Source organism: Pavona decussata, unplaced genomic scaffold (assembly GCF_977016875.1).
Source record: "Pavona decussata unplaced genomic scaffold, jaPavDecu1.1 SCAFFOLD_95, whole genome shotgun sequence".
Taxonomy (NCBI): Eukaryota; Metazoa; Cnidaria; class Anthozoa; order Scleractinia; family Agariciidae; genus Pavona; species Pavona decussata.
The window spans coordinates 1,964,107-2,035,444 of record NW_028145512.1 but is presented as its reverse complement, the minus strand read 5'-3'; the positions used below and the strand labels follow the sequence as shown (position 1 = coordinate 2,035,444).

The 71,338-nt window shown below is 38.2% G+C and overlaps 5 protein-coding genes and 1 long non-coding RNA gene across 7 annotated transcripts in view; 4 read left to right on the top strand and 2 right to left on the bottom strand.

The window, feature by feature from the left end:
• Positions 1-13,869: 13,869 nt before the first annotated feature.
• LOC146473082 (uncharacterized) lies at positions 13,870-25,667 on the bottom strand. The gene is made up of 16 exons (XM_085118798.1): positions 25,563-25,667; positions 25,407-25,475; positions 20,989-21,323; positions 20,093-20,302; positions 19,566-19,602; positions 19,169-19,224; positions 18,994-19,055; positions 18,092-18,452; positions 17,496-17,557; positions 17,133-17,228; positions 16,714-16,752; positions 16,203-16,322; positions 15,960-16,089; positions 15,263-15,342; positions 15,076-15,146; positions 13,870-14,529 (listed from the first exon to the last, which is right to left on the bottom strand). The coding sequence occupies exons 1-16, from the start codon at positions 25,628-25,630 to the stop codon at positions 14,445-14,447; spliced, it is 1,881 nt and encodes a 626-aa protein (XP_084974924.1). The 5' UTR covers positions 25,631-25,667; the 3' UTR covers positions 13,870-14,444.
• Positions 14,113-20,264, top strand: LOC146473083 (uncharacterized). 2 transcript variants are annotated; one of them, XR_014866469.1, is made up of 5 exons: positions 14,113-14,241; positions 16,998-17,054; positions 17,457-17,600; positions 19,006-19,068; positions 20,129-20,264. It is a non-coding gene; the product is annotated as an uncharacterized LOC146473083 (long non-coding RNA). The 2 variants fall into 2 exon arrangements; XR_014866470.1 differs by having other exon boundaries at positions 16,998-17,082.
• Positions 25,668-28,341: 2,674 nt separating the features above from the next.
• Positions 28,342-55,018, top strand: LOC146473081 (protein O-GlcNAcase-like). Its single transcript, XM_085118797.1, has 14 exons — positions 28,342-28,755; positions 28,880-28,931; positions 38,431-38,528; positions 40,073-40,203; positions 41,849-42,017; positions 43,083-43,181; positions 45,940-46,722; positions 48,408-48,661; positions 49,908-50,180; positions 50,921-51,025; positions 51,324-51,418; positions 51,827-51,965; positions 52,508-52,666; positions 53,149-55,018. Exons 1-14 carry the CDS (start codon positions 28,617-28,619, stop codon positions 53,341-53,343), a joined length of 2,691 nt encoding a protein of 896 aa, XP_084974923.1. The 5' UTR covers positions 28,342-28,616; the 3' UTR covers positions 53,344-55,018.
• A 1,845-nt stretch (positions 55,019-56,863) lies between these two features.
• Positions 56,864-59,227, bottom strand: LOC146473080 (heat shock protein 70 A1-like). The gene has a single exon (XM_085118803.1). It carries the CDS (start codon positions 59,081-59,083, stop codon positions 57,176-57,178), a length of 1,908 nt encoding a protein of 635 aa, XP_084974929.1. The 5' UTR covers positions 59,084-59,227; the 3' UTR covers positions 56,864-57,175.
• A 155-nt stretch (positions 59,228-59,382) lies between these two features.
• Positions 59,383-69,640, top strand: LOC146473079 (GPI ethanolamine phosphate transferase 1-like). Its single transcript, XM_085118800.1, has 5 exons — positions 59,383-59,879; positions 63,676-63,966; positions 65,390-65,752; positions 67,095-67,274; positions 67,823-69,640. The coding sequence occupies exons 1-5, from the start codon at positions 59,528-59,530 to the stop codon at positions 69,493-69,495; spliced, it is 2,859 nt and encodes a 952-aa protein (XP_084974926.1). The 5' UTR covers positions 59,383-59,527; the 3' UTR covers positions 69,496-69,640.
• A 1,504-nt stretch (positions 69,641-71,144) lies between these two features.
• LOC146473078 (heat shock protein 70 A1-like) overlaps positions 71,145-71,338 on the top strand; it is a 2,824-nt gene continuing 2,630 nt past the window's right edge. The window contains exon 1 of the mRNA XM_085118801.1: positions 71,145-71,338. This exon is cut by the window's right edge and continues 2,630 nt beyond it. The gene's annotated coding sequence lies outside the window, so the exon portion shown is untranslated.

Genomic DNA, 71,338 nt, shown 5'->3' with positions numbered 1-71,338 from the left:
CGGCGACATACTGCTGAGGGTAACCCTGCGATGGACTGACATCCCATCCAGGGGGGAATAGTAATACTCCTAGTTGCTGCATGCTACAGAAACCGGATTAACCTCCGGCTGTGTGGGCCACTTAGGCTCGTAGTGCGACTTTTTTTTTACCATCCCCCTGTCGGGCTCAATGACACTTAATACAACTTGTACTTGCTTGGCCGGGTTTCAAATCACAAAACTTGAGAAAAAATATATAGCCAAGTTTTGAACTTATCAGTAAATCTTGTTTACCGGTTGTATTCACTTAAGGGGATAAATGTTCCTCCAAACAAGCAATGTTAAATTAAAATACAGTACCGCTTGAAACTTGGCAAAACCCTGTCTAACCGCAATGAAAACCCGGTTTGGCATAGGTTTTTCCGGCTAACTTAAGCTGTGGTAAAGGTCAGGATGCAGTTGGGTTTGAATAGGCTATTGTTCACTTTGTTTTCAAGTTCTTCGAGTGACAATAAGTTCTACAAAATGCAAACTGTTGGGCTTACGGAAGCTCTCACTCAGAAGGGAAATAATCAAAGCACTCTGTTCAAGTTAATTCATGAATTGAACTGGTAAATGTAACAATGTTTTGGATTATGCCTAAAGTTATATGCTTAATGTACAAAACAATTAAACTTCACTTGCAATTTTCCTTTTGATACGCAAAGCAATGCAAAGGTCAGCCAGACGTAGTCAATTGATATAAATAGATATCGGAAATCAATCGATACAATCGATATCAATCGGTGATTGATATCGATTGAAATCAGTTATCGATAACAATTGAACTCACAGAAAGAATTTATTATTGATTATTGTTGATTGAGATAATGGATAATAATTATTGATAGCAATTGACAGTAATCGATAACAATCGCTAATCCCAAGGAGTCCTTTGAGGAGAATTTGTTTCAAACATATTAGATGGCGTTACTATCTAGTAAACAATACAAGACCCGCATTCAAAATTAATGGTAAAACATTTTATTATTTCAGCATCTAGTCCTGCCAGGGTCAGGACGAAAAACATGGAAAATTACTTCTTTTACATGTGTTTTTCCTAGTCAATATTTATGGAGCAAAAGTGATTACTTCTGTGCTCTTGGATTATTTTTTACTTCTTGCTTACTCTTCGATTTATTATTACGCTTCTTTCTTATGCAATTAAGGATGGTGCCTACTTTTGCTACTGCGCATACGTTCTGCGCATCTTGAGATACTCAGGATTCCTATGGGTGATGCCTAGTAATACAGGGATATTTTTGCGTGGTTTAAAACTTTGCGGAGAAAGCAGAACTCAGCAAGAGCTCTTGGTATTAACCAAGTAAAAATTGGGGGTAATCATGCATTTTTCAGAGATAACAAAGCTTCAATTTAGAAAAAAACACCATACATTGCTTTGTCTTTTACGGCTTTTTAGAATAATTGTTTGGTCGATTATCTTTGAAAATTGCATGGATTCCAATAGCCATTGCTAAGATCTCCTTTTCCCGAATAGTCATAAACCGCGTAAAAATAGTTTGGTATTAGTAGGCACCCTCCTTAACTGAGATTATAAAAACACTGATTTTGTTGTTTATTTTGCTTCATATTAATGTCACTGTTCCGTTTAAAGTATCCAAACACACAAGCTCTAATGAAACGTAGAGTAATAAACTAAAGTAAGGACCACTAGACACGTTTGGCATTAATTTGGGGAACACCGCTCGGCGATTGGCGTGACTGGCGACTTCTATTGCGTGACCATTTTAAGGCCTCACTTCTCTGGCACTTCCAGCTGCACCTAGGCCAACAACAACAAGTTTGTTTTCGTCCACATCCGTGCCGTAATCCGACTGCATATTTTGAATAAAAATGGTGCAAACCTCGCGATCTTGATCAGTGTCATTCTTATATATGGCATTGCGCACTTTACATCAGGAGGCTAATTAAACAAAAATCTTTCTTGTCTGTGTGGCATTAACAGCAAGAATTAGACTGAAACTATTTCTGTTGCTCCGTGATTATTGCCTGTAGGGTGACAAAAACTGAACAAGTTCCCAATGTAGAAAAAGAAACATCAGTCTACAAAAAAAAATTCAGTCCACAAAACAAATTGTTAGTCGTTTGGCTTTTGATTCTATGAGTCCTCACACATTCTTTTGTATGTTTTTTTTTTTAACAATACCCTGATAATAGTAATTACAGTCAACTCTCTCAAAGCGACCACTTCTCGTAAGCGATCACCTCCCGTAAGCGACCACATCGTATAAAACATTTTGTTTCTCAATTAAATACCGTTTCAAGAGCTCTCTCGTAAGCGACCACAACTCAAATTTCTTAAGGGACCGCAACCACTTTTAGGCCAGAAAATTGACATATTCTTCTGTTTTCTGTTTCTTGTAAGCAACCACCCAACATAATCACGTATGATCGTTAGTAAATAATTAAAGAGTGTTAAGAAATGTAAATAGTCTTTAGTCTAAGTCTTATATATTCATATATTAGCTGTATTTTTCCTTTTTTGTTCTTTTTAATTTTCGAGGACTCTTTTGTAAATCACTTATCAGAGTGAAATTGATTTCCTCAATAAAGATTATTATTATTACTCAGAAGTGGCAAATGTTTGATTTTAAATGACGCTACCCTAGACCGCTGACAGATAATAACAGTAGATAGTCCAGGCGCAATTCAACTTGAAATATGCCGGTGGTTTCAATCTTTTCCTCAAGCCATGGAATAGAAATGCCATAAGATTGTCTCTGCAGAAAATGTAACTATTTGCCTAATTTTAGCTGATAAGCTCATTTTTTTTTTTGTAATTAATTAATCAATCAATCTAGTATTAAGCTTGTTTTGTTGATCTTTTCCATAAGCGCCCACTTTGTCGTGCCCCAAGGGTTGTCGCTTACGAGAGAGGCATAGGCCTTATCACGGTTTTCGACGCCATTTTGACGGGTAGGCAAACAGGCTTGAAATAACAGTGTTTGTATGGAAATCCGATGTCAAATAATTTTCATAAAACATTGCTTCTGAAAAATTTATGAATTGGAAACTTTTGGCACTAGAAAAAGGATTTTAAGAACAAAATTAGAGGGATGTAGCTGTGACAGAAAGCGTCCAGTCGTGTTTTGAACTTTCCCTACATTTGTCTGCATAGCGAACCAGCTGTGAACTGCTACTAAAATAGTTCGCGGGAAAAAAATACAGGGAAATGTATGGAAAGTTCAAAACACGACTGGACGCTTTCTGGCACAGCTACATCCCTCCAATTTTGTTCCTAAAATCCTTTTCCTAGTGCCAGAAGTTTCCAATTCATGAATTTTTCAGATGTTTTATGAAAAATATTTGACATCGGATTTCCATACAAACACTGTTATTTCAAGCCTGTTTGCCTACCCGTCAAAATGGCGTCGAAAACCGTGATAAGGCCTGTTGTCGTATCTTATTCATTTTATTTGCTTTTGGTTGCTTTCATCTTTGCTGCGGTCGTGGTTTCGTCCAACCGCGGTGAATTCGCGGAAATCCCGATAGGCAAAGACGAGGCTCTTACCGTGTGCAAATGGTCTAATAGTTTCAAGCGGTACTGTATTTTGCCGCTTATGAAACTGTTGTTGAACTTAAAAATACCTTTGGCCTTCGCGCTGTCCAAGAATATAGGCATAACTTACCTCACAAAAATATAACAAGTTTTTTCCCGTGAAGTTGCTCGAAAATGTGAAACAGTTAACTCGTAATTCTTACTTGGAAGCAAACCTTGTTTTTTTGACTGAACGAAACCGGTCGCAAGCTAGCAAAAGTAGACTATAAATCAATAACTCATTAGAACCTATCTTACGGGTTTTATTTAAAGTCTACGAGGAATAAACGAAACATAAATACGTAAAGTCCGAAGAGGTGAGTCCATGAGATAGGCACATACACTGTAACCTACTGTACGGTAATCCGTTGTTCGAGCACACGAGTAAATATTTGAAGATAACCTGACTTATACGTACCTGTGGGAGTCCAAGAAGTCTTTGAAACAAACAACCGGATGGCGATAAGCTGGCGAATATTAAACGAGAACATGTAAAAACGCTGCAACTATTTAGAGCCACTAGCTACGGACTTGTTTCCCGCGTTTACTCAAGGCCAGGCTACTACCACAGAGCTTGCTGGGCAATCTCGTCTCCAGAGCCCAAGCGCGTTTTGGCCATACCGGTATATATTGGTCACCTTGACGCCCAGGGAGGAAATAAGGCCCTACCCTACCCTGCTTGACGCCTGAAGAACGTTGTGGCAGGGGATTCCGACAGGAAGCCCCAAACCGAAAAACTCCCTGCAACCAACTTCTTTGTTTTGGAGGGAGATTTGAAATATCAAACTCGAGTTTTGTAATGTTTATGTGTGGTTGTGTGTGTGTGTGGTTTTATTTTATCGTTATTATTGTGTTTTTTTTCTATCGCCTGTATCGCCTCCATTTACCCTCAACTTAATTGGCTTAGACATCACGGATTCAAGTAAACTTTAACCAGTAGTCAACAAGAATCCGAAAGCAGATTTCATGAAGGAAACAGTTTTAAACTGTGTTTAACTAAACCAGGGGCCCGTTTCTCGAAAGTCCCGTTAACTTACCGGACCCGAAAAGTATATTTTTAAATGTTTTTTTGCCGATTACGCAGTGATTACAGACATGGTACTTGGCCAATGCTTTCATAGAATTGTAAGATTTTAAAATTTAGTATTCAAAGCTGACAAAAATTGACTTCTTTTAAGAGACATTTATCACGAAAGACATTTATCGGGCCCGGTAAGTTACCGGGACTTTCGAGAAACGGGCCCCAGGAGCCCATGACTGACTAAACAGCTTTGAAACGTGTTTAAGCCTTGGTGTGAATGCGGCATTAAATTACGTAAAGAGACGGGGGCTACGACTTGCCATCACCTCTCATGACTTCCAATATGAATCTTGTAAGCCAGTAATATAATTTACCTCTTCCACGGGGGTGGTGTCCAAATCAACTGGCACGGACCATACTCATCTCCAAGGGTTTCAATTTGTGTGTTTCGGTATTCAGCCCAGGTTCGATAGACGTAACTCGACCGCGCGGTACTTTGTCGAGTTTTCTTCGGAATTCTATCTCTTTCTCTTTGCTCAATTTCGTTCACTGTTGTAAGCTTTTGGAACTTGCACTTTTATCGAATTCATTCCCAAGCACTCGGATATGTCTACGCTCTTAAAAGCAAGTAATTCTTGAGTGGTAAGGACGACCTCAAAATCCTCGAGCGCTGTATACTGGCTCATAGCCCGAGCTAGCCTGCGTGGCCGGCGTAATCGGGGAAGGGGAAGGGGAGCGCGGGAGGCGAGAAAAAATTTTTTCTCGCCTCCCTCGCTCCCCTTCCCCTTCCCCGATTATGCCGACCACGCAGGCTAAGCCCGAGCAAATGAGGCCGGCCATCAAAACAACAAAGAATAAACAAAGCTCCAAAGAAAGAAAAGCATTGTTATGCACAGGTTATGCATAAAACTCTACCAACATTACGACGGGTGATATCAAAAACAAAGTAACAACGTGATTCGCAAGTGTGAATGACACAATTAAATGCGGAAAACGCGGAAATGACCATGTTCTGAGACGGTTAGACTGAATGAACGCTCGTGTCCTATGGGACTGAAAAGCGCCTCTCGCATTAGATAGAAGTTGGCTCGTAGCGGTATGAGTATGCTCAAGGCACTAGGGAGTTTAAGAAACGAGGACGGCGCTGGCAACGAGAACGCCCCAAAACAATGGGCTTAATGAGCAAAAACAATCGCTTTGCATGTGTGTTTTACATTTTGGTACATTTCTTTACCGTCCTCTGCAAAACAACAGCGTGAAATGACCAAATTTTAGGTTTTCTCGAGAACGGGAGCGTATGACGCAAAATCTTCTTTATTTTTTCTTACTTTGACGTCGTTCATACTAATTTAGTTCCTGGAGAGTTCGCCAACATTTTCCAAGTTAAACAAATTTAAATGATTGCGAAAGAGTTACAAAAACGAGAAGTTATATTTTTCAATGACGTTCTCTATCTCCCATAGAACACTCTCGTTCATTACATAAACCCTTACATAGAACACTCCGTTCATTTTCTAAACCTTACATGCAAATACTAAAAAATGCACTGAAGTATTGAAGAGGAAGCCTAAAAAAACATAGGGCTTATGAATAGTTATGAATATTTATTCAATCATAAAGTACAGACTTTATTGCTTGGATTTTTCATCATGATAAGCAAACATACTGTACACTGAGATTAAATACTCTGTTAATAAACATTTTTACCTTCAGCTGACAAAACATGCAAATACTCCATCGAAGAAGGATAAGATAAGGAAACTGTGGGTTCCCTTGCAGACAAATATTCCTGTTGAGATTTCCAAAGCAATTATGCTATTGCAAAGTTTCATCATGTTAAGTTAGGCGAAGTGGTGGATGTATTTCCCTACCAGGTCTTGTTGATCTACCTCATACTAGAGAAAGCTGGAATGCTGCTTTCTCTTTCTAGTGAAATTTCGCAATTTCGCCTGCGGGTTAGCAGATAAATGCGTACCTACGGCCTGTTATAAAATAGGATGACCCACCCCTCCCCCCCCCCCCCCCAACCAATGAGTACCAGAAAATTGATCGACCCACCCCTTATCAAGGGCTCAAAAACTGATGACCCACCGTACCCCGACTCTGCTCCGCCCACCCCACCCTCTACATGTATCTTTCAACCAGTCCTTTCATTTGGTAATTTTGTTGAATTTCTTACTTATATTATACTGAGCAGGATCAGTTTCGACACAGGTTGACATTGAAAATGATTTATACACAGTGGAAAAATGTTATAAAATGAAGTCATATATTTTCTTTAGGAAATACTTCCTTGTGCTTGCAAATCAGTGCTCTATTATCGACAGAGGCCGCAGAGCCCGCAAAATTACCATATTTTAACAACTCTTCGTCCCATATAAACCAGCATGGTGGACCATGGAGACCCTTGGAGATTTCAGTTTTGGAGCAAACATGATATAGATTAATGATATAACTTGACGAAATTTGGACCAGGTCGTATTGCAGCTTTTACGTCCGTGCGTGACTGACCTTATACATCCTTAGCTGTACTTATACATCCTAACTGTACTTAGACATCCTTAGCCGTACTTAGACATCCTTAGGCGTACTTAGACATCCTAAGACGTACTTAGTGTTACTCAGCCATACTTAGACATCCTAAGACGTACTTAGACATCTTTAGATGCACTTAGACATCCTTAGCCGTAATTAGACATCCTTTGCCGTACTTAGACATCCTTAGCTGTACTTAGACATCCTTCGACGTATTTAGACATCCTTAGCCGTAATAAGACATCCCTAGCCGTACTTAGACATCCTTAGCCGTACTTATACATCCTTAGCTGTACTTATACATCCTTAGCTGTACTTAGACATCCTTAGCCGTACTTAGACATCCTTAGCCGCACTTAGACATCCTTAGCCGTACTTGGACATCCTTCGACGTACTTTGACATTCTTAGCCGTAATAAGACATCCCTAGCCGTACTTAGACATCCTTCGATGTACTTAGACATCTTTAGCCGTACTTATACATCCTTCCACGTACTTTGACATCCTTAGCCGTAATAAGACATCCCTAGCCATACTTAGACATCCTTAGCCCTACTTAGACATCCTTAGCTGTACTTATACATCCTTAGCCGTACTTAGACATCCTTAGGCGTACTTAGACATCTTAAGACGTACTTAGACATCCTTAAACATCCTTATCCATACTTAGCTGTACTCAGCCATCCTTAGACATACTTATACATCCTTAAACATCCTTAGCCATACTTAGCTTTACTCAGCCATCCTTAGACATCCTTAACTGGACTTAGACATCCTTAGATGTCCTTAGACACTCTTAGCCGTACTTAGGCATCCTTATGCGTAATTAGACATCCTTAGATGTACTTATACATCCTTAGCCGTACTTGGACATCCTTAGCCGTCCTTAGACATTCTTCGACGTACTTAGACATTTTAAGCCGTACTTAGACATTCTTAGCTGTATTTCGACATCCTTATCCGTACTTAGACATCCTAAGACGTACTTAGACATCCTTAAACATCCTTAGCCATACTTAGCTGTACTCAGCAATCCTTAGACATCCTTAGCCGTAGTTAGACATCCTTAGGCGTACTTAGACATCCTTATGCGTACTTAGTTATCCTTAGCCGTACTTGGACATCCTTAGGCGTTTTTAGATATCCTTAGCCATTGTAGCCATTGTCACGCGTTCTCAACCAGGACCAGTAATATAGGTATATATTTGCAAGGAATCAATTACTCGGGGAAAGTGTTCATGAGTTCAATGCATGGAGTTTCTCTATCATAATCCCAAAAAAGGTTTGAAAACAAGTCGTGACAAGAGAGGATCCTCTCTTGGTCGTGATCTATCCCATGCATCAAAGGAACCAAATTTTCAAATCTCGGTAATGTTTAAAACTGTTTTCCAACGTGAAATCCATTTACACTCGGTCAGGTTCAAAATGCACTCGGAATGATGGGCGGATTGTTTATTTTTTCTGTTTTCAGATTTCTATACCGAGAAGTTCCATCAAAACGTTTGTAGGAAAATAAATCAAGTTTGTCCTTTGCTTTCCCTTTTGTCCTACTTTCAATTATTTTTATAGGTAGGTCCTTTTCCTTTTGTTCCACTTTCAATTTTCACGGAACTTCCTTGTATTGCTCTCTTTTTTGACGTTAGGGTCATAAGTGACTGCTTATGAAAAGTTCGAGAAAATTTATCCAACGGAATTTTCTTGATGTAAAATCCTTATGTAGATGTTATTGTTACACTGAAATGTTAATGTTTTGTTATTTCTTTCCTCAATAAACGGGATCAGTGAACTGACATAAATGTTTGTGTCAACTACATGTATAGGTTTATGTAATGCTTGGCGATTTTTCCAGCTACAACAACACTAAACAACTACAATTCTAGGAATTAAGATGCACGCAAAATCATACTAAGCCTAATTGGATAACAAAACTTCACGGCAAAGACCATGCAAGCCTAGATTTATTGCAGGTTCAATTTCGTGAACCAACACTGATCTTTCACTGAATACTAATCACAGTCTACCTACTGCGGCAAAACTATTCTGGTTAAACGATTGTAAAGAGAATGTGGATTATCAACAATTTAAAAAATTAAACCACACATTATAAGAAAAACAACTTGAAATTAAGAAGTAATGGGCTTCCTTACCGCACTATTTTGAAGTATACTTTGACCAACTTCTATTGTAATTTGTGCATGTAGTGAACCGATTAAAAAAAAAACAACAAGGATACAACTACTCGTATTACTATGGAATTTTGAACTTTGTATTCAAGCATACCACCAGGAGGTAAAAAACACTAAAACTGAGAAATAACTTTCACAGTTTCTGGACAGATGATAAGACGCCTGTAATATTTAGCAACTGAATTGGTTGGGATATCCGCGTCTATTGGCCCTACTAGCGCTCCTTTATTAGCTCATATGTTCCTTCACATTTTCGAGTATGATTCCATTCATACGTTTATAAAAAGGGAGATGCCTAAAGCCGCTCCCTTTATCACCAATACTTTTAAATTGCTATCTATATTAGAACTACGGTACGTTATATTAACCAGACAATATAAGTTTCTATAGTAATCCCCTCTACGCTCTCCTGAAAACTTGAGACTGAATAAAGTGAATTCTGAAAATAACTTATAGAAATCATTCGCAACTAGTAGGCTGTGTCACGGCACCGTCTTCTCTCAAATATTTAAAATTCCGCAAAATCAGACGATATAAGATGTCTTCCATACCGTATACCAAATACGAATGGTAAGCTGCTGTACCACAGTTAACAAGTGTGGCTACCATGAGATACTCAAAGTTCACAGGCGACAAACTAAGGGTGGTTAAGGATGTCTAAGGATGACTAAGTACAGCTAAGGATGTCTAAGTACAGCTAAGCTAGGATGACTAAGTACAGCTAAGGATGTCTAAGTATAAAAACGTGTAAGGATGTTCAAGGATGTCTAAGTACAGCTAAGGATGTATAAATACGGCTAAGGATTTTTAATGATGTCTAAGTACAGCAAAGGATGTCTAAGTACGGCTAAGGATGTATAAGTATCGCTAAGGATGGTTAAGTATGGCTAAGGATGGCTAAGGATGTGTCCAAGTAAAGCTAAGGATGTCTAAGTACAGCTAACGCTGTCTAAGTACGGCTAAGGATGTCAAGCTAAGTAGAGCTAAGGATGTCTAAGTACAGCTAAGGATGTATAAGGATGTCTAAGTACAGCTAAGGACGCTAAGTACAGCTAAGGATGACTAAGTACTGCTAAGGATGCTAAGTACAGCGAAGGATGTCTAAGTACTGCTAAGGATGTATAAGGACGTCTAAGTACGGCTAAGGGTGTCAAAGTACGGCTAAGGATGTCTAAGGATGTATAAGGATGTCTAAGCACAGCTAATAATGTCTAAGGACAGCTAAGGATGACTAACGACGGCTAAGGATGTATAAGGATGACTCAGTACAGCAAAGGATGTCAAAGTACGGCTAGAGATGTCTAAGGATGTATAAGCATGTCTAAGTACAGCTAAGGATGACTATGTACATCTAAGGATGTATAAGGATCACTAAGTACAGCTTAGGATGTCTATCTAAGTACAGCTTAGGATGTCTAAGTACAGCTTAGGATGTCTAAGTGCTGCTAAGGATGTACAAGTACAGCTAAGGATGTCTAAGTACATCTAAGAATGACTAAGTACAGCTAAGGATGACTAAGTACTGCTAAGGATTCCTATGTACATCTAAGGATGTCTTAGTACAGCTAAGGTTGTATAAGTACAGCTTAGGATGTCTAAGTACATCTAAGGATGACTAAGTACGGCTAAGGATGACTAAGTACTGCTAAGGATGTCTATGTACATCTAAGGATGTCTAAGTACAGCTAAGGATGTCTAAGTACATCTAAGGATGACTAAGTACAGCTAACGATGTATAGGGATGTCTAAGTACGGCTAAGGATGTTTAAGGATGTATAAGGATGTCTAAGTACAGCTAATGATGTCTAAGGAGAGCTAAGGATGTCTATGTACATCTAACGATGTATAAGGATGACTAAGTACTGCTAAGGATGTATAAGCACGGCTAAGGATGTATAAGGATGTCTAAGTACGGCTAAGGATGTCTAAGTACGTGGAAGGATATATAAGTACGGCTAAGGATGTCTTCTTACGGCTAGAGATGTCCAATTACGGCTAAGGATGTCTAAGTACATCTAAGGATGTATAAGGATGTCTAAGTACTGCTAAGGATGTCTATGTACATCTAAGGATGTCTAAGTACAGCTAAGGATGTATAAGGATGAATAAGTACAGCAAATGATGTCTTAGTACTGCTAAGGATGTATAAGTACGGCTAAGGATGTATAAGTACGGCTAAGGATGTATAAGAATGTCTAAGTACGGCTAAAGATGTCTATGTACATCTAAGGAGGTCTAAGTACTGCAAAGGATGTCTAATCACGGCTAAGGATGTCTAAGTACATCTAAGGAGGTCTAAGTACTGCAAAGGATGTCTAATCACGGCTAAGGATGTCTAAGTACATCTAAGGATGTCTAAGTACTGCAAAGGATGTCTAATTACGGCTAAGGATGTCTAAGTACATCTAAGGAGGTCTAAGTACTGCAAAGGATGTCTAATTACGGCTAAGGATGTCTAAGTACATCTAAGGAGGTCTAAGTACATTTAAGGATGTCTAATTACGGCTAAGGATGTCTAAGTACATTTAAGGATGTCTAAGTACGGCTAGGGATGTCTAAGTACATCTAAGGATGTCTAAGTATTGCAAAGGATGTCTAATTACTGCTAAGGATGTCTAAGTACATCTAAGGATGTCTAAGTACATTTAAGGATGTCTAAGATTAAGTACGGCTAGGGATGTCTAAGTACATCTAAGGAGGTCTAAGTACTGCAAAGGATGTCTAATTACGGCTAAGGATGTCTAAGTACATCTAAGGAGGTCTAAGTACTGCAAAGGATGTCTAATCACGGCTAAGGATGTCTAAGTACATCTAAGGAGGTCTAAGGACTGCAAAGGATGTCTAATTATGGCTAAGGATGTCTAAGTACATCTAAGGAGGTCTAAGTACTACAAAGGATGTCTAATCACGGCTAAGGATGTCTAAGTACATCTAAGGAGGTCTAAGGACTGCAAAGGATGTCTAATTACGGCTAAGGATGTCTAAGTACATCTAAGGAGGTCTAAGGACTGCAAAGGATGTCTAATTACGGCTAAGGATGTCTAAGTACATCTAAGGAGGTCTAAGTACGGCAAAGGATGGCTATACTGCTCAGGATGTCTATGTATATAAGTGTAACCCTAACACGGACCACTATATGAAACCCTACATAAAGTAGTTTATATAAGTGTAGCTGCCCGGACCACTATATGAGTGCCTACACCAAGTAGTTACCAATTTCAACGTCTTGGAAAATGACGAATGCACCCAAGTCATTTTTTCGCAACCACCATTAAAAGCTTACAGACGGGCAAAAAACTTAAGGATCTGTTAGTCCACAGCAATCTTCCTTCAGACAACCCACTGCACCAGCCAGGCACTTTTCCCTCTAGGCGGACCATCTTTTGACCTTGCAGTTTGGTTTTGAAACCAGTGAGTGGGCATTAGAAGACCTCAGAAAGGTTGAAGAGTTTCTGGTGGCCTTTTGTATGAAGAGGCTGGGGGGGGGGGGGGAGGGGGATATTTTTTTACCTTCATGGGGGGGGGATGTAGAGAGTAGACTAGGGGTTTGCTGTTTTTTTCCCTTAATCCCATCAAAGCTACTAAGATAACTCTAACAGTGGTCATTTTAAATTAAGGTGATTCCCCTGTTTTGCACTGCGCACCTCTTCTGCGCATAACAGTCGACCCTTCTTTTTCCTTCAAGTAATTTTCTCACTGGCCATTTGTATGAAGACAGTACACATGCAAACGCAAATAAATTTAATGAACGAACTTTCTACAGTACCTGTGATCGGGGAGCTGCCTTTTTTAAACTCGACCCAGTCTTCTCTCGCCCGTAAAGATTTTTAAACAGGATTTTCGCGCTTTGAGGATCAATAGTTCGACAACGAGCACGGTGACCCCCACTTTTTAATGACTGAATTTAAATCACACAACGTTATCTGCAATATGTCTTGATTTCAAGAAAAGATTAAAATTGTGCTTTAAAATATTTTGATTTTAATGCTGTAAAGAAAAATTCTTTAGATAGTACTGGGTGTGTACGTATGCAGAGAATTCTTGATTTTGTTACATAATGAATAACTCTTATAAACCTAAGATGGTTTAAAATGTATTTCAGGGTCTTTGTCGCTGTACTTCTCTAATAACTTAATCCAAGAAGTGCCTTTTTCAGAAATTCTAGTGCCCCTTTCTGCTTACTAGGGTTATAAGTTATGAGAACCTCGTCCGTCGCAAAGTTGCTGTAAAGGCCATCCATGTTGTGCAAAAACGAGTCCGGTGACCCTTACTTTTTATTACATTTTTTTAATATACGTAACATGATTACCAACTGGATGAAGTTTGAGAAATTTTTCATTACTTGCTCTTTTAAGGGGGAATCACCTTAAACATAAATTCAGGAGAGTAACTTAAATATACCAGCCCTGAAAGCAACACAATTTATTACATCTGACACCTTTATATAGGAGCCTTTGCCCCTCTCAAACAAAGAACTGCAGAACCCTTTTTTCAAGTGTTAGGTTATGGGAAAAGGAAAATCTTTGCTTCACAAAACACAAACCAAAATGTCAAGAAAATGTTCTCTGGTTTTATTTAAAGGATTTATTACAGAAACAGTTCTGAAAAGATCATCTGAACACAGTCATGATTAAAGCAATTGACATCTGCACTGATCATGACAGCTTACATCTATTCTTCAATTAATTTTATGTACACATGTTTTACACAACCAAATTAAGACAAGGCAAATTGGCTGGCTATTTATAAATGTTAATAAATACATTAACTACACCCAAACAGTTCCTGCATGTAAGTGGCACGGAAATGGGTCAAGAGTCTTCTACAAATCATCTTATTTTTAAATTTAGGTACTTTTATATTCAGCAATGAAGAGCGAAGAAAACAATGGAAAGTTTTCATCTACAGCATTTGATCCTGCAGTAAGTATACTCAAGGCATGCAGCTCCTCTATTCCCTAAAAGAGATGAACTTATGTAGAATTGAGGTTTTACAACAGCTCTAAAACTCATGTAAATTTTCACAGACTAGCCACAGATTGAGCCTGAAGACTGTGCTTTGGGTGCTTAGTGCCAATTAATTTGACAGTAAAGCTGTTGAACTATTCTGTGATAATCGTGAATCTTCATAGACCAGCCATGATGGATTGAGCCTGTAGACTGCATTCTTGAGTGCTCAGTGTGGATGCAGCTGCCAACAATTCGCCGCACCTTGAGAATAATAAAAGACCCACTTCAACAAAGAGCACTTAACATGGAAGATAATAAGCAATCACAGGCAATAACTTTCACTTAAATGAAGATCGAAAATCAATATTTTGTCTATCTACAAACTAATAATTTAAAACCAGTTTACAGTAAAAAAAGCAGGGCTACAGGACTGTACCGCTCAATGACCTTCATTTTAATAGTCAGATTTAAAGGACTAGTTGAAACCCTAATAATGATTCTGGAATTACAGGGTTTGGATTATGCATCAATTTAAAAGAAAGACTTGGAGTTGGCCGGCATCAAATGCCTAGAGCTGTTTTCACACAGCCTTCATAGTGGGCGAATAGGGGGTGCTTAAGAAAGAATAACTAATAACGTGCGAAAGGCTGACAGAAGCAAAAGGTTAATGTTTAGTTTTAAATGAGGTGTCCAGAAAATTTAATAAAAAAAGAAATCAGAAGTTCAAAATTTAATTGTTTTTTTAATTGCTCCAACAACAATTAATTTGAGTATCTCTGAAAGTTATAAAACAAAATAATATATTACCTTTTCTGTTCTTGAATCTCTGATTCAACAGTTTTGGACAGTCCCTCCATTTCTGTAGCAAATGACTGAACCTGAAAATTAAAATAAATTAATACATTACGATATTCCTTTGCCTGGCTGAATAAGTATTCTTCACTTTTTTAATACAAAAAAAAAAAAGTCGTAAGTTAGCGCTATTTTCACTTACCTTTGGCTGAGCTTGTTTAGTAAGCTGGTCAATTTCTCCCAGCAATCTTTCACTTTCATCAAGAACACCAAAGAGCTCATCTAGAAAACATTACAAATAACATTTTTTTGTTATATACTTATGTCTTACATTTAACGAGAAAACAAGAAACACAGATCAATTGATTCTGATGTCATTCATTCCCAAACAAACATACAAACAAACAGTGAGTATTGTCCCTCTAACCATAATTTGATAACCAGCACTAATCAGAGAAATTACAAGTAATCAGAATCCAAAGAACAAGAGAAACAAACTAATAAATGGTGCACTGAGCCATATTAAGGTTCAGTGGTGCTTCAAGGGTGGTGAAACAAGATAATTTGAGACTTTGCGAGATGACAAGGCTAGCATTCTTTTCTGCAAGCCTGAGACTTTCTTAACCTTGCAAAAGTAACCAAGACTCGGAGGTGGCTTTGTGAAAAATAGTGACTGTGTGACCTGAAATTTGACTAAACTTTTCCTTCTGAATTTTTGGACCATGAACAGGAAGTTTGAAGAATCAATTACCTAGCTCACCAAACCCCAAACCAAAGTATAATATTGCAAGTGACGATCACTGAAAAATTGCATAAAGTTAGCCATTGACTTTCATCACTCTACTTCCAGTCTGTTTAAAGAAAAATAATTTAAACAAACTGCTTGCAGGTTATCATACCATGATTATCAGGCATAGAGACTCCATTTACTGACATGTGATGCCGAGTGGTGTCCAATGCAGCAGCTAGTTTACTGTACTCTAGTATCAACTTCAGCATATGAGATCCAATGGGCTTCAGTCCCGACATCTGTTAATCACAACCAATTTACACATTTTATCATGATTGAACAAACTGACAAATACCTGGCATTTACTAACTAAAAGCAACTTTAATTATACTAAGTAACGAACAAAACTTACTTGAAGCTGAAGCTGTTGATCCAGTTCAGCCATTTTCATTTTCATTTTCAGTTGTAATTCCAGACTGGCTACCTCACGTTGCAGTTTCTCCTTCTCCTGCCACACAGAGTACATCTGGGCCTAAACATTGACCAAGGAACAGAAAATGTTTTGAATAAAAGACTTTTTAAGCCTTTTGGTGGTTGCTTTTCTGGCATTTAAAGGGCCCTAGTCAGCCACACCTTTGTTTTTGTTTATATGCGAGAGTTTGGCCATTATATTTTATTCGGAGCATGTCGAAATGAACGAAATCACTGTGATATTACCAAAGAAAACGAAACATACTTTCAGAAACACAACTTGAGTACAGCAATAAGATTTCACTTCACCATGCAATATCAATAATTTCAATGGCATTGAAAATGGCGGAGGCTGACTAGGGTCCACTCCCTTTGGAGCTGGGCATCTGCAACCAAATCATGCATGGATTCTTCAAAATTAGAAGCATGATAACATATCAGGTCTTCAGTACCTGAGCATCCTTCTCCTTTTGAGCAAAGGAATGTTTCAGCTGCAAGAATAAAAAACAAACAAACAAATAAAAACAATTTAATAAAACATGAATTGCATTTCACTTCAAACAAAGTGAAATGCAATCATGCACAGATCTTACAGTGAATAAATGGCACATTATCATTTTATTACAAGTGAAATTTATTTATATTGCTGACATTCTGCTTTAAAAAATGAAAATGATATAATCTTCAAAATTTGTATCTCTTTATTTCTTCATAACCTCATTCATTTCCTTTCCAGATACACTCATCTTCTGAGTAAAAACCATGCTGTCCTGCAACACACCTTGACTTGCATGTAAGAGTTATATGGTATACCACTTCGAGTAAGTTTCCACCATCAAAAAATGAATATAGCAAAAACTAGAAAAGTTACCCGTGAGCATAAAAAGGAAGTTTGCACAACTCTTGAGTACTGAAGTTCAAGTTGACGTTGTGAGACATCAGACTCTTCTGATGATGTATGTACAACCTAAAAAAATAGTTAATATGACATAAATACTCTTAGGTAAAGAAACAACACATTGGCACAGACCTGAGCCTGACTCTAACCTTTACTTCAGAAGTCTGAAAAGCTTGCACGTTCAGTTATCATGTTGTGAATTTTTTCGTCACCTTCCTTTTAAATTACTGTTTGTAATCATATCCTTGAGTTCATCATCATCACTTATATGATTGAATACTTTTCTTTTTACTACAGTGAGGAGAAACAAGAAGTTAATCAGCGTTGGATCCGTACCTCAGTTGGTACAGGAGGCTTTGCTGTGACGTGAGCCACTTGCTGTGCAACATGAGATGAACCTACAAACAGATTACAGAAAAGTGTCTAGCTGAGCCTTTGAAAGTGAGACTTAAAGCAAAATCCACCTGGCATTAATACAGTACACAAGTCTAGTATATAATTATAAACCAGGTAGTTTACAATCAGCAGGTAATGACATGAAAATGTAGTCTGAGTTTCCCTTCCTATTAACCAAGACAATAAATAAATAAATAAACAAATAAGTAAATAAATAAACAAACAAACAAACACACATATAATATAACAATATTATATGATTTAGCTCTTAGTAAAAACAGTTGTGTTGGTGCCCTGGCGTAGTCAATCAATAAAATTGGTAGTGATGTTCATTTGGTTGGTACATTGGAACAAAAAGCTTTATGACTCAAAACCTCATTCCTCACCGTCATTGTCTCCTCTATACAAGATTATTTACTTTTTCCACCCAGACGTATAAATCCATAGCAGGAACTTATCACATCAGGGATTACCCTGTGATGGACTAGCATTCCATCCACGGGGATCTTGTCTGATTGCCCCGTTCATTTATATACCTGTTGTCTTAATAACTTGTTTCTTGGATGCAACAGCTTGTGCTTTGGTCTTCTCATGAGTAGTCTTTTTAACAACAACACCAGATCCACCACCCGCATGCAACCTTGCAGATGTTGCAATTCCCTGGGGTAAAATAGGAGTAGGGGCTGCCATGTGTGCCGGGGGTTCAACACCAACCATACCATCTGCTGGGGTTGATGTCACTATGCCTTTTTGCTGTGTTGTGTGTCGAGTGAAGGGTGTAATGATATCCAGGTTCAGGGTGCTGTCGTTAGAGTGTGGGTGAAGCACAGACTGATCTTTAGATTTAGAAATTGTTGTGGGTACTTTGACTTTCTTCTTTGTTGGAAGTGCTACCTCCTACAAAATAGATGACTACATAATTAAACTGAAATAAGAGAATGAAAAAAAAAAATTAACTGAAATAAAAAACAAATGGTTACCATGCATTAACACAGTTCAACTCATCATCATCATCATCATCATCATTGTTTGTAATACAATGCTGGTCAGCAGCGTGGCCCAAGGGATTTTGCAGGGGCCCCTGTTGTCTGCCAGCTCTGTTGTTGATATCAGGCCATTTTGCTTGTGTTACAATTCGCAGACGTTTTCAAAGTTTTGGTCCCTGCCCTCCCTCCTTCTTTAGGTAAGTATATCATAAGTATTCATTTTTGATGATTTCAATGTGAAAGTGTCTGGTGGTTGCCACTCTCAGAGTTGTCATGGTAACCCTCTGTGCCTGGCTTGTTTTGCACATGGCCAAAATCACCATCCTTCCAGGCACCTCCCCCATGCTCATCTACTGGTGATGAGTTTAATAGGGTGTGAACAAAAGTTCTTCAATCTTACTTATTCCTGACTAACGCTTCTGAAAAAGCTCATTTTTTAACAAGTTACATACCTTTCTTGGCAGCTTTTTGGTGACTTTGGCTTTCTCCATGTATCTGGATGGGACAACACGGGCTGAAAACAACAGGTGAAAAATGTGTACGATTGAACTAAAAACATTGTAAACTATGTAAGTGTGACTTGAAATTATTTTTTGAAACTGGTAATTTAAGGGATACAAGGCTCACCAGTTTTTTGCTTCTTTTTTTTTAGTTTTAAATTCTGTTTTTCCTCACTAGGTAATCTGTAGGGAAAACAAAAGAGTAAATAAAATTGCTAAAAAATATCCAAAATAACACTATGTTGCTAGATATCTGAGATGTTTGATTTCTTTAATGCTTAAAATGGGGGTGGGGTGGGGGAGGGGGGAAGGGTCAAGCAGTGAGACCTGGAGCTGAGGTTACATGATTGCCCCAGTAAAGAATTTTGGCCCAGTGAGACTAAGCACTTACCATATTTGGTTGGAAAAAAACATGGAGGCCAATCAAAAGTCTGATTGAAAGTCTGGCATGCAAACCCACTCCACTACTGTCTTAAGATCAGCTAAGTTAAAAGTGATACATTTCAGTAATGTTGTTTACTTACAGGGATTCATTGCCCTCTCCTGTTTGTGAACGATCATCTGTAAATTATGAACAAATCAAATCATTTGATTCCATGATATCAAAATCCCAAGAGAGAAACTTTTGGGGACTTAAAATAATGTTAAGAACTAGCTGCTATGCCTGATGATTCTGAGATGCCACTGGTATGCCTGCATTGTAACTGTTGTCGTTCAAAATTTTATTTTGGTTTAAAAATTTTCAAACCAGTGGATCAAACATTGAAGCAATGTTTCCTGAAGGCAGTCAAGGCAACATGCAAAAATTCCAGTGAATCTGAGCTAAAACAACAAAAGTCATTTGGGTTGGTTATGCTCTCAGCCCTTCAACTACTGAACTATCTGACCTGAAAAGTTAAAGAAGAACTTGTGATGAATTGGTCCTGAGGTCCATGTCTAGCTGACCTGTTGCAATTATCACTGACACCTTGCCTTTACAAATTATGTACTGGTGTTTGGAGCTTCGCTTTACTATCAGTTGTCACTATGCACCAAACAAATCAGTTCCTACCTAGAGAAAAGTCAAAAAGCTGTTGTTTTATTTCAGATGCTGACAAATTGGATGACAGAGGTGGGGCATGATATCCCTCCTCTCCTAAGAAGCTCTTGAACTGAGCTGTAGTTTCACTTGATGCGTGTTTTGGCTCAGTTCTAAATTCAGCACCATGACTCTGATGATTTTGTGGGCTCTTGCCAATGGAGTGTTCACTTCCCAGACTGTCTGTAACAAAAATAAAATAATCAATGTGTTTGTGCCTTAATGGCATAGCTATGAAACAGAATAGTGACAAAATGTTCTTTTTAGTGTAATGCACCTGCATAACCAACCTATAGCAATTTCAGATCACTTTTTGTTGTTTTAGCTAAGATTCATCAGAGTTTTTGCATGTGGCCTTGAATTCAGACTTCAGAAAACCTTGCTCCAATGTTTTATCCATTGCTTTGTGCATCATTTGCAATAAAAACCTATGATCATTATAGGCAAGATTTCTGTTTTATCGCAAAACAAAGCACACAGCAGCAGGTGAAACAATGGAGCAATGTTTCCTGAAGAAATTCACATGAGACCACATGCTAAACCTTTGGTGAATCTGAGCTAAAACAACAAAAGGGGGTCTGAAATGCACTGTGGATCGGTTATGTGTACCGAGCCCTTCAACTGGCAAACACTAAAATTCATACATGTACACACAAGCATGCATCAAAAAATAACTTGCATTGTGACACATGTATCTTGAACAGTGAAAGGGTATGGGAAAAAAATAAGAAAAGCTTCAGAACAAAACTGTCAGCTGCCTATCAAGCAAAGAAGAATTTTTTTCTGTGAACTACAAATGAATCACACTCTTCCATCATGACCACAATAATTGTAACTGTGAAATTGAAGTTGCAATACAGATCTCAAACCTGGTCTCAAATGTGATGGAGAATCCTTAGTAGTGGAGTTGAGTAGATTGACACTTGGTACACTTGTTACTTTCACTTTTCTTCCTGTCTCTAAATGACCAGTCACAGAAGTTCTCTCATCTGAGTTTTGAACAACAAGTGAATTATCCAATCTGTTCCTTCCTGCACTTCGAGGTGAGTGGCAGACAACTCTCACTGGGGAATTAATGATACCAGTAACAACTGGGACCTCGGCAAGGTTGGGGCTCTTGTGGTGACCTGACGCATCAACCAAAAGCACTGGTGAGGTCTGTTTGGATTCTCTTTGTTCAGGATTGGTTAAATCAGGCCCATGGCTGAAAAAAAGAAAAAATTCAAGGCCATGGCAAGTGAACAAGTGAAGCGTTCATTGAGTTAGTCTGTGCAGTGTATCAAATTCATTCACCAAAGACCAAAAGAAAACTAATCAACAGTTTCAGACACAAGACAACACGACCAGAAATGCAGTTAGCTATTTTTAAAGTCTTAATTCAAAAGTGGGTTTTTGTCAATGAAAGCAGGGTGCAAGACTAACAGTAAACCAATTAACAGTTGGTTTCTGAAGGCCCAGTAGGCCCCCTTTGGAGATTTTTGAGGGCCTTTTTCATGAAAAGAGGGCCTAAGATATTTCAACTTCTCAACCAGAACAGTATTGGGGGTGTAAACTTCATATTTTGAGATTCAGAACTACAGTGCTGTCAATAAGTTTTGAAGTAGACATCCCCACTGGGAAAGTAGGCGGCAGGGTACTTTTCGAGCGCCGAAGGCGTGAACTTCCTAGGGGGGTCTGGGGGCATGCCCCCCAGAAAATTTTGAAATTTAGATGCTTGGGAATGCTATTTTCAATGTTTTCCAGACAGTATTTGGGCCTAAAGAACAATCAAAATTAAGACTATATTAACCATATTCTATGTTTATTACAACCGTTCTTTTCCTCAAAATCTCAATTACTGGCTTTTAGAAGAGTGAAATGATAAATCTTCAAATGCTGATTCAAAAAAAATACATTCAATGTTTTAAGTTCATGTTTTGGCACATGCGAAAGCCTTGGATCTAGTCCTGTGAAAATGTCCCAGGCGTTCCACGACCCTTCGATCACCTCGATCTGCTTCAACTTTTTATACTTCTACCGAAAGGTTAACACGTTTAAAACTCCTGAAATGTGCCTTTACTTAGACTCAGACATTAGAGCCCGATGTTTTACAAATATTTTTGCGGGATCTTTTCATTATTTTAAGCCGGTTTCTTGCTGGATCCCGTTCTCTGAAAATGTCGCAGACGTTCCACGACCCTTCGATCAATTTTCATCGCGCGTGGCAAAGGTAAACACGTTTAAAACTCCTGACATGCGCCTTTATTTCGACTCAGACGTTTGAGGCGGATGTCTCACAATTATTTTTGTTGGATCTTTTCCTTATTTTAAGTTTCTTACCAAAATTAACAGTAAAGTGAGACGAAAGTAGCCGGCTGTTTTGGCCGGCTACCGGCCCTTATTGACAGCACTGGAACTATTTCTAAATTTATTGCTTTCCTGTTTATTACTCTTGCTTTGATGTCATACTAAAGTTCTAGCATAGGCTGATAGCATTCCCAGGTGTATAATACAGTTCTAAAGGTTAAAAAATAACCATTTTCAAAAGCAGTATTCAGTTGTCTAAATTCTCTTACCCATCCTTGGTGAAATTTGTGCACCATGTTTGACGCACAACAGGGACATTTTATGCGCTAATAATTTTTTATTTGCAGTAATTCTGCAATGCTGATGCACTTTAGAATAACCCAGTGGTTCCTCATGAAGTGTAAAACAGTGAGACAGGCACAATAATTGTGCAATTATTGCAAAATCAAGCATAATATTGATCACTTGTCAATCTGTCAGTAGACCACACTGGGTTGTACAAAGGATTGTGCATTTGCATAGCTGGTGGGATGTTGAGGGAAGGTGAAGTTTGGCTTCTCCCCCACCAAAATTTTATATTCACAGACAATACCAGGGCACGAAATAGCGCCTGATACAGTTGCCAATGCGCCTAAGTTTTCCGTGTTGGCGACCAAGATTCGAAAGTTAGTTGCCACATTGGTGACCACAGCCCTTTGCTTTATCCTACTTTTATGTATTGTGCAGTAAAATAAAGCTCGAAAAAATATCGGTGCAAATGGCGAGGTTTATTTGTAGCAAAACCATCACGAGCTCTCTGTCAACATCCGCCATCTTGGATAATTTAGACGCTACGTGGTATATTGTGCATTCAAATGTCCCTTTTGCTAACAGTACATATTGCGGGCTCAGAACATGACCACATGAGACCTCTGAAAATCCAAGATAGCGGATTCCGTTGCTGGGACTTTCATTAATATTCATGTCACCGAGTGATTTAAATTTAAAATGAGTGTTGATGAGGATCGGGAAAACTTATTTCAAATGTTGGTGCGCGTACAACCGCGACCGAGGATGAGGTTTTGGAATTCGCACGGGTCGTGGAAGAAAAGTATGCCGACAAGAAGAAGTTTTTTCGCACCTTGCCGCTCCGTGGCCACATGGGATTACCGAAAGACAAATTGGCAATGTCCCTGGTGCTAGAGGATATTCCTTTACGACAAGAAATAGCAGCCATAATTACTTCTGGTGATGGAAACTGTCTTTTCCATGTTGTTTCGTTGGTTTTGGTGGGCGATGAGACGAAAATGAGTCTTGCGTTTGCTCGTGGCTGTTGAGCTCATTTTGAACTGTGAATTTTGAATAATTTCCAAAAATATAAAAAAAAAACTTACCATGTGATGAAATGTTGGTGATGTTCATTTTTTACTGTGACCAGAATTGTCGTTTGCTATTCTTTAGACATCAACAAAACCGTCCAGGCATTCCTAATGCTAGGAAAGCTTACGATTTGATATTGTCATCCGTGATAACGCATTTTCAATATTTTTTGTTTTCATTTTGGAAAAAAATGGCTACTAACTTTTTGGACTTGGCGACCACTTTGGAATATTTAGGAGCCAAATGTCTCCTTAAGAAGAAAGTTAATTTTGTGCCCTGAATACTGCCAGCTATGCGGGCCACTATTTTGTCTTAGAGGGTGGAGTTAAGGAAGAATTTGGTAGCTGGGGAGACACGTACATCTCATGATAATAAGGTACAGCTTACAACCACTACACAAAGTCTTGGAAAAAAATGGTATTAATGGTAAACCACGCATGAGCCTCACATGGCCCACACAGCTTACGAAGAACTTAACCGAGAGTGGTGCTGGATGGGATGCTAGTCCATTGCAAGGTTATCGCCTACATTTTGTTGCCATTAATCCTTTATACACCTGAGTGCAAAGAAACAATATGGAGTAAAGTTTCTTGTGTAAGCAAATAATACCATGGAAGGGACCAGACCTTGAGCCACAGACCTTCAGATTTGCACTAACCACTACCCACTGCACCTGTAAAAACTTGTGTACATCCATCCTATAATTGCATACACTGTAGTTCATAGAAATATTACACTGTTTGGGGCAGGGGGTGGGGAGGGGAGCATTGAAATATTGCTCTAATAAAACAGGGGGGGGGGGACTAAAAACATTTAGCTTTATTAAGGGGAAAAATGAAAATAATAAGAAAGTTTTCGAATTCTCCCCCACCCCCCGCCTCCGATAAATAGTGAATGACCCCTTCGGCCTAACGCCTGTGCACGTTTCAGCCATGGCACAGTGAAACCGCATGCTCATCACAAGTCTGGCTTGTGAACATTTGCCACATGTCAGTTAAGCTACTGGGACTGAAGAAGACATTTAGACAGGTGAAAGCTCTCTTGGTAATACCGAGACTTGTCTTGTCTAGACTTGTCGGGAATTATAAAATCTAGTCTTTGGGAGGGAGAAGCAAAATTTCGCATTTCAGATGGCGTGTAAATCCATAGAAGCAGCAAACATGAAGAAAACCACGCCACTTCAAAAATAGATAAAGATTTATCTGAAACATGTTTTTCAAATTCTCAGGGCCTCTTCATATGAGTCCGGTCGACCGGGCTGGCTCGGTTCCGAGATCTCGCCTCGCCACTCTTTCCTTTACAAAAAATTTTGATGTGTTCATATGGCCCGGTTATCGAGATCTCGGTAACTGAGCTGGAATTTTTTCCCATATGAACACTCCAGCCCGGATACCGGGACTGTCCATGACAAAACATTTTCCACTACGAATGGCTTGTAAGGTCGCTGACATTAGTTTTTCCGACTCCACGGATTTTGGGGGCCTTTTGGACATTTTTCATCTAGGTACAACTGGGATTAAATTTCCCATATGAACAGGAGACAAAATTCTTCCCGCCTACCGGGCCAGTCCGCTCACCGGGCTCATATGAAGAGGCCTTGAGTCTGGTTATTTTCTTAAAGTAAACTTTCAAAAATACTCACGTAGTGGCGGAGCTTGCAAAACCACCCATGACAGGCTCGGAAACAAGAACTCCTTGCGCAAGGAATTTCCTAACGATTAAACACATACGAATACTTCAATATTGAATGTATAACCTTCAAATTTTGTTTAAAACTGTTTAAAAGACCACAAAGTACCTAGTTTGTGGCGGTGGTGTTTGTGACGGAGCCCGATTGTATAAACCTCGCTTCGAACTAGCCGCCATTTTGAAGCAAATAATTGAGTTTGATTAGTACCCAGTCTCACCCAGTCACCCCCCTCCCGTACCGCGTCTTCGTAGGAGGCTACATTCTCGTCCCCAGAGCCGCCTGGTCCTCTTAGCCGCTGGAGGCTGGGCACGAGAACCAAGTGGCTCTGGGGACACAGGATTACGGAAGTCCTAGATTCTAGGACTTCCGGTATTCATGTATGAAGTCTTGAAATGTCATTAAATTTAGTGAGAATAACATGGCGGCTGCCAGAGGCGATAAGTTTATTGAGATACTGACGAATTTTCTGCGTCTTCTTATTTTGGAAACGATTTCTCTTCGTAGGAAGCTTGGGAACGCAATTAGAATTATTCTCGAGAAAAGGAGGGATGTGTCAGGTGTCTCTGCCTTCGACAAATCCTTGATATTCCAGCTTTTGCCCTTTGTTTTGACTCATGGCTGGAGGTCAGTGACTCCATCATTTTGGTCGCATCGCCGTTGAATGCGCTGATGCGGGATCAGATATCAATCTTGACAGCATAAAACTACCACCTGCAATGATTCTTTGAGGCGAATCGTTAGACTTCTCTGTATCCCAAATTGAAGGAATATTAAGTGTATTTAAGTTTATTGGAAAGAAATAGGAAGGTTTTGGACAGTGTTGAGATTAGGGAAAAGATCAAAGCAGCTGTAGTTGATGAGGCACATCTCATTGCAGAATGGTAACAAGTTTTATACTATTTCTTTTCACAATAAACACATAGCTACTCTAGAACTATATACTTTGTGATCAGCTTAAATCACACTATACAAACTTCTGAGGGTTAATCTGTCATTATATTAAAGTTGTACAATGTTATGCAAATCATTAATGGAAAAATGACTACAGTACGTTCGCATTTTTAGGATGGAACTGCTGTTTCGAGGGCTCGATTTATAACACAGATGGACCATCTGATGGATCATTCAATAATTTGTTTCTATGATTATTACACCTATTTTAAAATCACTGGTGATCCTTGCAATCTGATTGGCTCTCAACAGTGTGGTTTATTCAAGAATCGCACTATTTTTTATCTCCAAATCGCATCCCTTTAGCCACATGAAAATAAAGTGAAATAAAAGTAACCACTTAAAAATCGGGTTTCTTGAAGCAGATCAATAAATATTAACATTAACAAAAAGAAGTGTGATGGGTGTAATAAATTATTAAATATTGAACTTTGCACTTCACTCAGTTCTATTAACAATTATGCTTTTAATAATTTTAATACATGAAAACCATTAGAAGGATATATAATCTGTGCCCATACTGTTATACACAGATAACTGATTATCAGACAAACTAGTAACACTCCATCTCTATTATTTATACCTGCAAATTAACTACTATACAGATTCATCGGGTTGGATTATCCATCTCTGCTGTAAATTCACCCATTTTGACTTCAGCACTCATTAAGTCATTCACTTATTATATTACACATTAACATTTGTGTGTTTAATCATGTTATGTGTCTGTAGCCTTCAAGAGACTTAGTTGGGTTCAATGCGTGTTCCAAATATTAAGTAAATTAAAAAGTTATTCTAAAACAGACCAAATGTTGAATGCAATAAATTATTTAACCCTCTCCCCCTCCCCAAATAAAAAAAAATCAGTAGTTGCAAAACAACTGCATATTAAACACTGTTGATAATTAATAATATTCATAGGGAAATAATTATTTTTAGACCTGTTTCTAAGTATGCTAAGTGCCATGTTTCCAAATGCACTGACAGTAACAGCAACAGAGAAAACAAGGGATATAATTTCAAATTCCTTAGGGATGGTGTAATTGGCACTGAAAAGCCCCTTCGGGGAAGTGGTCGATAAACGTATGTATGTATGTATGTATGTATGTATGTATGTATGTATGTATGTATGTATGGTGGATCCTGTCATCGTATCATTGAATTGAACTCAAACAGAAAGAACATATTTTACACTGCTGCTAGATACCAACAAACATGAAATAGAGGCCTTTTCAGTGCTGCCTTATCAGTCACAAAGCTAAAGGAGCTGAGGAGCTGTACTTTATTACAAGTTAGAAATTTGTGAGGAATGCTCCAGCCATTTGTGATCGTCACTTGGGCGAGAAGCAGTTTGCACCGATAGGCTCGGAAAATTTGGCCATTCATTGGCGTAGAACTGCGAGCTCTTTCACTCTTGTCTCAGCCAACGAAAGCCTCTGCGAAGATGGACTCTTTTCCATTTAAGACTGCAATTCGTAATTTCTTTTATCTTGTAAAAACTAGGTTGACAGAGTTTGTTAGGAAAATTATCATCGAGCGAAATTTCCCTTCCCGATAAAAACTCTAAAGACTTTTGCCAACTCCACACCGTGTTTCCTTCACGAAACTATCGACAGAGTGGTTTCTGATTAAACCCGTTTGATCATAACACCCAAAGATGTTAAAAAAATTTGCCAACGGCTTTTCTCAGAGAATCTTTAGCGATTTTTTAGCGTCCGCCATCGTGCTGCATTTCATTTTGTAGCTACTTTTATTTTTCGCGCCAGGCCGCCAGTCGCCCATCCCACGCTCTGCCGCTAACATTTTCACTTCCGTTTTTGATTTCTATTGTTAGGAACTAGCCAATCAAATCCTGTGTCCCCAGAGCCTCCTTTCCCTCGTGCGAAGGCCCCGCCGGCTAAGAGGGACAGGAGGCTCTGGGGACGAGAATGAGGAGGCTACTTTTCTTGACACTTTTCTTGCGGATTTTCAAGAAATTCTGAAAAGCTTACAAAAAGAAATCTTCTACTTTCTATATATCTAAATTGACAGTGGTTTGATCCACAGAAATCGTTGTCAGTTCCGTGTTGTTTGAATGAAATTGAACGCCCGCCAGGCTACGCGCGGCGCGGGATATTCGCGGGAGATTGCAAAAACCAGAAAAACGGGGTTTGTGTCGTAACTGCGCATAATCAGATTTGAGCTCTGAATTTTATTTCTAAGCGGGTACCAATGAAGGCGTTATCTGGTCGGGTCCGTATTCTGAAGAATTCTAAACTTAAACTCCGTATAGGATCAAAGAAAAGAGCTGCAATGAGTTCAGATGTGTCTAAAGATAAGAATGAAGAGTTTCTTAGTGGGGTAGTCGAAGGTTAGTGTGTTTTTTTCGGCGCTAATTAACATCAACTTGAACAAAAGATATCTGGGATGGGTGAAGCAGACCTCCTTTTATCAGGATTATATTAAATGGTATTCCTTTCCTTACTTTGTGACAGGTTTCTATGGAAGACCGTGGACTTACGAACAAAGAAAAGAACTGTTTTTAAGGTAATAAAAGGGATGGGGTTGGATTAAAATATGAGTGGAACGATAAGAATCAGATCGGTCGATTGTACGTCCATGTCTCGTCTGTCTGATGATGTAAAACCTTTGTAAAACCCCACTCAAAATAAATAACTTGCACAAAGTGGCTTTACTAGGAATGTAAACAAATCAATCATTACAATATTTAGCTTGATTCCCTGGAATCATTTGGTTGCGTTGAGAAGACTAAAACAACTTAATTCATGGCGTGGACGGGCCTTGAGTCAGGCTGGGGCATTTAATTTCGTGTAGGTTTTGTCGAAGATCTTCGGCGTGGGTTCCAAATCGTTCGGGGCACTGGCGCAAGATCGAAGTCTAGCGTAAAAGAGGCGTAAAGACAGAGTAGACTACTTCATAAATGTTGGCGTGAAGAAAAATTTCCTTGGCCTTTGAAAACTTCTACAGTTGTAGGCTTGGTAAACTGTTGTCATCCAAGAATATCCAGGATTTTTCTCCCAAATGGGCAGGGAACGAAGTTGGCGTGGCGGTCAGAGAAACTGGCACAGGCACTTCAGCGGCCAAACACTTTGCCGTATCTTTCGCGTGCAACATACACGGAATGCACCCTGGGCCCTTAAGTCAAAACAACAAACCTTGTAATGCACTGATCAATTTGAAACTTCAAGGGAGGAATCCATTCAGATGTCCTGCCCTAACGCCAAATTTGATGATCAAACACCCTTCCCCCAGGCGGTGTGCGTCACAAAATTTGACCAATCAGAATGCATCATTTGATCAGTATTTTTCGTGTCCACCAACATCAGTCTGGAGAGGTTAGCCTGTTGAAAATTCCGTCATTAACCAAGTCTGTGTTACTTTTTTCCTGGTTTAAATTAGTTTTGAAGTTAGAGGAACAAATTGGCTTAGTGCTGGTTAAGGATGTTGGCGCTAATTGTTTATGTGCATCTTTAGTGCGCAAGTAACGCACACGCCATGCAATGTCACGCGCAAATTCATGGTTGACGATACACGGAGGAACATGGGGGTAAACACACATGTCGGCCGATGTGACTGCATTAAAAAGATGGAAAAGGGGGAAATTCATCTCCGTTGCACAGTTTAGAAAATGAAAACTTGACGTGAAACGATTAGACAGGGAAGGTTGCAACAAAAAGACCAAGAAAAGGCATTGATACCTGCGGGTATTTTGCGCCAAGAGATTTATTTTTTTATTTATTTATTTTTTTTATTGTTTGCAAAATCACATTACTTACATTACTTACAGTACGGGCTAAATATATCACTAGACAATACAGTATTCTACCTACAATACATGCTTACTGGTTACTTACGCTACTGAACAAAACAGGACTCTACTTACAATTTAATACAGATAGCCTTAAACATAACAGTAACTAGATTACTTACAAACTGCGGGTTACACTACTAAAAAAAAAAAAAAAAAAAAAAAAAAAAAAAAAAAAATTGTGCGTTTTCGTTAATTTAAATTAATTTTAAATTTCCCATTTTTCAACTTTCCATTGTAAGATTAGCGCTGACTTCAATTCTAGAATATTTGGAGGTTTTTCTAACATTTTACATGAGTAGTAATATTTCTGAGTTTGTACAGTAAGGATCTGGAATTTCCGCATTAATTTTGAGTTAGTACTCGGGGGTGGATCATAGTCTTTAAATAGGTACTGTTGTTTAGATGGAGTAAAATTTACTTTGTGCTTATTATTAAACCATGTTAAGGCTTCTTGAAAGAGTTTTTGGCCTGCAGGGCACTCCAGAAATGCATGTTCCAAGGAATCAGCTGAATTACAGAAAAAACACTCCTCATTATCTGCTATTTTAAATCGTTTGAGCTCTTTTTTGGTCACTAAAATACGGTGTAACATTTTAAAGGAGAATTGTCTCAATTTGTTGTTAGTAGAGAGGCGAGGTATATTTTGGAATAATTTTTGCCATTTACATTCTATATCGGGGTATTGTCTGGCCCAAGTTTTTATGGCTGTTGGTGTAACTTCTGCTTTTTCTTGAAAGAGATGATAATAGTCTTTACATTTCAGTTTTGAAAGTTTAATCGATTTGTCCCTAGATAAGTCAAATGTATCACAATCATCGAGAATAAAGTTCATAGGTCTGGGTGTAGAAGCTGCCTTTGATTTGAGGTTTGCTGGAATTGATGCCAGGATTTGAAAATAGTTTAGAAAATTAATTTTTATTTTGTACTTGCGATTAAATTCTTCATAAGTTAGGAATTTTCCATTTTCATTCAGAATGTCTTGAATGTAGTAAATTCCATTTTCGGTCCAACTTTTCCAGAACAGCGATTTACCTTCAATAGTTATGTCTTGATTGTTCCATAAAACAAGGTCACTTTTGTATTTATCTTGGCGATTTAGACGTAATTCCTTAAAGTACTCTAGCATTTCTAAGTAGAAAGACGGTAAATTTTTGTCTAGTTTCTTTATATGATAATTACACTTGAGCAAGAAGTTAAGACCTCCATATTTTTCAAAAAAGCATTTGGAATAGCTGTCCATGCATCAGTAGTTGGACTGTTAAGCAGTCTACCAATCCAACTCAAGCGGAGTGCTTTAACTGTCGTTGCAAAATTTGGAAAGTTCAGGCCACCTTTACTTGTTTCTTGAAAAAGAACTTCCCTTTTTATTTTATCTTTTTTGTTTTTCCATAAAAAATTAAAGAGCTTGGTTTGGACTCTTTTAATAACTTCTTGAGGAACAGTCAACATTGAGGCTGCATACACCAATTTAGAGACTCCTAGAGTTTTAGCATGCAGGGTTCTTCCCATAAGTGTAAGGTCGCGAGACAACCAGATATTTAATTTAGTTTCCATCTTTTGAATTTTTAGATAAAAATTCAAATTGTTATTTTTGTCTCTATCGTTTGAAAGATAGGTTCCTAAGGTCTTAATTGGGTCCGCTGGAACATCTATCTCTAAGGGTTTGGTTTTGTTGTTTTTCAAAGAGCCTATCCACATAGCCTTTGTCTTTTTGCTGTTTAGCTTTAAACCTGAAATTTCACCAAAGCTCCCCAAAACTGACATACTTCCACGTAATGACATCGTGTCCTTACATATTAATGTAGTGTCGTCAGCGAACTGGCTTAGCTTAGCTTCAATGGAATTAGGTAGTTCAATACCTGTTATTTCCGGATTTTGTCGTATTTTTTGTGCAAGAAGTTCTACACATAGGACGAATAATAGAGGGCTCAGCGGGCATCCTTGCCTTACGCCCCTTGATACTCGAAAATAATTAGTCATGTATCCGCCGTTTATAGCTCCGCTTTCAACATCGCTATAGAGTACTGAAATCCATTTTTGAATGTTCAGGCCAAAATTGAAGAATCTTAAAGTGTGATGAATAAAAGGCCATTCTAATGTATCAAAGGCTTTTTCGAAGTCTATAAAGAGTAGTATTCCTGGGACTTTGTTTAATTCGGTAAATTCCATAAGGTCATTTAAAAGCCTCACATTTTGACCGATGTATCGTCCTTTTACGAACCCTGTTTGGTCCCAATGAATCAGTTTGGGCATCTTCGTCTCTATTCTTTTTGCAATAGCTCTAGCCAATATTTTATAGTCGACATTAAGCAATGTTATTGGACGCCAGTTGCTTAAAACCATAAGATTGTTTTCATCTTTTGGTATTAGCGAAATAATTCCTCTTCTCTGAGATATAGACAGTTTGCCTGTTTGAAAGGCTTCGTTGAAAGAGTTGAGGAGGTTCCTCCATAGCAATTCGAAGAAGATTTCATAAAATTCTTTCGTGAAACCGTCATCACCTGGAGTTTTGTCAGGTTGGAAACCTTTTAAGGCATTCAGTAGTTCATCTTTTGTCAGTTCTTGCTCAAGTTCGCTTGCTTCGTCTTGAGCTAGTTTTGGATTTTGTAAATCAGAGGAGAAGCGGGCAAAGTTGTCGTCGAAATTATTGTTCTCGTCTTGTGGGATTCTAGCAGTCAGGAAGTTTTTGTAATAGTTTTCTATTTCTTCATTTATCATGCTTAAATCCGTGATTATTTCTCCGTCTATTGTTTTAAGCTGGGTTATAATCTTTTTCTCATAATTCCGTTTTTCCAAGTTAAAAAAGTATTTCGTTGGTTTTTTACCATTCTCAATCCATCTTATTTTTGATCTGAACATCGCCTCCTTTCCCTTTGTATGATAAATTTCGGACAGGTCTTTTTTAAGGTTCTCATACTCCGTTAGAATATCATCGTCTAGATTTTGATTATTACAAATTTCCTTATCTAGCTCTTCTAACTTACGTTGGATGGCTGTTTCACGGTTTCTCAAATTGAACCTTTTCTTCTTGGAGAAGACAATTGTCATACTTCTTATTTCCATTTTTACCAATTCCCAATACAGTTGACGGCTTTCAATTTCTTTGTATTTCTCTTGAATAGAAGAGTAATTGTTTTTAATTAAATTTATATATTCGTCGTCTTTCAGTAGTGTGTTGTTAAATTTCCATGTACCCGGTCCACGTTTAAATGTTTGATCGATTTCAAGGCTAAGAAAGACAGCTTTATGATCGGGAGCAATTGAGGATCGTGTTTCTGTTTTCTTTACCTTGTTGATTAATTGTTTTGCAATTATGAAGTAATCTATTCTAGACTTTAATTTTTGACTCTTGGTTTCATAAGTATATGTTTTTGTGTTTGGGTGAAGTGTTCTGTAAACATCAACCAAGTTAAGTTCCGCCATCAAACTCACTAAACCATTCCTATAAATTGTTTCTTTCCATGGAAGGCCACCACTTTTGTCTAGATGGCTAAGCGTTGTATTCCAATCTCCTACCATAATGACCCTAGAAACACAGGTTTTAGTTACCAAAAGGTGGGTAATTTTTTGCAGAAATGGAATTTGCAGGCGACAATCCGTTGGTGCATAAATATTGACTAATGATAATTCCTCTGTTGTTAATTTCAAATTAGCAAAGATATACCGCCCTTCTTCATCATTTTCTATGGTTTCTAAGGGAAAGCCGTTTGGTTTCACTAATATACATACACCTCTAGAGTGCTCTGAGCCGTGAGAAAATAATATCTGTCCACCCCATTCAGCACGCCAAATAGTTTCGTCTTCTGTCTTTGAGAATGTTTCTTGAAGGCAAAAAATTGAAGCTTTTTGTTTTTTCGGATAACAGAATATAGCTCTTCTTTTTTCTGCTTTACGAAGGCCACGCACATTCAGTGACAAAATCTTCAAGTTAGACATTGTTTATACAAAACAGTAAGAAACAAAATTCGAGCATAAATTAAGCTAAAGAAAATTATGCCCCCCAAAAAAGGAAACAAAACACGGACTACAAAATAATTGACACTAAACTAAGGCTAATAACAAAAGGACACTAACGCTTAAATTACTCTTCTGGGATTTATCCGCGTTCGTCCGAAAGTGAAAAAAACAAGCTATGCAAAATCCTAAACCTCCATCCGTCATCGAAGCAAATGAAGCAAAATTTGTAATAATATCAGTTTTGTAACGTGATCGACGATCGAGAGGAAGAGAAAGATAAAGGCTGCGGGCATAATAAACAAACTAAGCTTAAGCTACATATGAAGTATAAACTATCAACGTAATCTGCTAAGGTCCGCCTCACACTTAATTTGAGTAGCAGAGCTACCTTCAGGATCTGTTTTCACATATATTGTGCCATCTAAAGTCCAGATTCTCCAGTTTTGACTTCCTTTTTTTTCTCTGACCTTTTTGAACAATTGTGATCTTAAGGCAGTCAAATTCTCGTTGATATAGATTTTGTGAGCTCCTTCGATAAAATCTTCGAAATTTGCCCTGCGTAGCTTTTTCCTGTTCTTGTATAGTCTATTTCTACTGTAATAATTGGTAAACCGGACAATAATCGGCCTAGGCCGAGTATTACCTTTCTTCATCCGGTGTGCTATATCAATATCCTTAGGTTCTAGATTGACATTCAAGCGTTTAGCGAGGTTGAGCACGATTTCCTCTGTATCTTCTCTTTCCTGTTCGGGAATCCCGTATATTTCTAAGTTGAATTTTCTTGAATACTGTTCCAAGTTGTCGTGCATTTTTGTCGCTTCTTCCAATTTCTTCTCTAAAATATTTCCCAGCTCGACGCTTGACTGGAGCTTGTTTTCCAACTGGTCAACTTTCTTCTCTAGTTCGTTGTTTTTCTCGTTAACTGCCTTCATTGTATCTTTAAGCTTCTGGTTTTCTTTCTTCATGTCTTCCACGTCTGCTTGGGTGAATTGTATGCTCTTTTGAAGCTCTTCACAATGTGTCTTTAACGCTTTATGCTCATTAATGAGAAGATTTGTATTTGCTTCGATGCGTACCACAACCTCCCATATCGCTGCTAACGCTGGAACCTGAGGGTCGCTTCTTGATACGCCTACATTGCTCGCATCATCTACAACGTCCGCCATTTGTCGGGTGTTGCCAGCACGTTTTGCTTCTGGCGTTCCCTGCGAATTTTCGCTACTTAAACTGCTCATTTCTTCTCTTTTACGTCTACCGGTTTTCTTCTTCGTTCCCTGGTCTTTCCCTTCCATTTTTTTTATGGTTTTTACATGTCTGCTTCGAGACCCAGACGGAGCTTAGAAGTTTGCGTCCGTCGCCATTGCCGCTCGTCCCAGTCTCAGCGCCAAGAGATTTATATATTTACTTGACTCTTGATATAACAAAATAATTGAAATGCAATACTTTATATAGTCTATTCGTTATACAAAGTCACCTTTAAGCTTTTCTAAGTTTTTATAGTAAACAAGAAAGTCTTACCTTACAAGAGAGCAATTTTATTGATCATCAATCCCGTGTACAATCATTCTCCACCTATTACCCATTCTAGGTAAAGAAATAAGCTTACTTCTCACATTTTCGCTTCGCTTACGGCTATAGATGCATTTTCTTGGCATTGGCTAAACAGCTATACAAGTTTTGAAGGTAGAATAACAATAAACAACTTAAACAATCAGAGTTTTGACAGCACACTCAAACAAAAACATTGGCTCAAGCAACCATTGTGGGCTGTGAATTATGGGATAGATAACCCTGTTTAGGTTCCAGTGCTTCTCCGATCTGTCACGCAAAAACGTGACTTTGGAAATTGGTCACCACAGTGACTACTTTGTCTAGATTATAACTCTTTTAGATGTTCAATGACCCCCAGTTTTTTTTCAATATTGATCACTTTCTTTATCGATTTTCTATGTTTTAGGGAAAAATGGAAAAAATCTATGGGGCAGAAGTTTGATTATTTTCTATTTTTCTGTCCATGTGCCATCGAATTGCACTCTTTGTTTGGCTGTGTGACAATTGCGAATGTCCTCTTTAAAGTGCCCCTGGGACGAAAATTTCATTTTCCATCTTTTTGCATTTTCGTGTAGAATATGACCTTCTTACTCATGTTACTAAATTTCAATCCTTTAGGGCGATTGGAAGTATTTTTTTTTAGCTTTTTATTCGAGATTTCATGGCCGCCATTATTTGGCCTTGTTCCGGAAGTTAAGACTCAAATTACAGGAAGTGACGTCGGTGGCTCAACACGAAAAATTCCACATTGCTAAATTATTTTCATATGGATTCTACTTCATAAACTGTATTCTGCTGTTGCGAACTAAATAACAGCAGAATGGTTTTCCCATTAGAAGCCCTTAAATTAATAAAGAAACTATGATGACAACATTTAAACCAAGTGGATCAACACTCCTGGGAAACTGGCTGGAAGAGCCAATGGGCGAATGCTCGAATGCTATTTTTCTCCAACAAATCCAGGAAGGAAATGTAGATCTCTTTCAGAGAAAAGCAAACTAAAAATGGGTAAATTATTTGCTCAGATCATGTGCGCCAAGTGGCGGTAAAATCATGCAAATTACAAAGTGAACTTGTAGCTCGCGGCCTTACCGGTTCGTTAGATCCATCGCGCGCTACAGAACCTAGGAAAAGAAAGAGCCTACTTGCGGTCTAAATATAGAAAGCGTCCAAAAGCAAACATAAGGGTACAAAAGCTTAATACTACAAGAATAAACATAAAAAATTCTCACCCCTCGATTGTCTCTGAACCACGAATAACTTACTACAGGGTTTGTGCTACTCCTTGAAGTCCTTGAAAAGCTCTGGAATTTAATTTTAGATTTCAAGGGCACTTGAAAAGCCCTTGAAAAGAAGAAATTTTGCTTAAAGTGCTTGAAAATAATGAAATCTGTGGGATTGTATCAAAGTAATTCAGGGATTGAACGCAGATTTCAAAATTGGGGACAGATTATATCCGGGGGAGCTTTTTTAAAGTTGATATTCATGACCAATGAAAACATTTTGAAACAGTGCCAGACAAAGTAAACTTGCTTTGAGTACTCCTTGAAAACTCAGTTTTTAGTGCTTGAATACTCCTTGAATTTTATGTCCAAAAACCAGCACGGACTGTTATTATAAACAAAATCGCCTTGTGTATCAAACAAGAAGCATCTATGGCTGCTACTAGACCCTTTAAATTTGTGGAATTACTTTCTTCAGTGATACTTTTTGGGAAAGGAAGCAAAGTTTGAATGTCCATTTCAGTGCGACTTTATAAAGTCTTACGTTCGGGAGATGTTTACTTGATTGTGACCAGCTCTAGGCAAATGAGCAATTCCACATTTTTACCCAGCACCCTTTGTAAGTGGTGACGCACACCGCCTGACCTTCCCCATAAACAAAAGTTGCAAGTTTTGGTAAATTTTCTATACATTCCTTCGAAAACACTGCAAAGTTTGTGGGGACTCTTTTTAGTGAGCTAATCACTCCCAAAAGCGACATTTTAGGCTCCAAATTTTGTTCATGGATCAGGAACCAAGTGTATTCCACGTTATCAGAAGAAAGGTGTCAACTTGACACTTAAGGTTGAAATTCCCCACCCCACCCAGGTAAAGTTTAAATCCCCCACCCTCTGGTAGGCCTTCTGCATTAAATGCTCTATTTCTTCGGCGTAGAAAATGGTAAAATTCCTGTAGTATTGAGAGGGGGGATGGTGAAGGTTTAAATTGATGGGTGCATAAGTTAAATCACCCGTATATATGCACGAGAAATGATGTGAGAAATAGTTGCTCAGGTAACATTGAAACAAAAGTCAGTCATGATGGAGTACATGTAATTTAAAGGAGGAAAACCAACTCTTGCTGTTTTGTGTATCGTCTTCTAGCCATTGTTTTGGTTGTTCAGTTATTTAGCTTTGTTTGCATGTTTATTACAACTTTGTATTATTTGAGCATTTTTTTTGTAATTGTGTGGTTCCAGAAAATGTCCAATGCTAATAAAAAAGAAAGTGAAAAACCTATTGTGGTGGGGAACCACGCATTCATCCATTTAAGTTTAAAAGTATTTCTTTAATGAGAGAAAGTGTTCTCTTGTTGGAATATAAAAGTATCTTTGACATGAAAGAAAATCCATGAATTTCACTAACAAGTCATAAAAATCTGCCTTTAACTATATAAACGAAAGCCATGTTGTTATAGAGGTTTATCTAGGTTTTTCATTTTGTAGGCTGAAGAGTCTTGGAATGAATACATATTTGTATGCACCAAAAGATGATCTCAAACACAGAGCTTTGTGGAGGGACCTTTACAGCACAGAAGAAACAGGTTATTTCAACTGGTTATTTTGATATTTAACTAAAAACGAAAGGAAGTTCTGTTGATACTAAGGCCTGATTCAGACAATTATCTTTCATGTTGTATCTAAAACAATAAGTTTGAATTTGGTGCAACAAGCTGATTCATTGCATACAGTGCGGTCTAATTTAAGTCGGATTATTGTTCTGCAAAAGAAGATAATCAGAACAACATCAAAAGTTTCTTTTGATGCTCATACCGGTGTTCTTTTTAAAGAACAGGAGATTTTAAAATTCTCTGAGATTTATCTATACCAAATAGGTAAATTTATGTATCTTTTTAAAAGAAGCTTACTTCCAAATTATTTTCGTGATATATTTACTCTTGCAAGCCAGATACATTCTTATAATACAAGAAATTCCAGCCTTTTCTGTATACCTTATTGTCGAACTAATCTTCGAAAATTCTCAATTCGGTTTCAAGGTCCTACATTTTTCAACTAAATAAGTCGTGAAATTCAAAACAGTGAAGGCATCAGTTTGTTTGGCAATAGCCTTAAAAAATTCCTTCTTTCTTAGTTAAATTGACTCTGTTGAGCTACACACCTTTTCTTCTTCTTTTTTTTTTTTCCTTAAAAAAAACAAATTGGAATTTTCATTCAGTACCCTTAACTTGTATGGTTTATCCTACAGTTCCAGGAAGCGTATAGTTTATAAGCCCCCGGCTTCTATATAGGCTTCCTTGCCTTTACCACATTTGATCTTGTAAATATTTTAGTAGGAATATTGTATATTATCTAATGTATTTGACTTTGGCACAGCCTTGGAGTAATGACTGATTCAGATGGCATACTTTATGTCCAACACAATTTGTCAAATCATTTGGGCATGCATTAGTTTCATGCGTGAGTTCATCTTATTACAATTGATTTACAATTTTACATATTGTTACCATACATGCATGCTTTTCAATTTTCTCAAAAAAGAAAAAGTTGAAATGGACTTATTTCTGTTCACCCAGAATGGTGAATCTGCATTTTTTAAGAAACAAATCTGGTTTGCTAATTCCCCCAATTATTAATTCAGAAAACCATTCAAATATGAATTGTATGGATTGTCAATAACTTTAATCAAACACCTCAAATAAGCCAAGTTTTTCCTCTGTTTAATTTTAGATGTTCATTTACTACTACTCTTAGTAATTTTTATTGCACATCTAATAAAAGATGTCCGATATCCCTCACTCCCCTTTTTGTTAAAAGAATTAGTGAAACTGTAGCTAGTGAAAATTTTGGTTTGGCAAGTGAAATCAGAGCTGTTACTAGCCACTCGGCTAGTGAGCTAAAAGGTTAGTTGTGAGCCTTGGCAAATGTCATAAGGTATCATGCCTCTCATAAAGGGTATTGGTTTCTTGGCTGAAGGTCATTGTTCTGTGATAGCACACTTCTCTTGTTAGTTGGAAAGTTACAGACTGAGTGTATACTGTATGTCCTTTAGCAAAGCATGACTGCATATATTATATTATAAGGTAGTGACAAACAGTAGACTAAATTGAAAATTTCCACTCTCAAACAGAAAACTTAAAGCAATTGATATCATCTTCAAAGGAATGTGGAATAACATTCTACTATGCTTTGTCCCCTGGTTTGGATATATTATTTTCAAGCACAAGAGACGTTCAGCTGCTCAAAAGGAAAATGGAACAGGTATTTCAGTTTTAATAGTTTTTATGTAAACAGGTCATTTGCATGTACATGGTTTGCTCCTGAAAATATCTTAAGCGTAGAGTGTACTATTGGCAGGGGGAAGTCAAGAGAAGGCAATATACATGAAGGGATACATGTATGTGGATATGGTAGTGTGTTAAAACTCACTCTTGACTGCCCGTTTTGTTTTTCAATGTTTGGCAGCACTGTGCTGTAAAAATGTTGAAAAACTTGGCAAGCAAAGTGCCAACGGTCAAGTTATTCGGAAAAAAAAGTATGATTGTGTAAATCCAATAAGGGACAGTGGAAAATGTTTTCACTTGTCCCCAGAGATTCAAATGACAAAAGGTATGGCAGCCATATATGGTGTACCTGACAGAACAACTAATTAAAAATCTATTGTTCTGGTGCACCAACATTGTCTGTGATGTTAAGAGAAAACAGTTCATTCTTTTATTTTTTATGTTTGTTACTCCAGAAGTGGAAAAGCTTCAAAGATGTATGTTTCTTTTCTTTTCTTTTGTTGGAGCAAGCAATCCATTGATGTATAACAGACCAGTATAGATTAGCAACTGCCATCAGTCAGCCAGTCCATTGCAACCAAAATAAAGTTGAGAAGTTGAGCCTTAACAATTATTTTGAAGTATTATTTATGTGGTATCAGATTTATGCTAAAATGCTGCCTCCATCCACTGTTCCAGTCAGGGTCTGTGTGACAATGTGATGCTGTGGGTTTTTTTTGCTGCCACTGAACTACAGGAGACCATGAAACTAGGTTTATGTGACAAACATCCTGCATACACTCTATTGTAAAAAAGTTGTCACCTAAAAAGCATAAACCATAAATGATAAGACCTGACAGTTTGATGGGCAGTGTTCATACAATAACTTCATTTGCATAATAAGTGATTTACTATTCTCATTCTTTATGATAAAAAATGTAGTGCTGAAAAAATAGCATGCGTTACGTGCAACTAATTTTGGTTACCATCCGTCGCAAGAGAACAGAATATTATGGAAGTGAAATTTTGTATACTTATACCCATAAAGCCGTTGGGTCTCATCGTTTATGGTAACTTATGCTTTTTAGGTGTCAACGTTTTTGCAGTTGGCTGTATACTGCTAGGATTTGAATGTCAATGAGAGGATAATGCATGAAATAAATGTGATGTGATAATTTTTTCAAGCTTGGTGAATAAATGATAGATGTCTACGTGACAATCTTTGGTGATTTAACAATTTAGAAAGAACTGTGGTTGAGTTGGTTGCATACATTTAGGAGCCTAAAGCTACTAACAGTTATGTACATGTAGGAGGGAACAAAACTATTATCTGTATTTGCTTACTCTACACTGGCCTAATGGTCCACAAGGAACATCAAGATGTCTTCCAGATTTGAAGGACTACATGTACTTCTGTTCACCCTTGTGTATAGCTTGCATATTTGTAAGTACATTGCACAGTTTTTTCTGCCAAGATATTATTACCTAAGTGCAAGTCCCAGCTGAGAAAGCCTTATACCAGGTGCTACTGTCAAACATACTTCAATGTTTAGTATAAACTGCTTTTATGCTTTAGTCAATAGCTGATTATAGTCAATGAAGCATTGCTGATCACAGATCATTTTCTTGTCAACTTTCATCAGGTTCAAAAGCTTGGTTGTATGGCATTTGCCTTGTTGTTTGATGATATTGATCCACAGTTACATGGTGCTGATCTTGAGGCATTTCAATCATTTGGTGATGCCCAGGTGGAAATTACCAATAATGTCTATAAACACTTAGGATGCCCAAGCTTTCTCTTTTGTCCAACAGGTAACATCTTTATCTTATCAGGTGGAATTATGATAGAATGAAAATGCTGAGAATAAAAATAAATAATACTTACCACATACAACCACTGAATTATACTCACCAAAGGGCAGGACAGACTGGGAGCAATAAACTTGGAAAGCACAAGCTTTGGCAAGTGAACAGATGCAAAATGAATTGATGCAAACATGTGAGGTGTAAGAACATAGGGGCCCCCGCAAAATGGAATGGCCGCCCCACACGCCCTGGCCATGCTGGCACCGCTGACCAGCACTTGCCTTGATTTTAACTTTGTCTAAATTACATTTTGTACTGCAATAATGTTTAAAAATGTGTGGTGGTTTTATGTGTGAAGAAGTAAATCTTTTTGGTGTAAATAGGTTACAGTATATCTGGTCAGTGAAAAATTATTTAGGTACCATAAAATCCTGGTTATAACCCCCCCCCCCCTCCCCCATGCTTACAGGCCCATCTATTTTTAAACAAAAATTTTATTCCAGTTATAAACCCCTCCCTTCCTCATATAGTCCCATCTTTATGAAAAACACCCTTCCCCCCCCCCCCACCAAAAAAATAAAAAATAATAAATAAATAAATAAATAAGAAAGATATGGTATTCCTTTATAAGTATTTTATAAGACAGTATTAACGTGTTGCCTAATAAAATCATATTGTCAGAACAGTCATAACTAGTAGAGTACGGAACAATGATTTTTTACATAGATCTGAGATCAAAGTCGGATCTTGTTTTGTTATGCTCTGGTTACAGTTAAAGTTAGAGTTTCAAATTTGGTCTTGTAGTGAAATATAGTATGTTTTGTTATCAGCTTGTTTCAAAACATTTTTTTTATTCCTTACAAAATTGTAGAAACCCAGGGCTTATAACCTGGATTTTACAGTAACATGAAAGGCCCCATAACTTCTTTAAATTTGAATGTGTAATAGATCATTTTTAGTTTTTGAAGGGTGATTTAAAACAATGCCATCGATGGGCATGGTTTATTATATTACTAGTTAACAGAATGGGGCATAAAATAATTTACTCATTTTTCTTTTGTGTTTGTGTAGAGTACTGTGGTACAAGAGCTGTTCCAAACGTTGAGACATCAGACTACTTGATTACCTTGGGAAATAAACTTGACCCAAAGATCAACATCATGTGGACAGGTCAGCTATTTTTTTTGTGCTATTATTTGCCCTTTGTCGTTTGTTTTGATTTTTCAATTTGTGAATTGTTGTCAACATGTACTGTTTCATTTAGCAGTGGTGGTGAAGGACATTGATTCCTGATTCGCTTGGTTGAAGGTACAGTTACATCTTAGTTTTTTCTTTCCTGCCAGCGGGCTAGCCAGCCTTTCAAGATCATCATGGTTTCATGTGTAGTATTAGAACTTCAATTGCACTTAACAGTTTAAAGTTCTTCTGATCTAATAACAGTGACAATCAGAGGAATTTTGAACAAGGTAATGCCAAAACAGTCATCATGACATAAACTTCTAACTGAAAGATAAGATCAAAGTAAACAACATAAACAAATTAACCAACTCCAAAATTTTTTTCCATAAAATAAAGTTATTAAACTAACAGCATACATGCAGAACTATTTTCCCTGTATTTTTTCCCTTCTCATATTAATTCTGTGATGTGAAAACAAGCGCTGTTTAATTGAAACTGGAAACATTAAAACTAGTGCTGGCTGGATTTGTTCAGTTGATCATTTTACTGCTATTTTGGAGCATTATTCATGCAATTGTCCAGAGTACGTGTAAACGGAAAATAATTGTTTCTCTTGGCTTGCGTTAATTCTCTACCTCTCAGAGGTAATGAGAAACTGTCTATGAAGGTTTGAATTTTTTGACTCAACTTGGAAAACAGGGGATGTAAGTTTGCAAGTCTGTTGTAAATGATTCAGCACAGTATATTCCAGGTTTGGTTTGTACATTGCAGTCTGACATTCTACAAATGCGTCATTTTGTCAAAAATTGTGAAAGAAAAAAGAAAGACAGAAAAGGAACAACTCTCAGCCTTTCAAGTGTTGGAAATTGTCCAAACATAATTCTTGGTGATTTCTTATCACTGCACAAAATCTTTACTCTTTGCGTGTGAACAGACAGTTATAATTGATAAAACTGCATGAGTCATCTCAAAAATGAAACCTGAAACATCCATGTTCAGTCGTTTTACTCTAATGGCTGTTGATGTTTTTTGCAGTTGTTGTGATATTCGCAGATCTTCTATTTTTATTTGGCTTCCCACAAAAACTACACTTAGCAATACTCACTTTGTTTATAAGTGATTGCTTTTCCAAAACTTTAAAGTTTGCGTTGTTTCGATTTCTAAAGGCTTTTACCACTTTTTGTTATTTTTCACGTGAAAATACATCTAACTGCAAAGCAACATATGGTAACCTACAACAGTCAAACAAAAGTTTTTTTGCAGCATTGAAGAGACATGCCTCAAGCTGATTAAATCAAACCATTCGCCCTTACCTTGAACAAATTTGAATGATCCGCATAAGAAAAAAAAAAACAGTTTCTGGTTCTACTGTCTCAGTAAAATCTTGATTAAGTTTCAGGGTTTGCTGTAGTCAGTACAGAGTTATATTATTTGTAACAATTTGTTAATACAGAAACCTTTTAGTTGTGATGGAGTGGTTTTATTTAATAGCAAAAGGATAGTTCTTTTTTAATGTTGTGAGATACTTGAAGCATAATTCAATTTTCAGTGTTTGTTCTCTCTTGTAAGCTGGAAATAGATACAGGTCGAGTTTTCCCCCTTTAAATTTCACGTTCCTCAGAGTGATAAATGTGACAGAAGTGGTTGAAGGGAAAACTCTCTTCTGTACCTTGCTTCCACTCAAAATGTCCCTGGGTGTGAAGAGGTGTGTTGACTTCTCCTGTCAGTGGAGTTGCCGCAACAAAATTGGATAACAAACTTCTGACCTCTCTCATGTTTCCAGTTACAAAAGAACAACAAAGATTGAAAAAGAGTTATTGCTTTTGTGTTATAAGGCCATTAGCAGTCTCCACAACTCTAGCAAAAAGTATGCAGTGAAAGACAGTATTCATTTTGGTCATGCCAAATTCAGCAAAATTTGCATTGATGTGATAGGCTTCCTTTGCATAATGGCCTTGTACATTTTGTGTTGTGTGTAACTGTGATGTAGTTGTTTGTTGTTAGTACTGTCAGTGAGTACTTTTTAGCTGTTTTGTGTAGTGAGTGGTAACGTAAAACAACCTATCCTCTAGAGGTGAAGAGAACATGAGCAATATAGATTTTCTTTGAAAAGATTTTGTCATTTTTTGCACCACAGAGTGAGATTCGGGTGCCACAGATCAAGGTTAGTGCCAAACAACACTCACAGAGTAAAGGTTTTGTGCTTTCCTATGTTCAATTAAAACTAAACCCTTCTTAAATTCAATGGCCTTTTTGGTTACTGTAATTGGCTTGCTTTATTTGATGTAAATGTTAGATGCACAGACTGCATTTACATGACCTAACTTTGAATATCTTTAAAATGAATTCACTTGTCTCAAATACAGTAAGGCTTAAGCTCACTGAAGGTTGACGCCCTGGTTGCAAACTATATTTTTGGCCAATTGTAAGTTTTGTTTGGACTTTTGCTTGACAATAACAGAAAGCCTTCAAATTTGAAAAATATTTCATCACTACGAACAAACTTCAGTGGATTTATGCTTTGCATCCAAAAAAATATGGTGCCATCTATTTGCATGAATTGAAAATGAGTTGGTTAGTTTTTTATTACTGCCAATTTCCAGTAATCAGTTTTCTATCTCAAAACAAAATGCTGGCTTTGGGAAGGAAAGACTAGACGTTCCTGTATATAGCAGCCTGTGTGTCTGTGTTCTGTGTCATCGCACCCATCACAGCATTTCCCTCATCTCGTTGCTTCACTTGTTTTTAGGTCCCAAGGTAGTTTCCAAAGTGATTACCACTCAAACTATTGAAGCTGTGACAAACGTGCTTAAACGGAGACCTGTCATTTGGGACAACATTCATGCAAATGACTATGATCAACGGCGAGTCTTCTTGGGACCATACGATGGCAGGCCAGTTGAGCTTTTTCCCATGTTAAATGGTGTTCTTACAAATCCTAACTGTGAGTTTGAAAGTAACTTTATTGCTGTACACACCCTTTCTTCATGGCTGAGAGATGCCTCATTGATCACTGTAGAAGAACCAATGAGTATTGATCCAAAAGCTAGTAGCTCTGCTGAACCTATGGAGGAAGATCCTCTTGCTAGTGGTGAAAGTAATGAAAATGACTCTGCTGATGGTAAAGCTGATCAGGGAGTTTCTGAAAACTTCAATGCTAGTGAAAGCGGTGACAATGAAGTTGTAAAAGTTGAAGGTGAAATGGACACAGAAAGTGGTCAATCACTGAGTGAATCTAAGAGTGCAGCTCATACAGTCTATGATCCTCAAAATGCTCTGCGAGAGGCAGTTTCTGCCTGGCTGGAAGAATTCTCAAAAGTGAAACATGCTACATCCCGAACGTATGCTAAGAGTGGTGCTTACAGTATGACAGCAGAGGTCATGCCAGTCCAAGTGCAAGCTCCCATGGCAACATGCACAAGGTCAACTACAAGTACCACTGGTTCAGTTTGTTCACCAGTGGTGACTCCTTCACCAATAAAGGTTGCAAAGGAAAACAGCAGGAAAAAGCTGAACAGCACTTTGCCACCAGGTACATCTACATGTACTTATTGTGTCCATGTTTTGTTGTCAGTAAAACGTATTACAAGAAACTGAGGTAAATTAAATGGTTTTCTACTTTCCTTGTCATCACAAGGACAAGGGATTCATAAAGTGATTTGCTTAATAGTGATTGGATCGTGTTACACTTGATAAATTTGCCCTTTGGACTAGCTGCCCCTGTGCTATACTTGGTAAAGGTCTTTCCACCGTTTAAACTGTTGAGTACTTCTTACAAGTTATTCTTTTGATTTACCGCCTCAAAAAGGTTGGTTCGCGTATTTCTAGTAGAGTCTTAAATTTACGTGTGTGGCCGCCATTTTCAAAGAAAGCCTTTATTTCTTGGTCCCAGGTTGTGGCTTTGTGATGTCACACAGGTAGGGATGAGTCGGTCCCCTCCCTCCTGACATACGTACAGATAATAGATTCTGACTGGGCCATTTTTGTTGAAGACAATGAGAGCAATACAGGACAAAAATATCCCTCATGGGAGTAAACAGAATTTAATCCAGATTTAATTAAGTTATTCATTGCAAATTGTGGCTACGATAAAGAAAGGAAAAAATGATGATGAAGAAAAAGATACACACCGAAACCTTGACACCGTCTGACCTGAGGGCTTCCTGCATAAAAACAATTTTTATATCAAATAATCCAAAACAAATTTTTTTAAAATAATTGTTTGTCTAGAATTGGAACTAAAATATGGAACAGCATCCCACATGATATTCGAAAACTGTCAAAACATAATGTTAAGATAAAATTACAGGAAGTTCTACCTCAGATTCTGTTACTTGAGGATGCCTACATTGTATGTTGACATGCTTATATTTCTGATTTCCAGACTATTACAACATTCATAATTTATAGCTGCTTCTTTTCTCAAAGCTGCTAGTGCATATCATATACTTATTTATGTACTTATATATTTTATAAAATGTAATAAATGTTATTACTTTCAATCTCTCAAGTATTGTACTGCTTCATTTCTTTTAGTGTGTTTATGTCCCCAATATACTAGATATTACGTTTTCTCTTTCACTGCCCACCTCAATAATTTGCTTTTGCTACTTGTGCATCCAGTGTAGTTAGCTAAAAAATTGGTAACTGTATAATAAAGATTGATCACTTGATTTGATTGATTGTTATGAGAGACGTTGCGAACCGCTGAAGAGTCACTCCAACAAAGTTGGTGAGAGTATTATTTTACATACATGTACATGCTGCTATACTCTGTGTTGTGCAGGCTTGGCCATTACACCACAGTCACTATCAAGTAGTTAAGGATGCAGTGTGGTTAAGTGGCTTTCAAGCCCCTCTCTGGTCACCAGCTGGAGTTGTTTCATGATAGACCTAAATTCAACTCCTCATGTATGCTTGTAAAATAACCAGCTGGTTTGCCTCCTGCCAGCTGGGACTCTTGGTTTGTTGTGCTTGATTTGCGATAATTTTATTTGTTTCTGGTGTTGTTGTTGTTGTTGTTTATCATCCCTGAAAAGCCCTTCATGGGAGAGGATGAAGGTGTAAGAATGATGGAGTAATATCACATGAAGTCTTCTTGGATCAAAAGAGTGTACAGTCATACTAACAAATAAATGTTTTCAAAAGTGGTGCATCAGTTTTTGATAATAAGAACTACATTACTTATTTGTTTTTTGTTTCTGTCAAACGATGTAGAAAAGAAACCAGAAGAGGCTGTAAAGAAAGAGCAAGAGATGCCAATGGATATAATTGAACTGAAAGAGAAGCCTGCCACCACACCACTGAATGCTGATGATCTTCTGCTGTTAGTGGATTTGTTCTATCTGCCATACAACCACGGTCAGAAGGCCAAGCAGATCATAACTGATTTTAAATGGTTGAAGTTCAATGCTATTAAAGAGGATTCACAGGAGTTTATGGAACTCACTGAGCAAGAGCAGAAAACTAAGGTGAAGAAACTTTATATGCATGGAGAAGTGTACATTTCTCGAACTTTTGGCTGTGCTTTTTTAGGGCATGATTCATTTTTCTAGAGTTTCCAGAAATTTCAGTTCAAAACAGAACAGATCAGCGGTTGCTTTTAGAGGTGGAACTCCCCTCTAAAGTACCTCTTTGTCATATTTTCTGGTCCAAAACTGCGTGGATCAGTTCCATCTTGGAAAAGTTAGTGTTAGTTGCATTCCGTTCGTCACCATACAATTTTTGAAATTCCTTCTGAAAATTTGGTTAAATGACTGTGCCCTTAGTTATACATCAAAGTCCAGTTGTGGGAAATGTGTGTTAACATAATGCAGCAATGTCCTTGACACACTGACCAATCTTTACTGTTTAACTTGAATATTCTGTCATCAAGCCAACCAACCAATGTGAGAAAAAAAACAAGGCAAAACCAAGTTTGCTCGATCAAGCACGTGTGTTGAAAAAAAACTGATAACCTATTTTTCAAACATGGCCATAGAATCTGAACACATACTAGTTTTGGAATGTCTATCGTGAATCCTGTGACAAAGTGTACACAGAATGTAAACTGGAGAGTTATGGCACCAATACCTCTAGAAAAATTGTACATGATTGCTTTTTACTGATATCTGTTTTCTGTCTTCTTTCAAATAATGGTGCAAAAAATTAACAATAAATATTATTGGACGAGGTTGAGCAGACCTTGCAGATCAATTATTTGCTTCAGCTGATCTGCTCACCACTGACAAATCATGATATTTTGCGATGACCCAGTTCGATAATTATTATTGTTTTATCATTGGATCACCGGGTTTGTTTTTCGTATATTATTTTGAAAAGCGGTAAGGAAGCGCCCCCTTGCAGGAGTCTGCCATTTTCACACTAAAGCGTGGTTTCAATTTTGCGCAAGCAGAATATTATTTGCAGCAAACACAGTTGGACAGTATTGCACGTGAGCATACCATTATTTGTAGGCAGTTATTTGCAGGTCATGTGGTTTGCTCTCGGCCAATGATAAGGTCTTGGAAAGTTAAGTAAATCTTCATTAAGAGTTGTATGTTTGTAACAGCAGTGATGATGTTCAACCAAAATACTAAATGTGATTACTCATATATACGCTAATCTGAGCTGTTGCATATACTATGTGCATTTGAATCTTTGACAATGGCACCTTAATTAATATTATTTAGGTAAGGTTTAACTACTTAGAAAAAAAATTGATGTTATGTGTTGCAGATAACTGAGTGGAATGAGAAAGCTGAGAAGTTTCATGAAATCTGCCGATCTGTAGGGGAGATGTTTGTTAGACTAACTGAGACATCTAACAGGGCCCTGCTGTATGATCTGTATCCATATGTGTGGGATGTTAAAGAAGTACTGCAGTTGCTGGATACATTTGTGAATTGGCTGAGTACCAAGAATAAGAGGAGAAAACAGAAAGAGCAAAGCTTTTACCCAGAAGACCCAGAACCATGGGTGTTTAGAGGAGGCTTATGTGGAGAGCTACAGGTATGCTTCAAACTTCCATCTGGGCATGACTAAGTCTTATTTTTTTTGCTTTATTTCTTGGAGAATTCAGTTGATGAGCAGTGGAAATGCCTTGCATGCATAAACAGGTTCACAGGAAGGTGTCATGAATAGTTCTGAATACCCATCTGAAGAAGTAATCATAACTAGCTTTTTTTGTTACTAACATTATTACTTTATGGTGTGATACTGGGCAAAAACATTTTGCTCATTGCATAAAAAATTTCAAGAAAAAAAGAACAAGTTTTATGTACACCACTGTATTTAACCTTCATGCACTTATTTGATATGAGAGTAGAATAATATTACTGTAAACTGATGGTAAGTAATTATTGTATTTACATGTAGGTGGTGGGTGGATAACCACAGAACTTATCTTCCTGTTGAGTTAGGAGGCAGCGTGGTCAGGAGGCAGTGTGGTTGAGTGGTTAGGGCGCTGGAGGTCCCTGGTTCAAGTCCCGCTCTGTCCCCTAGTTTGAGTTGTTTCTTGGTAGCCTCAAGTTCAACTCCTCGGCTGCGCTTGTAAATAGCCAGCTGGTCTGCCTCCTGTCAGTTGGGATTTTTAACCATGTTATTTTCAATTTAAATTATTTCCTTGTGAAGTTTAATGCTCGGCCCCACTAGCATTGGTGCTATAAACACTGCCAAGAGTAAATAAAAGGTTATTTATTTTTTATTTTTATTTTTTGTTTATTTTATTACTGCTGTTAATTTTTTCCCAGCGTCTTTTACCTATTGACGGCGGCCATGAAGTTTTTAACTTGAGAGCTCCTGAAGTTCCTACAACATGTATCTACACAATCAGACCATACCAGCCTGAAGATGAGGTGCAAATCCTTCTTTAATACATTATATGCACTACTATATGTGGCTCATTTTTGTCCAGTAAAGTAGTTTTTGGAAACATTGTGAAAAGTGGTGCAGCTTTTGGTGTAGTATTAGTGAAATGTTTCTTAGGTTTTAAGAAGGAAATGTTATATTACAGCTGGCATGTTTGTTTTCATTCACAAGTGTCTAGAAGTTTGTTTTAAATGATAAGTTAAGGGTTTTTTGCACAACAGATTGAACACGTTAGACATATTTAAAATAGTGATTATCTGTTAATTTTCTTTTTTGTTAAAACAGAGGTCACTGTATGAAATTTGTGTGTCAACTTGTGATGATTGGCAAGATGGACATGATTTGTTTCCCTGCAAACAATTCAATATGGCAGGGGACAGGTTAGTTAAATAATGGTCTAACTTGGTTTGAATGTGGTTGGTATATATGCAGTACACTTAAATCATCTTTAGAAACATTATCACTCTTTTGGCGTTCATTTCAGTTTGGTTAGCTTCAATTATTTGTGTTTAGTTTGTGCTCGCTAAGGGCTTATTCAGAGGGAACATAGTTTGGCATAACTTAGGTCTAATGTACAAGTTTAAGGTTTGATTTATGTGGTTATGTGATTTATGTCACAGGACTGTACTGTCTAAATCGGCCTTTTAAGAACATTCTGGCGGGGAATTGTTTGGTTGTGGTGGTGATATTTGATCAGTATCAGTTTCTATGCATTTGACTGTACCCTAGCCTCTATAGCAGTTTCAATCATCAAAACCTGACTCATTTTTTTTCTGTTCTTGTTTTAGGTTTGTTGGTCCATATCTAAAGATCTGTCCTGAACATGTGTTTGTAGTGGAGGATGGTGATGGCCTCTGTGGGTTTGCAGTAGCAACTTCTGACTCAAAACACTTTTATGAGCAGTTTAAAAAGCACTGGCTTCCAGAGGTATGTACTTGCATGTCTTAAAAGATCATTCATTTTACAGAGGTTGTTGAACATTGGAGGACTTCTTCAGTTTCAATAAAACCATCTTTTGGGGAAAAAATCGGTAGAATCTTTTGCAAGAGAGCAGCATTGGACCAGGTTCATTTATCGAATCATAGAAGGGAAAATTACAATGGACAAAAACATGCAATAGTTAGTACCCATGGTTAAAAACATTAAGTACAGTATTCTATTATGGGCCTAGCAGCTGATAAATGTCAGTGAAAATGTTCTGTTGTAAGCAGTATAACATATGGGACTATGATTAGTTTAAACGTTTGTCTAAGAAATGAATTGTAATAGGACTAGGTATCTGGTTAAAAGAAGTTTTCTATTACAAAAGTTCATCTGTACGCAATCTTTGCTTCTGCAAACTTCAGCAGAAGGTTACACACACTGGTCGACACTGTACAGTTTGTGTGATTCCAGATTACTTGGGAATGTGTTATTGATTGGCTAGGAATTACTCTTACAGTAGTTGTACTGTAACATTCCTTTCTTAGGTGCGCAAGAAATACCAAAAGCCGGAGGGAGATTCATCAGAATGGACCTATGCTGAACAGCTTGCCTGTAGTTTCCACAACCCGATTATATTTCTTCCTCAGGACTTGTGTACAAAGTTTAGTGCGCATGTTCAGATCTATCTTCTGCCTCGTGCTCAGGTATGTTGGTGAAATATTACAATGTAAATACACAAGGTTGGCACTCTAAGACATCAGTCTTCAGAGGAAAATGATGAGGACTGGCAAAGGTTTAAAATTTTGTTGTTTGTTTGGCTGGGACCAGGAACAGAAAATACGGTCAAACCCCGTTATTGCGGACACCGTTGGGACCAGAAAAAGTGCCTGTATCACAGAGTGTCCTTATTAAGCGGATTAATTTTAAGGAAAATGTGTGGAACGGGAGCAAGAAAATTATCCGTAATAACGAGTGTCCGTAAAGCGGGGTTTCACTGTGAGTGCTGCGAGTCCATACAGTAGTTTTACTCATTCACCTTCTGTTTGGGATTTTGTTGCGAGTCTCATGCACTAACTGACGAGTGAACCAAGTTTGCAAGACAATGCTTCGAAATCCTGCTGGTGAGATTGGGTTGTATTTTTCAGTGTGCAACACTCTTAAACTGTTCTTGTTTCTCTTGTGACAGGACCTTGGCCTGGGTAAGCGTCTTTTAGCGTGTGTTCTCTCTGCGCTTAAAGCTGAGGATTGCACAGGTGTACACTGTGAAATAGCTACCACAAACAGTAACGCACTGGACTTCTATACCAAATTAGGATTTTACAATGTTCCGCTCAAAGAGCCAGCACCCCCGGACACTGTCATCTTTGGCAGGACGTTTTAAATACATTTTTTGTTGTATTAGTGTAGTGAAGTTGGAATATGTCGGTAAATATTTGTTTTTATGGTTATTGTTGTAGGTTTTAGTTCAGTTTTTTGTCAAGGTTGCATAGTGCCGGGATAGTGGTACAAACCACTTTAAAATGGACTATGTCACTGAGGTTGTTAGTATTGTAGATGTTAATTCAACTGTATTGTAAAGCGAAAATACTTCAGAGACGAATTTTACGGATCTACGGTCAGGGACAAAACATGACTAAGCAAGACCTGAATCATGTATCGTAGCCGGTAAGGGAGGACGTCGTTTGGGGTAGGCCCCATTCTACAGCTGACAACGAAGGGTTGGTATAGTTATGATTTGGTATTGCATGGGAGAGGAGTTGTGACGAAACGCTACCTGAGAGAGATGTTTGCTTGGAAAAAAAAAGTTTAATTTGTCCCTGATTGTAGAGACAACGCGTGAGTGTTCACGTGATTTGCATTTATTTCAATATTTTCGGCCGTTCGTAGCCTCCAAAAAAAAAAAAAAATAATAATACAGTAAAGGAAATTTATTTCAACAACAGAATAAAAAGTATTTAGTGAACGAAGCAATTTTGAATTTGGAAGAAACACAAAATGTAGATCGATATGTGATCGACTTTGAGGATCTTTGGAAAGCCATGACATCAGGTTAAGGGTAAAAATCAAGCAGCGACCACACAAACGAAGGAAAACTTTAGTTGGCGCCGTTTCCTCCTGTTTGAACCATCTCTTTTTCGTTAACTCTTCCCCCAGTTTCTCTCTGTTGTACAGCATATACTCTGCAATAAGAGAACTCTTTTAATTTAAACTTTGAACCTTGAGATAGGTGAACATTCTGGTTGGTGTAGTGAGCCCGAAAATACGAATACAGGTAGTTGTAAAAAAACTTAGAGTAAATTAAACTAAACTTTTACTGGATTAGATTGAAAACGAAGGGCAGTGCAAAACCTTGCCCTGAAAAATGCGTGTTCCACGGGGGTTTATTTTCTTGAAAAACTTTTATGTGCAACATTAGGTCCATAGTATTAGTAAAATTGTCCAAGAAGAAACGTTAATCGTAGCTTTTAATTCATTTACCGAAAAGGCTAAAACAAAATGTTCATTTTTTAAAATCAAATTTTGAGATTCAAGTGGAAACAGGCCTACTTTAGTCAGCTTCAGGGAAAGTACTAAAAATGTTACACAGCACGTAGGTGATTTCGATTGCTCGCTCTGTTTCATTTGAATGGTTACTTAGTGTTGCACTCCTGCTTGAGGGAAAGGGTTTCACGACCAAAATCGTTCAGAAATAAACAACCTTAGCCTGTGTACCCAACGTTTGGAGTAGTCAATCGCGCACTATTTTGTGAGTGATTGGAAAGAACACTGGGGAAGCTCTTCCCTATCGGCAACCTAGTTTAAGTATGGCAGGCGTTAAGTTTTCTTGCGGGATAGAAAACCCGTAAGTGGTTCTTGTTGGGTAGAATATCGTTGACTCGAACTCCCGTAAACTCAGAGCAGTTCTGCCAGGTTTGTTTATCCGTAATTTATTCCGCGCCTATAACTCTGGCAGTTTTGCTTTGGTTTTGTTATTGCACTGATTGTCGTTCGAGTCAAGGAGGTTCTTCTGTTGAAACTTGAGAGAAGAAACGAATAAAAGATTTCGTTTTTGAAAATCTGTGTTGTTTTGGGTTTGGGGAATTCTGTTCAGTTTGTAACTCCATTTCATCAAATTTGAAATCGTTATGTTCGCTAGATAGTGACTTCAATTGGGCAAAAATTATAAGTAAGTGCGGTTTGTGTGTTACGCTCATGCACTCAGCCGAGCCTTAAGCTGTTACAGGCAGGAATTACTTGAACGTTTTGGAGGTCCACTGAACTAAATAGAATTCGATGTTGACATACCCGTATTTAAATGGTTAAAAGTCATCATGTGTACGTTGTATTAGAACAAAACTAAATCATATACTAAGTACTCTATGTAGTTACGAGGATTAGTTCTAAAGAAACTGTGCTGCTTGGTCGGTGGAGAGTGCTAATGCACTCCAATCTCTTTACGGTGACCAATTTACCTTACAAACTTTGTTGATAAAACCAAACATTCGTTAGTCTATGTAGTATCGTGAATTATTAAAAATTGGGTCATTGTATTATGCAATTCCAGGAATTTGATTGGCTTAGTGGCCATGGTATATGAACCATTATACCATGCCCGAGAAATAGCGACCACTCAGTAAATTGCCTTCTGGTTGTTCTTGCAAAGCGAAATCAGCAAGATCTAGCAATACTTCTTGATTGTTTGTAATAAAGCAACGCGCCTCGTTGGCTATCTGTCATTTCATATTCAACGCACACTTGTGGAATAATTGTTAATTATACGTGTAAGCTTGAGGGTACATTTGCAGCGAGATCGACATCGTTGTACTCTTGGCGCCTCTGATCTGGTTCCTGTTACCCACCCAAGCTATGGCCTGAAGTGAGTGAAATAGAAAAATTGGGTACTCTGTGTCCAACTCTTTTCGACCGGTGTATATGGGTTATTTAACGACCCCTACAAAATTTACATGAGAAGGTGTAGGAAACAAGACCAAAGGCTTATGTCGCAGGCCGTGGCCAATGATGCGACCAGTATGATCTTGCCCTGGGTTAAATTTAATAAAAATTTTACACTTGTAGTTCACAAACTGGCCTTTTGGTTAAACGTGTGTGTGCACACAAAAAGAGACTCGATGAAAAGTTCAAAAACAAACTCATTAATCACCGTTGAAGACCATGTTTGTTGAACTGTTTTTCTGCATGAGCGTGTTATAAGAAGGGCCCAGATTGTAAGTCAGAAGTACAAAAGTTTTATTGGCCCGGTGACATCCTCGGTAGCCTCCCACGCAGACGTCCTTAGGGGTTCGTCACGTCTGCGTGGGAGGCTACATCCTCGGCGACCAAGGAGCAGATAGTGGAGACGAGAAAAACGTCGAAACCGACGGGAAAAAGTTCGACAAAGAAAAGTTGGGAGGGAAAGCATTTACTCAGTTAAACTGGGTTAAGTCGGTAGTCTAGTTCTTCCTATCCCTCTCGCCTCTACTAGTTTTTAAAGTGGCAGATTAAGGAGGGTACCTACTAACATCGAAGTATTTTTGTGCGATTTATGACTTTGTGGGAAAAGCAGATCTTAGTAAGGGCTATTGGAATCCAAAAAAGAAAATTGGGGGTAACCACCCATTTTTCAGAGCTAATAAAACATCAATATCTCCAAAAAACGCCAAAATATTAAGCAATGTACGGCACTTTTTCCTAAATTGAAGCTTAATTATCTCTGAAAAATGCATGGTTACCCCCAATGTTTTTTTTGCGATACCAAAAGCATTTGGTAAGTTCTGCTTTCTCCGTATAGTTTTAAGCCGCGCAAAAATATTCCTGTATTAGTACAAACCACCCATAGGAAACCTGAGTATCTCGTGATGCGCAGAACGTATGCGCAGTAACAATAGTAGGCACCGTCCTTAAATGACAAAGAAATACTCGCCTTTGATATAACAATTTAAGTTTTAATGTTTTCAACATATTGAGGTTACAATAAGCTTGTCATGATCTTCAAAAAGACTGGTTTGGTTTTTCGAAAATGATAACTCACTACTTTCTGCACTGTTACCCCCAGATCCTTGTGTAAAATGACTGGCTAGAGCAGGTTTTCATGGAATAAATGAAAACATGGAGGATTGATTATCTACCAAGAAAACATATTGACCACTACAAATATAGTATACAGTTAGTAAATGCTGAACAAACTTTCTTCAAATCAACACATCTTAGCATCCAAATTTGTCTTTATTGTCAGTTCAATCCACCTCTTCCACTGTCGGTCCATTGGCAGTGCTGTTATACTCCTGCTCCTGCTGCTGTCCATGTAGCTTGGCCATAATAGGAGAACACACTCGCTCCAAATCTTCCTTTTTCTCTTCATATTCTTCTGTCGCTGCCATTGAATTTCGGTTCAACCAAGCCATCACCTCCTGAGTCTTGCTCTTTACTGTCTCCAGATCAGCAGCATTCAGCTTCTTCTCTGCACTTGAATCTTCTGCCGCCTGTTTCACGTTGTACACATAATTCTCCAAACTGTTTCTGGCTTCAATGGTTTCACGCTGCAATTCGTCTTCTTTCCTGTATTTCTCGGCATCAGCTACCATTCGATCGATGTCCGCTTTGGAGAGCCTCCCTGAATCATTGGTGATGGTGATAGCATTAGTTCTTCCAGTACTCTCGTCCTTGGCGGAGACGTTTAAGATTCCATTGGCATCAATATCAAAGGAGACTTTAATCTTGGGCACGCCTCTTGGAGCAGGGGGGATTCCAGACAGCTCAAATCGGCCCAGGAGGTTGTTGTCTTTAGTCATGGTTCGCTCTCCTTCATACACTTGAATGGTAACACCTGGCTGATTATCTGAATAGGTAGAGAACACTTCTGAAGTTTCGGTTGGAATGCGACTGTTGCGTTTAATCAGTGAGGTCATCACTCCGCCAGCGGTCTCTATACCAAGGCTCAACGGAGTAACATCAAGCAACAGAACATCCTTGATCTCAGCACTTTGATCTCCACTTAAAATGGCCGCCTGGATTGCAGCTCCATACGCTACTGCCTCGTCAGGATTGATGGTTTTGTTCAACTTTTTTCCATTGAAGAAGTCTTCCAGAAGCTGCTGTACCTTTGGAATTCTCGTGGAACCGCCAACTAGGACAACTTCGTGGATCTTGGACTTGTCAAGTTTAGCATCTTTGAGCGCTTTTTCCACTGGTTCCAGGCAAGAACGGAACAGATCATTACAAAGTTCCTCAAATTTTGCACGTGTGATCTTGGTGTAGAAATCAATTCCTTCGGCCAGTGAATCGATCTCAATGCTTGCTTGTGTACTGGACGATAGGGATCGCTTGGCTCTTTCACAGGCAGTCCTAAGGCGACGCAAGGCTCTCGGGTTGCCTTTGAGATCTTTCTTAAACTTGCGCTTGAATTCAGCCGCAAAGTGATCCACCAAACGATTGTCGAAATCTTCTCCACCAAGGTGTGTATCGCCGGCTGTTGATCGTACCTCGAACAGCGATCCTTCATCGATTGTCAGTATAGACACATCAAATGTTCCTCCACCCAGGTCGAATATCAGTACATTCTTTTCTCCTTGGAGGTTTTTGTCCAAGCCGTAAGCAAGAGCGCCAGCTGTTGGTTCATTGATGATTCTTATAACATTCAGTCCTGCTATGATTCCAGCGTCTTTAGTGGCCTGTCTCTGGGAATCGTTGAAATACGCAGGCACTGTAATGACAGCATCCTGAACTGTCTGTCCTAAGTAAGCTTCAGCTGTTTCTTTCATCTTTATGAGCACCATGGAACTGATTTCCTCTGGAGTAAAGGTTTTCCAAGATTCCTTGTTCTGCACGCGGATTTTAGGCTTGCCAGCTTCATTGATCACTTGGAAAGGCCAGTTTCCTCGGTCAGATTGTACTGAAGGATCGTCAAATTTCCTACCGATCAGTCTCTTTGCGTCAAAGATTGTGTTGCTTGGATTTAACGTTGCTTGGTTCTTGGCTGCCTCTCCGATCAATCTTTCTGTGTCAGTGAACGCAACGTAACTAGGAGTTGTACGATTTCCTTGATCATTAGCGATGATCTCAACTTTACCATGTTGGAAAACTCCAACACAGGAATAAGTTGTTCCAAGGTCGATTCCAATCGCCGGAGCTAACTTGGCTGGCATCTTCGGAGTTTGCGTTAAAGTTCTTTGTCTTCTTCTGGAAGAGTGGTCTCTGTTTTCAGCAAATTTTAAATTAACTGCGTTGTGAAAATGGCCCGTATTTATACCCCTTGCAACTCAGTGAAGGCTTACATCAGATTTCTAAAAATACAAAATGCTGACATCATTTTATTCGGATAGGCGAATGAAGTTTCTTTTATTTTGGGTAAGTGAAGTCCTGAATGTTCTAGAATTAGTGTTCTAGAACATTTTTCTTGCATCAGAACTGTTCTAGACCGTTCTACGACCTTCTACGTCCTGCCAGAATCTTCTTGACTGAACCGGGGGGCTGACCGAGGGCCTTCTCGATTTTTCGGGAAGTTTCTCTTGGTTCCAATCTCGCTCGGCCTCTCTCTGAGCCTTCGCAACTGCAGCCTTCCAATAAGCGGCAATACGTTCGGATTCAAAATGGCGGCAACGAGGTTGTCTTTATTAGTGCTTGGAATTTTAGTCCATGTGGTCTATTTAGCCTCCATATTTGATATCTATTTCACCTCTCCTCTTGTTCATGGCATGACGCCTTATAAATCAAATCTTAAACCGCCAGCAAAGAGACTGGTCTTGTTCGTTGCTGATGGTTTGAGAGCGGACAAGTTTTTTGAAGTTGATGACGGAAAGACTCGTGTGCCGTATCTAAGAGGTTTGATGGAGAAGAAAGCCACTTGGGGTGTATCTCACACCAGAGTTCCTACTGAGTCTCGCCCAGGACATGTTGCTCTTGTTGCTGGGTTTTATGAGGATGTGAGCGCAGTTGCTAAAGGTTTGTAAACGACTCCATCCATTTTGTCACTAGCTTTCGTGTCAGCTGATTTGTGAAAACTATAAGATTTTAAGCAGGCGCGGATCTAAGATAAACGGTAACCGATTTCCGAAACAAGGAACGCCGAAGGGATGCTCCTTCCGGAAATTGCTTTGATTTTAACTCCCTAAAGTCCCGTTTCCTGGGTTTCTGAGTCATTCAGACAGGATATTTCCAAGTTTTCCAAGCTACATGTACAGTGCAGGCCAGAATTAAGCGAATTAAAACATACGCGTAAAACGCGTCTGCTGCGGACGCGAATACGCGTCTAAAAATCTGCAGATGCGCGTCTAGTCAGACGCATTAGTATGTATGAGCTAGCTCATTGTTTTCGTATTGTTGATCTTTCATTGTTCTTTTGAATTGCCTGGGAAAAGCCTTTCAGAAGGGTTTGACAAAGTATGACTACACTTGTCGACTTTCTTGTAGAACCGGCTCAGCGCAAGAACAACTTCATGTTGTTGAGCACATGGAAGAACTTAAAGAAAAAAAAAACTTGCCGCGAGGCTTACTGTATTTTGCGAAACGAAACGAAATGATGAATAAAATCTGAAGAATTGAAGATATCAAGACTACAACAGTCAGACCTTCTGTGTGTGACAAGCTAAAAGAGGAATAAAACGCCGGGAATGCAGTGTTTCTAAATTTAAAGATCTGTACTTTGCGAAACGAGCTCTGCGTACGTAGACCGTGAAAGGATTTAACTTGTTTGTTTATATTTCTAAAGGCTATTCTTATTTATTCCTTGCTGCAATGATGATTCGGGTAGTTCGAGAATAATACTGTATTTGTGGGTAAATCATATAGAGTAAACAAATAAATTACGACCCGCAATAAAATCAGTCAATCCACCAAATGATTTTCAACAGACTTCGCTCGTCTCGCGCGCTTCGGTTCAGATTTGCTGACTTACCGTGAACTTTCCCTCATTCTACCTCACGCATTTACTATCTCCGGCCGCAAAATGTAATCGTTCAGTTGACTTTAAAGATCCAAGGCAATTCCGTTGGTTAAAGGCTTAGGGTAAAATAGGAAACTTCAATTTTGCAAAATTTCATTCGGGTCTAGTGGGAGCGATAAGATCGATTCCCCGGAACAAACCTAAACTGAACGTAAAACACTGAGAGTCTACTGAGTACCGCAACGCTTGATGCATTCCTATAGTTACGTTCACTTGGATAAAGCCATATTAGCAACTTTTGCAAGATTGAAAGCTTCTTCTAATGTTGTAAAACACTGCCTGAAGCCGTCGTTTCGACGTAGAAAGAAATTGCCACGCTGATAACATCGGGAAGATTTCAGTCACGTGTTAGGCAACCAAATTCCTGCACATGTATCAAGTTTCATTCGACAACAACACGATCTACGGAGGTTCTTGTAAGGAAAACTGGATGCTTTTTTATTCAATCAACACGGGAGCCACAGTGCCTTTCCAATTATAGCCAACTTGTGCCATTTTCACCCCTTCGAAGAAACCTCGAAACACTCTCTTTCGAGTCACAATGTAAGTGAAGGCATAACTCGAAACACTCACCTATCGTTCACGTGTTCGCGCACAGAGCGCTTTGATTTCGAACAAGTAGTATTCGACTAATTAGCTTAGATTTATATTTTCTATAACATACAGTGAATATTCAATATCGACTGGGAGTTGTTTTTAAAGCCGCCAGTATTTACGAAGCGGATAAGATTCGAAATATGATAGCTGTCGCTCGCTGATTTCATAAAATGCTAATTTTGTGTTTGTTGTTAACCCGTTGAAGTCTTTTGTTTTGTTTGACAATACCACACAAAGAGAACTTACGGCGATGAATAACAATGGCAAAAACGCGCACATTTAGACGCGTCTAAAAATACGCGCATGCGCGTTTTTGCTGCGTATAAAACGCGTCTGCGTAGTTCGCTTAATTCTGGCCTGCACTGTACAATCTCCCTTTTTTACTGTGGAAAATTTGCCACCAATTTCAACTGAAAATGAGCATTCCTGGTACCCTTTTACAACATTATTTATCAGCTAGAATGCAACATTCTGGCGTTAAATGGTACATTTTCTTCATGGTCAATAGTCAAGTCAAGAGTTTTGCAAGCGTCAATCCTTGGCCCAATACTGTTCTTCTTATTTGTGAACGACATGTCTGAGGCTCTTAACTCTTTGAATTTGATAATGTTTGCAGATAACTCTAAATACTTTAAAGCTATCAAGTCCTTGTGTGACAGTAATGCATGTCAAAAGGATCTAAATGCTTTTTTTGCGTGGTCCATCTCCATTTTCAGCCATCTAAGTGCTACAATTGAATAGTCAGCAGGAAGAAAACTAGTCTTGATCACGCTTATATCCTTAGTGGCGCCAACGTAGAATTGCGTGGTCAACAAGGAAAGGGACTTTGAAGTTGCAATGACAAAGGAACTCACATGGAACGAACACATATCTTTGATAGTATCCAAAGCCAGCAAAAAGTTGGGGTCTACAAAGAGAAACTGTTGAAATATTCTAAATACTAGCACTTTAACTTTATTATATACTTCACTTGTTTGTTTACAGTACTTTTGTCATACGTCTCAATTATGGGCTCCACAGTTGATTTTGAATGACTTAGTGATAATTGAGAAGACCCAATGATGCACCATTAATTTTATTTCTAAAAATGACAACCTTACCTACAAGGATCATTTAATTTGTCTCAAACATTCACCTTTAGATTATTTGCTTGAATATCTCAATGTTTTTTCTTTTAACTGTAAGTCTAGATCAATCAGTCTTAATATTTGACAGCTAATAATATTATTATATCTCTTATTGTAATATATTATTATCATGCTGCAGTAGTTCAGTTTTTTATCAGCAGTGCTCAGCATTTTAGAACCAGTCTTTTTTTTGCGACTCTTTTACAAATCGAATGTGGTTTAGCGTTGTCTACACTCTTATCGACAACGATATTTGTCATCACAGTGGTCAAAATGTTGCGCGCCGAGTGAGTCCACAACAAATTTTGACCCCTGTGATGATGAATATCGTTGTCGATAAGAGTGCAGACAACGCTAAACCACATTTGATTTGTTTTTTACCACATTATCAACATCAAAGAAAATTTTACAATAACTGTTAAAATTTCTGCGCGCTGATTGACGCGAGCAGCGTTGCCTAGACTCTTATCGACAACGAAAAATTAGCCAATCAGATTGCGAGATTCGAAACAATTGTGGTAAAGTTCTTTATTCACATTTGCAACCTTCTGGAATGTCATACCCGACAATATTTAAGCAGAAACTACACCTTTTCTTTGAAAAATAAGCTTACCAGTAAGTTCTTTTACTTTTTTAGATTCAGTCATGAATGTCTTCAATGGAGATAATATTTCATTCTTTTAAGCTGATTTGCTCTAAATATTGGCATATTAATTAACAGTATAACTAGTTTTAATAAGAGACAGTTACATGATTAATACCTAGTAGGGGACCGAGTGTTCTATTGTATTTTCACCTGCCTTTTGTGCAAATCTTGAAATAAATAAATGAAAGAAACGTTCTAAATTATAATAAAATTATTGTGTTAAGAACAAACAGCAGTCAACCTACTCCATATTCTACAGTGTAGATGACATTCAAAATATCTTTGCTCTTTGGAAACATGTCAGTCTGTTGACCCATGGGTACTTTGAGTTGTTTTACTTTGTAAGCATTTAATCCCAGTTTCCTCTATCCATGTAGTTTATAATCGAGCTTAAGTTTCATTATGATTTTCTGTTTCTGTTACCAGGCTGGAAAGAAAACCCAGTAGAGTTTGATTCTACTTTCAACGAAAGCCGTTTCACGTGGGCATGGGGAAGCCCTGACATTTTACCAATGTTTGCAAAGGGAGCCAGTGGGGACCATGTATTCACTTCCATGTACAAAGATGTTGCAGAGGACTTTGCAGATGAAGATGCTTCTAAACTTGATACTTGGGTGTTTGATCAAGTGCAAGAGTTTTTTGCGTCTGCTAAGAATAATGAGACTTTGAAGCAGATGCTTTCTCAAGACCAAATTGTGTTCTTTCTTCACCTCCTTGGTAAGCTCTTCAAACCTGTTCCAGCCTTGAGTATATCTTTGTCTGATAAAAATCTTAGCATGTCATTCCACTCACAAGATGGTACAGGGAAGGTTTCTATCAGCCATCCAAGGTCGACAGATTAAAATTTGCTTATTCAAACTGGTTTCATTAATTATTTTCTTTCATCCCAGATTCATTCCATAGTCTGGAACAAAAGAATACCAGTAAAACATATCAAATTTCTTTGAAAAATTTCAAAGCAGAAGCAAATTCATACCATAACATATGAACTGGAGTTTTATTTGATTAAATTATTTATATAATATACATATGCTATAGTGGTAGAACTCTTTGAATGAGGCTTGAACAGACCAGACTGGCAGTGTATTTTGGAATGAAATTGCTTGAAAATAGCTAGAAAAATTATTTTACCTTGTTCTTTTCTTCTTTGCTGAATGTGTTACAAATAAATGGTCCCAAAATTGCTATGAAAACCAAACCCTCTCATAACTTTTGTTGCTGGCAGACTTGCAGTTATAAATCAATGTTGAAAGTCCTCAACACAAGAATGATATCCAATATATTGGCACAATTTGCCAAAGTTATATTATATTCCTTGCATTTTAATTGTTGAATCAGACAAAAATTACAGACAAATGAATCCAACTGGAGGTTTTCTTGCCAGCAAACCAACTTGGTTGAAAACAACTTTCAAAAGCTCTTTAAGTTTTCCCTGTAGTGTGGTGATATGATGTAACTTCTATGTCCTTGAACTGTGATAAAGCAACCTTGTTTCCACAACCATCATTTCATAAAACATACACATAAATCTTAGCTATTTGAAACAGTAATAATAATAATAATAATAATAATAATAATAATAATAATAATAATAATAATAATAATAATAATAATAATAATAATAATTATGTTATACTATTCACTGTTGTACCTTTTCTGCTGCAAGTGTGATACAGGTATTGCTTTTTTTTAAATACCGTTAAATACCGTTAAAGTGATTTGGACTCTTGATACATAATACAATAACTCAGCTCCATTTGCAGATGTGGGTTATTTGTATTTATCCAGGTTCAACAGTCCAGTCCAATTTATTTTGTACAATTGTCTTCTATCATCTCATCAATTCTCCTTGGATATAACATTGTTATAATGTCCCAGATATAAGTCCTGTGTATGTATAACTTAGATACAAGGTTTTAGGGGCGTTATAACAAGAAGGGTTGTCATAGATTCATTTCTTTCTTTTTTTTTGCTGTTCTAATGTTTCACCTGTCTGGTGACTAATAAAAAAAATTGTCCCAGTAGATCCAGTAAGGTTGAGAGGAAGAATGGAGAGTGACAACAAGAAAAGGGTTTTTCCTCTTTCAACACTGGTGAACCAAATATTGCTTTTGATTTAATGAAAACTATTTTCAACCAGGAATCGACACCAATGGCCACGCCCACAGACCTACCTCACAAGAATATCTAAAAAATATTGCTGTTGTTGACAAAGGGATTCAAGAAATGGAAAAACTCATTGAGGATTTTTACAACCATGATGGTCAAACAGCGTATGTAATGACAGCTGATCATGGTATGACGAACTGGGGATCCCATGGGGCAGGGCATCCTCATGAGACACTGACCCCATTAATGGCCTGGGGAGCTGGTGTGCGGAGTCCCTTGGCTCCAAAACACGGGGTGGATGTCCCAGCTGAGATGTACAAGTGGAAGCTGGCTCATCTGAGAAGAGTTGATGTTAATCAAGCTGATATTGCACCTCTGATGACATCTCTGATTGGTAGGTTTGATAAAAAGGCTCTTTTTGCGAAGATGAGATTTTGATTATATTATGTATAGAACCACAGTTTGGAGGCATTTAAAGATTATTAATGTCCAGGGTTGCCACTGTCAGGGAAAAATGCCGGGAAAAGTCGGGGAGTTGTGCATGAAGTCCACCTTTAAGACAGTTCTCTTACCACAAGATTTGTGAAAGGGTTTCCTTGTTGGCAAAGGTAATAACGTCACATTTCTTTGAAGGTAATGTCATAATTTTTCAAAAAATATTTATGAAATAATAATAATAATTTGATTTCTGCAGCTTCATCACCAGCTTTATTGCAAAGGATTTGTCTTGGATGGTCAGTGAAAATTGGTTTGGTCAGTAAAAAGCCACAGAAAAGGCAGGGAATGTTTTTAACGTGATTACTGACAATCCTGATACTTCAGTCCAAAACAAGCCTCTTTTTAATTTCTCTCCTTTTTGTCTGTCCCTGTTGAAATCATGTGGGTTTGGCTAGTGCGACAGGATAAGTACAAAGAAAATTGGGAGTGCAGAAAAAAACCCTGTATATCTACATGTAATTTATGACACCTTCAAGCAAAAAGTAAGCACCACCATGGCTTTCATTTGAATGTCCGCACTTGTAGATGTAGTTGAGGGGCTAAAAAGTTGGAGCCACCTTGTAAAGCGAAAAGACAAATACCACAGAAAAGTACCTCTTAAAAGTTTTCATTTGAGCAACCACAATTTGGATTTTCTTCCACAGACTCATGATCGTCTTGTATAGCATAGTAAACAACACCATAAGGAATGAATGGTCAACCATACACAGCAAAATAAACAGTACCACAGGAAAGAACTGTTATGTTCTGTCGGATTTCATCTACAATTGTGTTGTACAGCTGAACCTCCCGTAAGCGACCACTCAAAATGCCAAGATTTAGGGGTCGCTTACGAGAGTCGAACCAGAGCGGCTCTCTTCCGAGAACAGGTCTCATACATCTCCTTGTTAGAGGAGAACTTATCGCATACATTTTCCAAATCACAATGCGAGCAGTGCTTGTTTGTTACTAAAGGTTCCTCGTAAACCCTGAGTAGCGTAGTACATACAGCGAACATGGAGATCAGACCATGTGTCAAGTGGTCGCTTACAAGAGGTTAAAAACAATGAATAATAATTATGCCGTCACCTCAAAAAGTGGTCGCAGTCGCTTATGAGAGGTGGTCACTTACGAGAGGTTCCATCTATAGGGCTTTGACTGGGAAAATTTGGTGTTTCGGATAGGTGGTGGTACATGGAGGTTCGACTGTATACAGATTGAACTCTAAACGTTTACTACTTTATGACTTTTGTTTTAAGGTGTCCCATTTCCTCTGAACTCTGTGGGTGTTTTACCAGTGGAGTACCTGAATAACACAGATGAGTACGTCGCAGAAAACCTGTTCATGAATGCACAACAGATTCTTGCTCAGTATGAGGTGAAAGAACTGTTCAGGAAAGAGACGTCTCTGTTGTTTCGTCCTTTCACCTTGCTGGCAGGTAAGGTGGTTACAGTTAGTTATTACTGTTTAGTCACTTTCAATTACGTATTCCCTTGAATACCCTGCCTCCAAAAGGGCGAAGCAATAACTGGAGACACGGACTGAACTAAACTGAACACCTTTATTTTAATAGACAGGATATAGTCCCTTCAGGACATATATACAATAGACCTGTTATCAATGAGAGCCCTGAGTAATAAAGAAACGTAAAAAAAAAACAACTCACAAGGTTAAGAACAATAGCCTACAAAAAGATCTTTAACGGCTTAAAAGAGTAAAATTACACTGACAATCTATTAAAAATAACACAACCGCTGTAATAAAAGGAACGCTTCGCGGTTTCGGTGCGAACCCTCTGCAAATAAAGGTACTGGACTCGGTAAAACGCAAGACTCAAGCTTCACCATAGCTTAAGAGTCGACTCCATGAACCTGTTCCGCCTCCTCCACCTTCCATCCCGCTGTTGGTACAACTGTGTTAGTTTTCTCGACTGTAAAGCAAAGTGTTTTGCCCCATTACACTGACTATTTTTTGTTTGTTTGATAGGTGCTAAGAAAACAGGAATGATTCGTGACATAAAGGACTTTCTACGAACCAATAAGTACAGAGAAGCAGTTAACCACAGCAGAGAACTTATAGAGCTTGCGTTAAAAGGACTTAATTATTATCAAAACTACGATCGAATTTTCTTGAATTTGGTTGTTACTCTTGGGTTTCTGGGCTGGATATTCTGTATCATAATACAGATTATTGAAGATCACAGTGACGTCTTGAAAGAAACGTCCCAAATAAACCAGAAACGCAGAGATCCTTTGGTAAAAGCATCGTATGTGGACAGCATATCTCTAGTGTTAGCCATTCTGGTTATTCTACTGTTACTAATCCAGAAGGCTCCGTGGATGTATTACAGCTATTGTTTGTTGCCGTTGGTGTTTTGGAACCGCATCGGAAAGAGACTTCACATTATTCACGCCGCACTGGATTACATCCATTTGAAGAAATTGCAGCGAAGAGTAACATTTACAGTGTTGTTTGGCGCATTCTCCTTGGAGATTCTTGTTCTGAGTTTCTTTATGCGTGAGATTCTCTCGGTTGGTTTGTTATGTCTGGCTGTTTGGCCTCTTACCACAACACTGTTGTCAAACTGCAAGCCATCACTGGCGTGTTGGATGGTACTCACTTTTTCTCTCTCTGTTTTCCCTATTCTTCCAGTGGTTGGACGTGAAGCGAATTACCTCTTGGTATCTGCAGCAGGAATATTGACTTTAGTCTCGTTTGCCTTTATGTTGCTTTATTTCTCCAGTATTTCGCATCTGCTCAAGACAGAAATAACTAAATCTTGGAAAATACTCCTACCTCAATTTGTGCTTGTGGTGTTCGCCGTGTACATTGTTAACAGTACAGCGTCCAGTCTACAGCTAAAACTTGGTCTCCCTCTCCTTAATCAGATTGGAAGCTGGACGATTCTTCTTTCGTCGTTTTTGCTTCCGCTTATTAACTCCATCAATTTACCCATCAGAATGTCGAGTATCGCCATTGGTTTCTCCTCTGTTTATTTTCTTCTGAGCACTGCTCATGAAGGCCTGTTTTTGCTGGTTTTCTCGCTTCTCATGGGTGCGTGGCTGTTGTGCGAGCACAAACTGTCCGGTAAGACGTTGAATACACTGTTAGAAACACAACTGAGTAGTGAAAACCCTACAGCGACACATCAACCAGCCTGGAAGGTTCTCACAGAAGGCCTCAACGCACCGCTTGTTAGGAAGCTCACTTTACAAGATCTGCGCTGCGCTTATTTCTTCGTCTTCTTTATAATTGTAGCTTTCTTTGGAACAGGGAACATTGCAAGCATCAACAGCTTTGATCCGGCATCGGTGTACTGCTTTCTGACGGTATTTTCACCGTTTGTGATGGGTAGTTTACTCTTGTGTAAAGTTCTTATTCCATTTGTGATTGTAGCATGCGCATTTGATGCCATACATGTGGTTTTGTCGGTCCCAGTTCAGAGTCTTGTGCTGGTTGTCTTGGTGATGACAGATTTCATGGGCTTGCATTTCTTCTACCTCGTGCAGGATTCCGGCAGTTGGCTTGATATTGGAACGAGTATCAGTCATTTCGTGATTATGATGGCATTCATCATATTTCTGCTTCCTATATTTGGATTAGCAAGACTCTTTACTGGGGCCTCTTTATCGTTACGGACAAGCAAGAAAGTCGCTTAACTCTTTAGTGTGTTTATGACAAATTTTGAAAACAGTTAATTTGTAATACGTAAGTTAATAACTTTTAAATGTCATTGTTGTCACACTGTGTTTTATCCGTATTCTTCCCAGAAGCTCCCAACACAAATAAAAATATAGAACATCATGATCTCATTTATCGAGCCGTGACATTTGAGGTTAGGAGGGAAACATAAACTGAAATATGAAGTATAAAATCAGAAGTCATATTATAAACTGCCCTCTCCCCCCCCCCCCCCCCCACCTCCCCTCGCCTTCCTGGAGAACATCTGAAGTGCTGAACCATGGGGCGCGCCGTTTCTTTCTTACATTGAAAAGTGTCGCGCCAAGAAATTGACTGATGCCGCAGCGCGAAAATTCTGGAGTACCCCGTCCACTTAAAATAGGGTTTAACCCTTATATTTATGGCTACTACTAAATACAGACATCTATCTAACTCAGGGACGAACCCTAGGGGTAAGTATTTCCTACAGTATTGTATTAGATGAAGCCAAATTGGGCAGGAAGTTTTGGGCGCAAGATTGACGATATCACACCCTATGTACCTGAAGCGCGTGGTAGCTAGCGTAGGCTGATGTCTGGGTAGCATGAAGGTTTGGGAAACTTTTTTTTAGTTTAAAAGTGACGGGAAACGTTCCACGTCAAGAATCGTCTGGTGAACAAAGGGAATTTCCTGGAACTGTTTTTTACAAGACCCTAAATTCAGCAGGGACACAAAACAGAGGGACTGATAAAAAGTAGTTATATTTGTAAACAAAGACTTCATTTCATTTTTAACAAAATCGTCAGGCTGACAGCTAAAAATTTCTACTTCCCGCTTTCGTTAGTCTGGACTACGCTTCTCGTTCTTTCTATTAAGGAACACTGGAAGTGATCTTTTTTAATGTGTGGTTGTAAACTCAGTTTCATGACACCGTGAATTTCATTCAAGACTGCCTTTGCCCTGCATCCTTTCCGCTTTTGAAAGTAGTGTAAGCTTCCTCAGCTTAATTATGGTCTTTTTTTGTTATGGCTTGTAGACCGTAATAGTTTCCAAACTATGACATGGAACAGAAACTCGAAATTGAAGCACCCGGTTAAATCGAAAATCACGCACCCAAAAATAACACGCGAAAATGAAGCTGATCTGACAACACTGACTATATGACGAAAATGAAATATAATCCGAGTACACTCATTATTTCAAAATACTTGGACAACAAATGACAAAAAACTAAGTTGGGAAAATTATATTTCGATATGAACTATACCATCACCAGACTAAAAAATATGCATGCAAGGAAGGTCTTAAATAGCCTGAATTAATAGAGAATTGAACAGAATAATGTAGATAAAAAAAAATTCCATATTAATGCATTTATTTTGTGAAATCAAGTAGTCAGAAACGAACATGTAGAGAACTCAAATCTGATCACTGAAACTTCAGTGGTTCAACAATAAGATGATCCGCTATTTCCTTATCTTTTAACAATTGCAATGCTGTTCCTATATGATATTGAATATATTAATTCACATTCGTGAAAACTCAACCATTTGCGGCATTAAAATCGGTCAGTGTATATCTTTATAGGGAAAATTGTATTTATAAATATTAAACCTTGGGTTACCGTAGGATGCTTCGTTTTCGAGTGTCAGGGTGCTTCAGCATACATGACTTCACTTACCCAAAATAAAAGCACCATGATTGGTTTATCTTGAATAAAGTGACGCCAGCATTTTTTATTTCTAGAAATCTGATATCTGGGAATTTTGCAACAGCAAGTATAAATTATCGGCTGTTTTCACAACACCGTTAAATTTTGCTGAGAACAGAGGTTACTCTTCC

Coding starts and splice junctions, on each gene's coding strand:
- LOC146473082 (XM_085118798.1), bottom strand. CDS start 25,630: ATGGCGGCTAGTTCGAAGCGAGGTTTATACAATCGGGCTCCGTCACAA. Junction 15,343..15,959: donor CTCTATGCCTGATAATCATG/GTATGATAACCT, acceptor AATGTTTTCTAG/ATGAGCTCTTTGGTGTTCTT. Junction 15,147..15,262: donor CTAAACAAGCTCAGCCAAAG/GTAAGTGAAAAT, acceptor TTTAATTTTCAG/GTTCAGTCATTTGCTACAGA.
- LOC146473080 (XM_085118803.1), bottom strand. CDS start 59,083: ATGCCAGCCAAGTTAGCTCCGGCGATTGGAATCGACCTTGGAACAACT.
- LOC146473081 (XM_085118797.1), top strand. CDS start 28,617: ATGAAGGCGTTATCTGGTCGGGTCCGTATTCTGAAGAATTCTAAACTT. Junction 51,026..51,323: donor CATACCAGCCTGAAGATGAG/GTGCAAATCCTT, acceptor TTGTTAAAACAG/AGGTCACTGTATGAAATTTG. Junction 51,966..52,507: donor AAAAGCACTGGCTTCCAGAG/GTATGTACTTGC, acceptor TTCCTTTCTTAG/GTGCGCAAGAAATACCAAAA.
- LOC146473079 (XM_085118800.1), top strand. CDS start 59,528: ATGGCGGCAACGAGGTTGTCTTTATTAGTGCTTGGAATTTTAGTCCAT. Junction 63,967..65,389: donor GTTCTTTCTTCACCTCCTTG/GTAAGCTCTTCA, acceptor ATTTTCAACCAG/GAATCGACACCAATGGCCAC. Junction 67,275..67,822: donor TCCTTTCACCTTGCTGGCAG/GTAAGGTGGTTA, acceptor TTTGTTTGATAG/GTGCTAAGAAAACAGGAATG.